Below are 67,406 nucleotides of genomic sequence, written 5' to 3'. Positions count from 1 at the left end.
TAAGTCCAATGTGTGGCCTCGGTCGTGGGTGGGGCCCTGTACATGCTGCGTGAAGTTGAAACAGTCCAACAGTGACAGAAACTCTGCCGCAAATGGGTTGGCGCTGTTGTCCACGTGTATGTTCATGTCGCCAAGCAGGTGTGTAGATGGACACAAGGCACAGACAGGTGTGAGCAACTCTGATAATTCAGACAAAAAGACAGACTGTTTTGTCTTAGGTGTCTTATATGAGGACAAACTGAATCTGGGAAAACCCAGTGAGTGTGAATCCAACACACTCAAATGAGGTGACAGCAGGCATGCTGACCTCTTTAATTCGGATGTCAGCTCGGTGTATAATAGCCAGTCCACCACCACGCACTAAACGAGGCTTGTGCAAGTACACATAGCCTGGGGGCGTGGCTTTATTGAGTGCAACAAAATCCTGATCTGCCTGCCATGTTTCCGTAAGAATGTGAATATTTCTGTCTGTAATGGTCTCACAGATTAGTCCAGGTTTGTTGTTGATGGATTGCGCATTCAGCAGCATGAACGTTGCATTGTTTATTGCAGAGGCAGGTTGAGTGGGGGGAATGACGCTGTCAACACAGACAAGTGGGCGGAGATTGCTTCTGCACACGTGGAGTTTGTTGTGGTGACGTCGCTCAAAACCAGAAATCCCGACAGACTGTACAGATGGAATGGTTGAGTGAGAATAAATACATTTACGTCGTGAGCCCCTGTGTATGTACCGGGGGCGACGCAGGAGTCCAAGGGATTTAATCACTGCATTCGAGTCAGGAGTGGAATAGCAGGCAAGTTTGTGAAGTTCCACGGAGGAGTATTTTAATATCCTCAACTTCCACAATGAGAGGCAGGTACCGCCGGCTTTCACTATCGATGGAAGGGGAAACATCCTGATAGTCTTCGGATCGTATACGGTATCACGGAGTCACGGATCCGACACTTGAAGATCCACAGTTGTTTGAAACGCGGAGAATCACTTGTTGCCAACTCCTAGCAGGATTAGCCTGGCAGCTATCCACTGAACAGCTGATCGATGGTTGCCGTGAAAACAACTGCACAATGGAACGGTGAGTACAGAAATTGTCCGATCACTAAACTGTGCAAATAATCCAGGTGTAGAGTGACATTTGCAGTAAAAATTATCGTTGAAAGGCACGTTGAAAAGACACAAACACAGGTTTTAGCTGAGGCTGAGGAGCGGCGACATTCACGCCAGCGTCCCCTCACTTCCTGGTCCCCTTATACCTTGAATGGCTTGGTATAGTAGACGGTATGTGTCTCTGATGTCTTGGTACAGTGGACAGTATGTGTCTCTGATTTATTGGTACAGTGGACAGTATGTCTCTGATGTCTTGGACAGTATGTGTCTCTGATGTCTTGGTACAGTGGACATTATGTGTCTTTGATGTCTTGGTACAGTGGACAGTATGTGTCTCTGTCTTGGTACAGTGGACAGTATGTGTCTCTGATGTCTTGGTATAGTGGACAGACAGTATGGGCCCTATTAAGCAAGTGGAATCTAATTACATATAATTTTACAGTTTTTAAGACGTGGGGGCGGGTGCAATGTCATATTACAATTATGGGCCAGGTAAGAAGCGCTTTCGACACCCCGTGGTGTGAGCAAAACGGCCTTGAATTAGTCATGGGAGTGTTTAAGGGAGTTTTGAGGCTTACCCAATGAACATGTCCGTACTATTCTCTTTACGACACCAGCTGATGATGCGCCCTTTTCGGCAAGTGGTATTACATTTCTGCAGACTGGCACCATAGACATGACATGACTTTGTCACATTTGGGTTAATTATTCATATTGCACTGCATGCTGTCACCTTTATGCCTCCAAAGAACAGATCCACAAGCTGTCACAGCCATGATGTGCATAGCTTGTAGGCCTATGTCTCTATTTTGTTAAGTAACTTGCAGTTTTCATTGGAAAGTCATTACAGCGGCGCATCCATATGCTAAGGGAGGGAGATATACGCACATCGTCACTTAATTTGTTTCTGTTCTAAGCATGAAAAACAGCTGTAAAAATCTTTATTCTAGTTGATTTGATTCATAAATGAATCACTAAGACTTTGAAATGGCACCTACCTATACCTTTCAGATCGGAATGGAACTGCGAGTAGATACGCAGCATTGGCTGGCAAATTGGCAATCCATGCGTAATGTTCCCAGAATCGTCTAACCCCCGAACATACAAGTTCGTTTGATATTGTTTAATTCGATAAAAATAGAACCATGTACCATACAGCGAATGAAAGCAAGATTCCTAAGGAATATGGGGATTTTTACATTTTAAAAAACGGTTGAGAAATGAGAGAACCATGAGTGTTTATAATATCAAATATTATAAGAATAATATGAAAGACAAACGGGCTGTGAAGAGCTCAGCTCACCATCCCGACAAGGAGGAAATATAGCCTATAGTGCATGCACGTATATGCACTGACTGTTGCACACACGCTCTTTATTTGTTTCTATTGAAAAACACCAGTAAAATAACGTTTATTTTATTTTATTTCATTCGAGTCACGACGAAGGAATGAGTTGAAATGCCATACGTGCGCCATGCGTATTGCTGCGGCCCCAATGTTATGGTCTTCGCTCGTAGCATATTATAATATTTATAATCTCAACGAGAAAGCCAGAAAACTCGCTGTTGCCATGTGTCATAGAAACAAGTAAATAGGTCTATAAACATACTCCCAAAAGAATCGCATATAACAGGGGTCTACAACCTATTTTAAATGAAGTGCCATGTTTTTATTTTCTAGATAGTGAGTCTGCCATATCAAGATTCCTTTTAATGACACCACATTAAAATTTCCAGCATATTTTGATTGTCCACAAATATAAAGTTCTTCCTTCTTTTTACATATTTTCTTGCACATTGTTAGAATGATCATTATAAATATATATCCCCCTGCAGTCAGAGTTCATTGTTTTAATGAATGAATGTGATGCATTGTGAGCTGGTAGATCTGCTATTTTCAAAAGTAATCTTTGAAAAAAGTGACAATTGTGGAATATTTTTGAAAAATGTTATTGAAACATTTAAAAACACAAATCTGTCATGGGGGTCACTGGCTTAGTTGGGCAAATGCATTAATCTGGGGGTCCTTGACATGGGAATGTCGCTGTGTGAGGATCACTGGTTTAAACAACATTAGGAGAAAAGCCCAAATAAGCACTTTAGAAACAAGAAAAGCAACCACAACTACCAATATTTACAAGCATCTTTGCAGAAAAAGAAGCCGCTTATAATAAACAGACATGGCAACACTCCAGCAGCACTCCAGAGCCGCTCAAGTGTCAAATCAAACAGTGCTTTTTGCTTTTAAGACGTGGTCAGACCCAGGCGGAATCGGTATGCGCTGAGTGTTTTTAGGTCAAGGGGCTTAATAGCAAATTAGCGCAAAGCGAAAATAATTAACATATGGACACTCCCCCAATGCTAAATTATGCAGGAACGTGGTATTCCATATGAGTGAGCGCTCACCACGGCTTCCATAATACGAAAAGGCGCAGAGCGAGGGCGAAATCTGTATTACCGCATGGGTTTTTCGTCTTGCTTAATAGGGCTCAATGTGTCTCTGATGTCTTGGTACAGTGGACATTATGTGTCTTTGATGTCTTGGTACAGTGGACAGTATGTGTCTCTGTCTTGGTACAGTGGACAGTATGTGTCTGATGTCTTGGTACAGTGGTCAGTATGTGTCTCTGTCTTGGTGCAGTGGACAGTATGTGTCTCTGATGTCTTGGTACAGTGGACAGTATGTGTCTCTGATGTCTTGGTACAGTGGACAGTATGTGTCTCTGTCTTGGTACAGTGGACAGTATGTGTCTCTGTCTTGGTACCATGGACAGTATGTCTCTCTGATGTCTTGGTACAGTGGACAGTATGTGTCTCTGTCTTAGTACCATGGACAGTATGTCTCTCTGATGTCTTGGTACCATGGACAGTATGTCTCTCTGATGTCTTGGTACAGTGGACAGGTGGTTAGAAAGTGTAGCTCTGTTTCCACCACATGTTGTGTGCAGTGGGTGCATAGTCTGTCTTCCCTTGGTCTGTCTGTGGCGGCCTTTCCACTGAGTCTGTACCTACTCCTAAGTTTTGGGTCGTTTACCGTGCTCAGGTATTCAGCCAATGTGTATTCTCTTTTTAGTGAAAGATAGCATTCCATTTTCTTTGGTTTTTGGGTAGACTCTTTCCAGTCCAAGTCAAGTCCAATGGGTTTTCCATCTGGTGGTTGTGCTTGCATTAGTCAGCTGGTCCAGGGACTATAATGCACAAAGGGGGCATCCCTGTAGATTATCTATATGATTGAGGGCTATGTAATGGAGCATGTCTGGGTTGCGTTCTTTTATGTGGCTATGACATTTAAGTGCTCTCTTCTTTGGACTGGGTATCGCCCTAATTCTGCCCTGTAGGCATTGTTTGTTGTTGTTCGTTTGGTGGATTTGCAGAGTTCTGTGTGCAGAGTCTCAGTTTGGTGTTTATCCCATTTCTCAGGTTCTTGGTTGGCTAGGGGACCCCAGATCTGGCAACCATAGAGGGAGATGGTTCTTGGTTGCCTAGGGGACCCCAGATCTGGCAACCATAGAGGGAGATGGTTCTTGGTTGGCTAGGGGACCCCAGATCTGGCAACCATAGAGGGAGATGGTTCTTGGTTGGCTAGGGGACCCCAGATCTGGCAACCATAGAGGGAGATGGTTCTTGGTTGGCTAGGGGACCCCAGATCTAGCAACCATAGAGGGAGATGGTTCTTGGTTGGCTAGGGGACCCCAGATCTGGCAACCATAGAGGGAGATGGTTCTTGGTTGGCTAGGGGACCCCAGATCTGGCAACCATAGAGGGAGATGGTTCTTGGTTGGCTAGGGGACCCCAGATCTGGCAACCATAGAGGGAGATGGTTCTTGGTTGGCTAGGGGACCCCAGATCTGGCAACCATAGAGGGAGATGGTTCTTTGTTGGCTAGGGGACCCCAGATCTGGCAACCATAGAGGGAGATGGTTCTTGGTTGGCTAGGGGACCCCAGATCTGGCAACCATAGATGGAGATGGTTCTTGGTTGGCTAGGGGACCCCAGATCTGGCAACCATAGAGGGAGATGGTTCTTGGTTGGCTAGGGGACCCCAGATCTGGCAAACAGAGGGAGATGGTTCTTGGTTGGCTAGGGCAGTGTTTCCCAACCTGTGTGCCGCGGCACTTTACTGTGCCGTTTGATGTGTCCAGGTGTGCCGCCTGATTTGACCGAAAATAACACTAACCCTCCCCCGAAAGCAATAGCTACCGAGCTGCAGGATTCCTATTGTTGCGTCGGAACAATAGACTCTAACGACCATCGGCCATAGGAATGTTAATCACTAGTGGTGTCAAAAAATTACATTAACGATGCGACTACATCGATGCACGTGTGTCTGGATCGGTCAAAAATAGCGTCTGCATCGGACGTTGGTTCGATCCTAAAGTTGTGAATCGATATAATTCAACTAACTGCGGGAAAAACACAGATGTACAAGCCCAAAGCGCTGTGCATTGCGACGGGTAGATAACGTGTAGATCTGCTACTTCCAGCGCAGTAAGGGCGCATGCTTATGACGCTCTATATATATATATATATAGGCAGACCTGTCAAAACTATGCACTTCCCAAAACTCAGAGACATGCCACCACCTATAAATTCAAACCCACTTTCATTTATTTTATTCCATAGTCTTAGTTTTTCTCTAATAAAGTTGTTTTTATTTGTTTTCTCATGTTCTCCTTGAAAAGTGTCTTTAAGTACTCAGAGAAGCATTATATAAATAATATTATTATCACTATTATTATTACTACTTGTTTTATTGCCTATGCTTATGTAGTCACTGTTCATTGATTCACTCATATCCAAATCCATTTGGGAAAAAAAAGCTCACTGCTCAGGTCAAATAGGCCTATTGATATGTAAATATATAATATAATATATATATATATATATATATATATATATACACACACATGCACACCCCCCGTATGTCTAGGTGTGCCCCAAGATTTTTAGGCTATGAAAAGTGTGCCCTGGGACAAAAAAGTTTGGGAAACACTGGGCTAGGGGACCCCAGATCTGGCAACCATAGAGGGAGATGGTTCTTGGTTGGCTAGGGGACCCCAGATGGTTCTTGGTTGGCTAGGGGACCCCAGATGGTTCTATGATGGAATCTAACCAGATTTTTATTGGGATGTCTAGCTTAACCTTTTTACCTCCTTTATGATGAATTCCTCGTCTTTTTTTTGGGCTATATAGTAGTGTCTATTTGTACGTCTCTAAATGTTTTGATGAATTGAACAAGGTGGACCCTCTTGTAAACAAGTGTAATGCTTTATTGGGTCGTCCACTCACAGTTAACAGTCTTTGTATTGAGTTGTGCTTGAAAAGTACTGTAATTCTGCAAACTGTTAATAAATATTTCAATCAAAAGCGAGGCAAGAAGTCACTGTTTGTGACGTATATAGGTTCCAGTAGGCTGGCTGGCTAACTTCATCAAAGTTAAATTAACACTAGATTTTACAGTGTAGATTGTGGTCCCAGAAATAGCTTCTTAAGCTAGGAGAAACCCAACAAGTGTGCTGTGTCTAGAGCTGCCTATGCCATAGAAAGCATAGGTGGACCCCAGGCTATTGTGAAACAAGCTTCAAATATGTGAAACCTTTTACTTGTACTTTTATGGTAGTAAAGGTCTCCACACACCGGGCGCGAATCGGATGCGAATTCGGAATTTTAGCAGCGTTTCTCCATCGGTTTTCCGAAAAACGCGGCCGGTGTGCAACCACCTTTAGAATGTTTCTTAGTTTGTTTCGTTGGGTTTGGAGATCACTGTCGAAGTGCTTGGCTAGCTTGAACTTGCATTTTAGAAGTTCAGAATAACCTCTCTTAAGCTAGGAGAAACCCAACAACTGTGCTTTTGTGAAACAAGCTTCAAATATGTGAAACCTTTTACTTGTACTGTTATGGTAGTTAGAATGTTTCTTAGCTTGTTTAGTTGGGTTTGGAGATCACTGTCGAAGTGCTTGGCTAGCTTGGACTTGCATTTTAGAAGTTCAGAATAACCTCTCTTAAGCTAGGAGAAACCCAACAACTGTGCCCAACAACTGTGCTTTTGTGAAACAAGCTTCAAATATGTGAAACCCTTTTTGTGCTATGTGGAGAAAGCGCTGAAATGTTCTTCTTTCCTCCCCCTCACAATGTGTCGCGATGAGATGCATTGTGAGCTTGTAGATCGGCTATTTTCAAAAGATTGTTATAGGCTACATTTTGAAAACTTGAAATGGGACATTCTAAATAATTAGTACTTTTACTTTTGCTACTTTAAGTACATTTTTATGCCAATATTTCTGTACTTTTACTGAAGTAAAATTGTAATAGTGGACTTTTCCTTGTAACAGAGTACCTCTACTGTGACAGTGATGCCTGGGTTGCCGCCACTCCCACTCAGATGGTTACGACCGCTGCTCTTCGCTGTGGTCGGATGGTGTTCGTTTTTTTTTTTTCATAAATCAGTGCAATTGAACACCCTTTACGTCTTGTGTGTTGTTTCCAAAATATTGAACCAATGGAAAGTAGTTAAAAATGCTTTGGACAAAAACTCTTAACTCCATTGGACCCTGAAACCGTCTGCTAAAACGGCTAACTCCACCACTTCACCCCTCTCACGCAAGTAATTGACAATGTATAAAGTTACAACACCAACTTTGGTGAGGTATTAATTGCTTTGTTTTAAAAAATATACGTTTTTAACTTTCTTAATTTCCTGAAAAATGTAGGAGTTAGGTGGTGTCCTCCCGACAGCAGAGATATAGTACATCATATAGTCAGCCTTTCATTTGGCAAAATGGTGTTTATAAAATATATATCTTATTTAGGTGGAATGCCAACACATGGCGATGGGGAGCGGATGCAGGCCTTGGACCCCTTTACAAAAGAACGCCATAATATGGTGAGTAAACCAACCTAATTGAATAAGAAAAAGAACAGTTCTAAGATATGCAGGGAGGAGGGGGTCCTTTCTCCAGCTTCCCGGATGATTCCTTGAACCGTCTCAAACTCATTTGATCAAGGCATCATCATGCACCGTGTAGTAGCCTATAAGGTGAGACAGTCAATATCACGATTCACCAGCAACATTTATGTAAGGGGCAACTGATTGCAATCTGAATGCATACGTACACTGCGGTCGCAACTGTGATTGCATGTCTCCCCCTTCCCTCCTCCATTTTCTCATCCCCTCTCCTCCCCTTGGTTGTGTGGGTTCGTTTCCCATCAGTGCGGTTGTTGTTAACACTGTACAAACTCACGGTCCAGTAAGGCCTGCCACTAACTCATCAATGCGATGTCTGGATTGTAAGGCCAGACATCGCTGAGAATATCTGGGTTGTAAGGCCAAATATCCTCTCTCGTACGGAAGGCGATGGAGTCTCTCGCGAGGAGCGTATCAAAGGCTGCTAGCCTCTAGTCCCACTCTTATATAGGAATACATTGCGGTCGCAACTGTGATTGCATTCTAAATGCATGCGTACATTGCGTGTAACGGCGTATGTGTGTGAATGTAATGGTGTGCAGCGGCATACATATGTAGAATGGTACCGTGTCTAGCAAGGCATATGTATGTGGCGTCGCGTACGTGGGTGAATGTCATTGCGCTTACGGCTTAGGTATGTGTGTGAGAATAATAGCGTGCAGTCGCATAAATGTGTCTATTCTGTGGTAGAATGGTACCGCGTCTAGCAAGGCATATGTATGTGGCGTCGCGTACGTGGGTGAATGTCATTGCGCTTACGGCTTAGGTATGTGTGTGAGAATAATAGCGTGCAGTGGCATAAATATGTGTCTATTCTGTGGTAGAATGGTACCGCGTCTAGCAAGGCATATGTATGTGGCGTCGCGTACGTGGGTGAATGTCATTGCGCTTACGGCTTAGGTATGTGTGTGAGAATAATAGCGTGCAGTCGCATAAATGTGTCTATTCTGTGGTAGAATGGTACCGCGTCTAGCAAGGCATATGTATGTGGCGTCGCGTACGTGGGTGAATGTCATTGCGCGTAACGGCTTAGGTATGTGTGAGAATGTAATAGCGTGCAGCGGCATAAATATGTGGCTACTCTGTGGTAGAATGGTACCCGTCTAGCAAGGCATATGTATGTGGCGTCACATGGGTGAATGTCATTGCACGTAACGGCTTAGGTATGTGTCTGGCTACTCTGTGGTAGAATGGCACCCGTCTAGCAAGGCATATGTATGTGGCGTCACATGGGTGAATGTCATTGCACGTAACGGCTTAGGTATGTGTCTGGCTACTCTGTGGTAGAATGGTACCCGTCTAGCAAGGCATATGTATGTGGCGTCACATGAACCTGGGTGGTTCAGGGGTAGAGTGCCTGGATGGTAACCGCAAGGTTGCCAGTTCAAACCCGGGCTCCCCCAGAGTTACTGTCGAAGTGTCCTTGAGCAAGACGCTGAACCCCTAATTGCTCCCGATGTGCTAGTTGGTGCCTTGCATGGTTTCCGTTGCCATCGGTGTATGAATGTGTGTGTGAATGGGTGAATGTAATGCACAATCTCTGTAAAGCGCCTTGGATAAAGGCGCTATATAAATGCACCATTTACCACCTCCTCCTAATACCACCTCCTTCTAACACCACCTTCTAACACCACCTCCACACACCACCTCCTAACACTACCTCCTTCTAACACCACCTTCTTCTAACACCACCTTCTAACACCACCTCCACACACCACCTCCTAACACCACCTCCTTCTAACACCACCTCCTTCTAACACCACCTTCTAACACCACCTCCACACACCACCTCCTAACACTACCTCCTTCCATGAGGTGGTGGAATCTGATCTGCAGAAGACATGTGTGAAATTGAGAAAATAAATGAAAAGAAAGACATGTAGTAAAGCAGACTTGTATCTTTAACCTTTTGTTAGTGAATACAATAATTATATATTATCTGACAACATTGATATACCATATTATATCGTAATGTATTTGCCTGTATCTTTTCTGTGCCTCCTGTAGTGGGATTTTCAAGATGAGAATACTACACTTCCTTAAAAAGCATAGGAAGCAAGGTTTCCACCTGTTGGTTGCCTGTCAAGATGACCTATTCTTACCCAAGACCCATGTTTGACCATGTTGACTGACCACTGACCACACCTCCAATGTATTCTTGTTCCTTCATTGTGTATAAGAGAGACGCATGTGAACAGCTCTGGAGGCTTGCATACGTGCAAGTTTCCCTGGGCTGGTACAGACCACTCCTTGTAATAAACGTGACATTGTTTCAGTCCACTCTTCCCTCGATTATTTCTTAAAGTCTCTGTTATGAGTATTAATAATCTACCACAATTATGGCGCATGTGAGCAGAATGTTTCTACTGTCCGTCAGCATTTTCTTTTTCAGATTATAGCACTGTGCATATGGATCTGAGATGCTGGTCGACAGAGACAACACCCGAACGAACTTTGGGGTAAGAGTGGTTTGACTCAATGTACAACATAGGATTTTGTATTTTGAGGCTGTGTCGTTAAAGATACAGCTGTACAAAGTACTAGGATTCTTAATTTAGGTTTTGTGGTTGCATTCCCATATCAGTACTATACTGATATAAATATTCTTTGGTTGAACGTCCATAGAAATAGTCCAAGTGGTTACATTCCCATATCAGTACTATACTGATATAAAACATTTTTGGTTGAACGTCCCTTATCAATAATTTACTGGTATAAATATTCTTTGGTTGAACGTCCATAGGCATTTATATAGAGAAACTATATCCTATATCAGTAGGATAGGGAATAGTATAGGAAATCATACAGACAGCGTCCACCGTTATTCTCTTTCTTTTCTCTCCTGGTGGGACCAAACAGCCCACAGGGAAGTGGATGGTGAAACAGCGAATTGTATATGAGATTAATTCATAGGTTCTGGTAACGCGTAAGACTCGAGCAGCAGGTATGAATGTGGAATATGGAATATGGAATATAGAAGTGTGTGTACACGTACGTGTGGATGAACGGTAAATACTATTTTGTTAAAAAGTTAATGGTGATTCTCTAGTATAAATGTGGCATTGTGAACAAGTAAGTATGAAGAATGTATTCCTGGTATTTCAGTTAAGTGTCACCACCCATGGTTAGTGGAGGGACAACAGTGAGGTCGTTAGCAGTTGTCAGAGGCAGACTCAGGCAGACAGACAGTCTCAGAGAATAGCAGGTCTACCGGTACGCACACCCCCAGTAAGTGCTGTCTTGTTGGCAGTATAGCAGGCTAGATAGGAATAATGGTTAATAGGAGGTTTTTTGTTTTAGGATTCAAGTATTCAAAGTAATTAACAAACAGCAACGTGGTTAGCTGATCATCATGGTCATATATATTATCTTATTACGTCTTATTATAAATGTAATGACAATATAACAATTTCCCAGAGTCACGGCTAGTTAGGATAGGTGGAGCAAGGCATCTAAAAAAAATGGAGTGTAATTGTGCTTTGTCACTTTCTATATTTTGACTAAATAGATAAAATTATACTCAAAGCATAAAATGTATAGGTAATTATAGTACTCCTTACAATAGGTAATGCTTGTAACTGTCATCGTATTTTTACCCAGTCAAGACAGGAACCCCTGTTTGTGTTTTTCCTGGGAACCTTTCGTTTTTGTCGCTATACAGAATATATCACTATGGCATTTTTTGTAGAAAGATTAGAAGTTCCTCAAGATCAGATTCAACTAAGGAACATTTGTCAGGATAGGTAGAGTTCAGAAAGTAGTTCCGTTCTTCTCCCCCACCTCTCACAGCAGCTGTTCTGAGTGGACACACTTGTGATGGGTCTAGCTGGGAGCTGGGAAGTCTTCGGTGAGTGTCAATAAGTCTATTATTACAGTATTATGAGTGGTGGAGAAATGTGTTACTTTATCGCGATATAGGAATACTCTGTAACAAGTAAATGTCCAGAATTCAAATGTAGGCTTACTTGAGTAAATTAGTGTTAGCTGTGGCTGTATTTAAGAAACTCTGTCGATTTAGCAGAATGTCTCTGTAAACTGTAAAATAAGCAGATCTACGAGCTCACAATGTGTTGTTCTTGTAAATTAGTTATTTTCAACATGGAAAAAATGTATATAGGGCTGGAGTGGTATGATTTGTAATAATCATAATATACACAGTAACCAGTAATTACAGTATTCAACTACATGCAGAGTATTACGGTCCCATCTAAATATACTGACAGGTCATCCATTAGGGAAGACATGGATTGGAGTTGTGTTGAGTTGATCATATGGACAAGCGCAATTCCCTCATGAGAAAACTCCTATTACCGCATAGGAGCATTTGAGTAATAGTATTGTGTGAACCTAAAAAGTGAGACACAGAACTCATTCGTTAGTGTGAGTGAGGTGAAATTAGATATGTAAAGGGTATTATTGGCAAAGTTGATTCACCAGACATAGAAATCAGTAGTACTGTGTTCTCTCTCTTTCTCGGTCTCTACTCTTCTCTCTTTTCTCTCACCCGACACGGTCGAGGCAGATGGCCGCCCACCCTAGAGTCGGGTTCGGCTTGACGTTTCTTCCTAAGTTTTCGTTGCCACTGTCGCCACTTGTTCTGGGTGGGATCACTCTACATGTAAAGTGTCTTGAGTTGCCTTGTTGTGACTATTACGTTTTGTTTGCACTTCCGGTTACTTATGCTTTAGTTAATAACATAATGTTAAATGTTCCTTGTTTGTGTGGGCTTCCTCTTTGTTACAAACGGAGCCATTTGTAACATCATGATCTGTGAATATGCAAATCATTCCCCATAAGATGGTTTGTAAAACATTTGTAAAGTACTCAAATGTTTACTTAAGTAAAAGTATCAATACTGCAATGTAGAAAAACTCTGTTACAAGTAAAACTCAAGTTTACTTGAGTTAAAATACAAGTACTGGCATTAAAATGTACTTATAGTACCAAAAGTACACGTGCAGAATGTCCTATTTCAAGTTTTCAAATGTATACAAAAAACATTTGAAAATAGCCAATCTACAAGCTCACAATGTGTGAGCTTGCTATTTTCAAATGGCCGAAATGTATATAGGGCTGAAGTGGTTAATGTATGTTTTGTAATAAATTAAAATATACAAGGTAACTAAAGTTCTAAAAATAAATGTAGTGGAGTATTCAATTCAATCTACATTTCAGACTCGGGGTTCATAATATCACATAAAATAACTACACAATAAATAAGATAACCAAACGAATAACAACGATAAATTAAAACCATAAAGAAGTCTGTAGGCTGTTACGCCAATGTCTCCAAATCATGGAAGAGAACCGATTAGAAATCTTCACGGGGTTGGTTAAAATCATAATGACACAGTCTTGTAACCGACACATGAATTAATTAATGTATACATTAAGTATCTTAGAAGGGCTTGACAAGAACCATAGACGAATTCACAGAGGGGTGCCCTGGGCGCGGCCATTACTGAGGTGTAATCCATGGAGCAAGTGCTCTGTAGGCCAGGTGTAGCTAATCAGTGCTGCTGCGCTTAATGGTACACCTCAGTAATGGCCGCACCCAGGCAAGCCTCTGTGAATTTGTCTATAGACCCCAAGTTCACAACCAGCTGGAAGAAGGAAATAAATGGACTCCCGGGGTAGGGCCATAGACAAGCCTGCGGCTTCTCCCTAGCCCTTTTTTGGACATTTGGACAAGTCTGTAGAAAACTGACATTCAAACTGGTATATCTGTATATGTACTGTATGTCCAAATTCTATTCCGAAAATAAAACTGAACTGAACTGAAATGTACCATTCCAGCCTGTTCAACAGGATAACGTCTCCAGCACTTTGGAGAGTATTACAATTTACAATTTACAATTTAGGCATTTAGCAGACGCTCTTAATCCAGAGCGACTTACAATAAGCAAGAACAAAAAGCATGGGAATACATCACATATGTAAAAAGCATTTATCGCGAAACATGCGTAAGCTAAGAACGTGACTAGAACATATCTATATATTGACACTATACATATAAACTATAACTAGAACATATCTATATAATGACACTATACATATAAACTACACATATGCTATACTATGCTGTACATATATACTATGAAGTGCTATGACTACTATACACTATATACTATGAAGTGCTATGACTACATACAATGCACTTATTGTGCTGTCTACATGACATGCTATAAGTCTGTTTCAAATGCTATATAAGTCTAAGAAGTGCTGTCTAAGGGGGGTAGGGTAAGTATGCTAGCTAGAACCCATTTCTGAACCCCACCCTGCCTCCAATGAGACACTGAACCCCACACTGCCTCCAGTGAGACACTGAACCCCACACTGCCTCCAATGAGACACTGAACACTGAAAAAATTATGGAAAAAAAATTGTGAAAAAATATTTCTTAAATGCCATTCTGGCTTTTCAATCAGGTTGGCCCCTAATATTCTACCTGCCCACCCTAGTGGTGCTGGCTAGGTCCGGCCCTGCTGTGGAGTTATTAACTGTACCATTGTACTCTGATAATACACTGTTAATAAAGTATTCAATCAATCCATCAAAAACTCTTATCTTGTCCAAAATTCACTCAAATTGGTACATTCTGAATATTTTTTCACTTCACTTACTTCTGCTTAATATGGCCTCCCGTTTCTCCAAATTCAGTGTTTGGCAAGAAAGTTACAGGTTCAAATTCCAATGCAATTGTTGTAGAATAATGCTCAAATAAAAAACATTAATTTTAAACTTTTGCAGCATATCTATCTCCATACTCCTTGATTGGCCCATACATTTTTATGTACAAAGTATTTATTTTCATTCACGTTTGGTTGCATGCTTGTCTCCTTGAGCAGTACTCCAGTGTCCACTTTGTCGTTACAGGATCTGTTGCCACTGACGCTGAGATCTTCCAACAGTGGCAACAGAATCAGATTTTTGATGCTGCTGCTGAAACCTGGAGCTTGCCACATCACAATGTGGGGCATTTGTGTCCATTTTCGATCTGTGTGAAAGGTCACGGAAATGTCATAATATGAAGTCATAGTACTGACATCATAGACTGGCCTGGACTCGGTGACACAGAATTATGGGCATAAAAGGGACGTCATCATAGTTGTGCTCACAAAAGAAGAGGAGAAGAGAAAAGTCAAGAAGTGGAGAAGACGAGAGGAGACAGATTCCATGTCAGTACCAATACAAGAGACGCCACGCCTGTGGACATCCAAGGGAAATGAGGAAGTGACACTGAGAATGGCAGAGTCTGGCACGGCCGCCGAACGCCCACTAACGGTCCACCAGATGTTCACCTCAGCTGTGGAGAGCTTCGGCAACTACACAGCTCTGAGCTGGAAGGACGAGCAGCAGCAGCAGAAGGTTCTCAACTACACCGAATACTACCAGAATTGTCGCACAGCAGCCAAAAGCTTCCTCAAGCTTGGTCTGGAGCGGTACCATGGTGTAGGCATCCTGGGCTTCAACTCCCCTGAATGGTTAATTTCTGACATTGCTGCCATCCTGGCGGGGGGTTTTGCTGTGGGCATCTACTCCACCAATTCTCCTGAGGCGTGCCAGTACATAGTAGATAACTGCAAGGCCAATGTGATTGTTGTGGAGAACGACAAACAACTTCAGAAAATCCTCCAGTTTCAAGACCAGCTTCCGTCCTTGAAGGCCATTATACAGTATAAAGATTCTCTAGAAGAGAAGAAAAATAATCTCTACACATGGGAGGAATTTATGGAGCTGGGACGTAATGAGCCAGATGCTCCACTTGATGATATCATCGCCAGTCAGAAGCCCAATCAATGCTGCACGCTCATCTACACCTCAGGGACCACTGGGCCGCCCAAAGGAGTCATGCTAAGCCATGACAATCTGACATGGACAGCCTTAGCCACCAGCCGTCACATAGAAGTGAAAGATGCCACCGTGGCTCAAGAGCGTTTGATAAGTTACCTACCCCTCAGCCACATTGCTGCTCAGCTGAATGACATCTGGGTCCCCATGAAAGTTGGAGGGGCCACATACTTTGCACAACCAGATGCCCTCCAGGGCTCCCTGGTCAACACCATGAAAGAGGTGCATCCCACATTCTTCATAGGCGTCCCCCGTGTCTGGGAAAAGATTCAGGAGAGGATGAAAGCCACTGGTGCGCAGTTGTCCACTGTTCGCAGGAAGGTGTCTGCCTGGGCCAAGAATGTGGGGCTACACACCAACCTCTCCAAGATAAACCAAAATGGAGTCAGTCATGAGCCACTCACCTACCACATTGCTAAGATGCTGGTGTTCAACAAGGTGCGCACACAGCTGGGCCTGGACTGCTGCTACAAGTGCTACACGGCAGCTGCCCCCATTGCCAAAGACACCCAGGAGTTCTTCCTCAGCCTGGACATCCCTGTGTATGACGTATATGGTATGAGTGAGGTCACAGGGCCTCACTCTATGTCCAAGATCAACGCCTTCAGACTCACCAGCTGTGGGAAAGAGATGGAAGGGTGCAAGACGAAGATTCTCAACCCAGATGAAAATGGAATCGGTGAGCTATGTTTCTGGGGTCGACATGTCTTCATGGGCTACCTCAACATGGCCGACAAGATGGAAGAGGCTATGGACACAGATGGGTGGCTGCACTCCGGTGACCTTGGTAAACATGATAAGGATGGATACCTATTCATAACCGGACGCATCAAGGAGCTGATCATTACAGCAGGTGGAGAGAACATACCTCCTGTTCCCATCGAGGACGCTGTGAAGAAGGCCCTACCGCTCATCAGTAACGCCATGCTGATCGGAGACAACAGGAAATTCCTGTCCATGTTGCTCACCATCAAGTGCCAAGTAGACGGTGAGACGGGCACCCCAGAGGATGAGTTGACACCCGAGGCAGTGGAGCTGTGCAGGAAGCTGGGCAGCAAATCCACACGTGTGCCTGAGGTTTCTGGTGGTCGAGACCATGTTGTCCATGCTGCCATCCAGGAGGGGATCAACCAGGTTAACGGAAATGCCACCTCCAACGCCCAGCGCATCCAGAAGTGGATCGTCCTGGACCATGACTTCTCCATCAACGGGGGAGAGCTTGGTCCTACCATGAAGCTGAAGAGATCTGTGGTCATGAAGATGTACAAGGATCAGATTGACAACTTCTACAAATAGGTAGACATCCCCCGTAATCCTGACCACCCCTGCCTTGCAAATAGAGCTGCCTGGACAAATACATACCAGACACGAGACACTCAACTGAAAAGACTAACACAAACCAATGCATATTATGCCAATTCAGTATAGACTCCAATCTCATAATATGAACTGTCTTTTGTTTACATTTGTCGGTGTTATTAAAAAAATCACACCCGTGTGAACTGAGTGGTGTAGTGACGTCACACACTAACCATAGCAACCATGCTCACCTGTCCGTGGGGCCACGTACAGGTACACGGGTACATACACGGGTACAGACAAAGCTGGTTGTTGGAGTGGTTTGCACCACTCAAAAATCAAAAAGCCATTGCAAAATATCCATGCCATTAGGGTTAGGGTATTTGTCACTAGGTATTTGGCATATAATAGAAGAAGGCTCCTTTTTGAGGGCCTCCTATGCCCAGCTTTGTGGGTCTCTGTGTACCACAGAATGTGATGATTTGATTGGCTGAGCACGGAATGTGATGTATGATGATAAGAATGCCCCTCACTTCACATAAGTGTGATTTTATTACATTGTACATAGTTATTAGCCCGAAAGAGACCTATGGTTTTCCGTGCATACAGTAGAGGGGCGGACCATCTTCCGGCTGAGACAGCCGGGGACTTCCTATTGGTTCACCAATCTATGCCCTCCCCCCCCCTCACCCCCTCTGCTCCCGACTCCACACAGCACTGACATCACCACATTGGAGTGACACCCGTCTGCACTCTTTGGTTGGTTAACGGAAATACAAGGTTCACTCCGCTCGTATGCCAGTTAAATGGTAAATGGTGCATTTATATAGCGCCTTTATCCAAGGCGCTTTACAGAGATTGTGCATTACATTCACACATTCATACACCTGATGGCAGCGGAAACCATGCAAGGTACCAACTAGCACATCGGGAGCAATTACTGTCGAAGGACACTTCGACAGTAACTCTGGGGGAGCCCGGTTTTGAACTGGCAACTTTGCGGTTACCATCCAGGCACTCTACCCCTGAACCACCGTCGCCCAGTTCTCATGCATGTTTCGCCCAGGAGTTTTTTCTCCTTTGAAATTAAACGCCTGTGGTCTCCGGGGCTACATACTTAGTTATGTGCAAATGTTGTGACACGTTGACCAAAATGACAGGAGCCCCATTTCCATACGACTCTGAACTTTGTCTTTATACTATTAGTGCAAACTTATAAGAAAAAAACAATTTTTAATTCATAGAAGTGGTTCTTAGTCCAGGAGCCGACAGGCTTCTTTTGTTTAAAGTGGGAAATTTGGTATATAGTCTTTTTTATTGGCCTAAAATATTGTCTGTATACATACATTCATGAATCCACTTGCTGACCGGCTGTCAATATTGGCAGGCAAAATTGTCAAACTTTCCTTATTCTTTAAGTAGCATGTGTCAAACTAGGGGGTTTTAATGATTCTGAATCCATTCCAAGCATTAGTTTTGCACAGAAAACACTCCTTGGGCTAAAAAAGGCCATTGACGTCATGACAAATGTGATGAGGTCAGCACAAAATGTGATGAGGTCAGCACATTTTGGTCTGATTTTGGGCAAGTGGCTATGGCTGTTTTTAGCCCAAGGAGTGTATTTTGTGAAAAACTAATGCTTGGAATGGATTCAGAATCATGACATGTCACATGCTACTTAAAGCAAAAGGAAAGTTTGAAATGTTTTACATTTTTGCCTAGGATGTTAATGGTAGGGTCACAAGAAACCCCTATAAAAAATTGCCCAATACCGACAGCAAGTGGATTCATGAATATATGTATATAGACAATATTTTAGGCCAATAAAAAAGACTATATACCAAATTTCCCACCCGTCCACTCCACCTCGACTGCCGGACTATCTTGGGAGTTGTTAGGAAATGCATTGCAATAACATGGAAGTCTGACTCCCCCTCCTCATAGCAACAAGATGGTTCTCAGAGGTGAACAGTTGTTGAGAATACTCAAGAGGATTTGGCCATCTTACCTAGATTACATGGAAACGGTGTCCAAGTGTCCTTATACTGTTATAGGCCAGTTTTCCCTCCTATGCCCAGCATTGAGTGTTTGTGTAAACACAAACATTGAAGACAAAAGTGAGGATGCAAATTGTGATTGGCTAGAATGAGATGATGACGTATGATGATAACAGTGCCCCTCACTTCACACGGGGTGTGATTTTTATATATTCCAGTTTGGCTCTGACATTGTGTCTTTAAGTTTATATCCTCCCCTCTTTCTTTTGTTTGTTTTTTGAGTGGTGCAAACCACTCCAACAACCAGCTTTGTCTGTATCTATGTTTGTGTCTATGTATGTGTGTACCTGTACGTGTGTGTACCTGTACGTGGGACCCAAAAAAATGAGCATGGTTACTATGGTCACTGACATTACGTCAGACCACAGCTGATCAGGCTATATAAGACCTTGCACCACTCGGTTCACACGGGTGTGATTTTTTATTTTATATCTAGTTTTATTATGGTTTAGCATCCGTCCTCTAGTTTTTATATAGCTCTATGCCAATGGCCGGGAATCGAAAAAGTAACTCACTGTCGGGCAACAATAATTGTCTTTCATCTTATGGTACCAATTGACTATAATACCCATCGAGTTGAGTTATGTTGAGTTACTTTCTCCTGACAAATGACTTATTATGTTAGGAGCAAGCCAGCCCTAATTTAGATAAACTTTGGAAAAATCTAATGAGAGAGGTCTTATAGTCTTAGCAGTCTATTTTTTGTCTTGCCCATGAAGAACAGCTGATACTGATACAAATATAAACTTACACTAACTGGGTCTTCTCTCAGAAGATTTTTTGTATTTTGATTGTATTGAATTGTATTGGCAGCGGAAAGGAATAGATAGACTTATTGCAACAAATTCTCATGAGAACCAAGCTGATACCAACTGCATAACTACTTAAACCCCACATGGTTAAGCAGTGTCCGTCAGGAGTCTAGATACTAATACCTTTCAGCTGTTATTGTGGGGAAAGCTTTCACTGAAAATAGCAGATCGACAAGCTCACAATGCGACGCAATACAAGTGGTAACAGCTATATAAGCCTGCACTGAGATCCAGAGGATGTATTTAAAAGATTTTTTCAAGCTGGGAGGTGGACATCATGTTTTCATCTCCCTGTTTTTGAGCGGTGCTCCAACATTTGACCGTGTATGTTGGGATGTCTATTTCAGTCCCATGGTGTTCTTGTCTGGTTTTGGTGAATATTAAGGGGACATTTCACCGCTGGAAGAGACTGCAGTCACTCAATTATTGTGTCCTAAACATCATTCAAATTAGCTCTGGTTGCAAAAGGGGTGAAGTGGCCCTTTAAGTATTTCCTGTCATTTGGTGGGGGTCTGGGGACCACTCATTCAAAATAAATTAATCAACTAAACCAACGTCATTAGGGGTCAGACCCCTTATTATTTTCATATGGGTTCTGCCATTTTTCACAGTTTTGGCAGTTCTGTGATGTCGTTATCCACGAAATTCGGCATTCGTCGAAGAAAGGACCTCTAACATTTAGATCTCCCAATGAATTAATTATATATGATCTGCTCTATCCACTTTTTTACGTCAAAAAAAGCAACGTCAAAGATATTGCATTTCCATTCATTTGTGTGGAGTCTGGACCCTGCTAATGCATGGTTGGCTGCGGCAGTACAGCGTTGACAATCAGCGTAACAAAATGAGCACAACGAATCCCCCCTCATAGACTTGGCCTGCAAATGTTTTTTGCTAAAAGTGCTCTAAACAAACATTAAAAGTCCATAGACTTGGCTGCCATGTGACGTAATTTCAAAAGCCATTGGAGCCCTAAAAATCTCACCCGTGTGAAGTGTATGGGGAGAAATATGTCTCAAAAGTATTCACAAATATTCTATGATTTACAAATGTGTTTCCAAGATTTACAAATGTGTTTCCAAGATTTGCAAATGTTTTTCTATGATTTGCAAATGTTTTTCCATGATTTACAAATGTGTTTTGTATTTTTACAAAAAAAGAATAGATTTGTGTGTGCGTTTATCCTAAAATACCATTTGTAAATCCTCAATTGTGCGTGTGAATTGTAAATCTGCATTTGGCATTCCTTTTTCCTGTTGAATCATTTTGAGACAAACGTCACGCTTTTTTATGATAATTTTCACAAATGTATTGTAAATATTCCACAATTTACTAATGTGTTTCCATGATTCACAAATGTGTTTCCAAGATTCACAAATGTGTTTCCATGATTCACAAATGTGTTTCCATGTTTTACAAATGTATTTTGTATTTTTACAAAGAAAATATTAGATTTGTGTGTGCATTTATCCTAAAAAAACATTTGTAAATCCTCTATGCGTGTGAATTGTAAATCTGCATTTGGCATTCCTTTTTCCTGTTGAATCATTTTGAGACAAACGTCACGCTTTTTTATGATAATTTTTACAAATGTATTGTCCTATCCACAAAAAAACGTGTAAGTTGGCATTTAAATACATGTGCTATGATTTTTACAAATATATGACAATTTGTAAAAAATAATTTATACTTAAGCGCATTTATCAAAAAATATCATTTGTAAATCATCAACTCTGTGTGTCAATTGTTGCCACTGCATTTGTGGATTTTCTCAATGCATTTGTGACACCAGCCACTTGTGGATTTTCTCAATGCATTTGTGACACCAGCCACTTGTGGATTTTCTCAATGCATTTGTGACACCAGCCACTTGTGGATTTTCTCAATGCATTTGTGACACCAGCCACTTGTGGATTTTCTCAAAGCATTTGTGAAACCAGCATGCGGTAAAAATGTCTCAAAAAGGTGATTGCTGCCTTGTTGCTAGGCTGCCTCTAAGCCAATGGGAGACTTACCATAACTCCTATAGTCTGAAGATCATGAGCTACAAGGCGAGGGAGGGCGAGGTGAATTTGCCGGTCGGCCCATGGGTCGGCCGGTCGGCCCATGGGTCGGCCGGTCGGCCCATGGGTCGGCCGGTCGGCCCATGGGTCGGCCGGTCGGCCCATGGGTCGGCTGGTCGGCCGGTCAGCCCATGGGTCGGCCGGTCGACCGCATGGGTTGGCCGGTGGCTCATGGGTCGGCCGGTCAGCCCATGGGTCGGCCGGTCGGCCCATGGGTCGGCCGGTCAGCCCATGGGTCGGCCGGTCGGCCGGTGGCTCATGGGTCAGCCGGTCAGCCCATGGGTCGGCCGGTCAGCCCATGGGTCGGCCGCATGGGTCGGCCGCATGGGTCGGCCGCATGAGTCGGCCTGTGGCTCGTGTAATAGTGTAATAGGATAACATGTGTAATAGGATAACATGTGTAATAGTGTAATAGGATAATATGTGTAATAGTGTAAAAGTGTAATAGGCTAATAAGTGTAATAGTGTAATAGGCTAATACGTGTAATAGTGTAATAGGCTAATAAGTGTAATAGTGTAATTATGTGTAATAGTGTAATAGGCTAATACGTGCAATAGTGTAATATGTGTAATAGTGTAATAGGCTAATACGTGTAATAGTGCAATAAGTATGATAGTGTAATAGTGTAATAGGCTAATAAGTGTAATAGTGTAATAGGCTAATACGTGTAATAGTGTAATAAGTGTAGTGTAATAGCGTAATAAGTCTAATAGTGTAATAGGCTAATACGTGTCATAGGGTAATAATGTAATAGTGTAATAGCGTAATAAGTCTAATAGTGTAATAGGCTAATACGTGTCATAGGGTAATAATGTAATAGTGTAATAGCGTAATAAGTCTAATAGTGTAATCACTTTTTAGCCTATTACACTTATTACACTTGGTGTGCGTGCTGTTGGCCTGTCGCGTGTCACCCCATCTTGTTACCGGGGCGGACTGGGGGGTTTTCCAAATCACTGAATGCTCATTCAATGTCATTCAGTGCTCAGACCGAGTGGTAATATCTCCGGTAATATCCACAATATTTAGGAATCTCCTCGCTGCGTCCAACACCATTTTGATCCTCTCAGACTTGCCCTGCATCTCTACCGCACAATTAATGACCATGGCTATGAACGCCAGGAACTGTCTCTTATCCATACAAATATATCGATCCTCCCTTTCCTTCTTATCCTCCATTTCGTGTTGTTTTTTCCCTCTCTCCCCTTTCTCGTCCATCCTCTTCACGGCTTCAGCATATGTCACTCCCTTTTCCGCTCTGATCTTGTTCACCTTTATTTCCTCCACTCGTTTAGGACATTCTGCTGACCCTACAAAGTGGCTTCCCTTGCAGTGAAGACACTTTGGATTATCCGTCAGGACCGTCACACAATCCTCCTCCTTACACTTGTCCTTGCCACACCTTCCACATCTTTTCACTCCTCTGCAAACAGATGCCACATGGCCGTATTCCTGGCAACAGAAACATCTCATAGGACCTCTCTCATAAGGCCTGACTCTGTAGGATACGTAATCCACATACTGTATACTGTATATACGATCTGGTAGCTCTCCTTGAAATGTGATAAAATGGACTTGGTGTCTTCCCTCTGCCCCTCTCTGTATCTAGACATTCGTCTGGCTGAACAAACACCATCCACCTCTTCCAGAAAAATATCCGGTTCGACTGTCAGAGGAACCCCATTTATTACTCCCTTCCTCCTCCTTAATCCTCCAAGATGGAAAGTGTCTACTCGGACACGGGACTCACCAAACTCCCTGATGTTAATAGCCCTGTATGCTTGCTCATGGTCTCTGCAGTCAATATATCGAACTTCTTGCTCACTTAGGTCACTTTCCCTCCTACTCTTTTTCCTATCTACAGATACTGTCATGTCGTCCTCCGAGTCTTCATCATTTTCCCCAAACTCTTTTTCTGCATTTTCAAACACACCATCCACAAATGATGTTTACAAGCCCACACAGCTGATTACTATCCAATGCAATCATCTAAACTCACACACCTGCCTTAACTAGGCCAAATGTCACAGTGACCTTTCAATATAAGGGTCCTTAAGTCTTTAAAAAATAAAGCCTTTCTAAACATTATAACGGCATATATTATAAAACAACACACTCCCCGCCTGACCTTTATGAGGTCAACAACTCTGAATATGAGTCCTCTGTGTAGAACTGTAGATAGAAGCAGAACTAAGCCTAGTCTACATAACTGCATACAACATAAGTGACATAATAAAACACAACATGTTTTAGTCTTTCATTTAGTGGGATTGCTGTCATTTCAGTTCCTTTGATGGCTGCCATTTCCCACCTGATGTTATGTGGGAATTCTGACTGCTCCAAACCAAACTGGATGACCTCTACTTTGCATAACGTCTTCAGAGTAGGACTGAAGTGTAAGAAGTGCAGGTCATTGGAGTATTCGTATCCTCCAACGACGATGATGCGATCTCCCACCATGCAGCAGCGAATCAATGAAGGTGGGTATAACCCCTTGGGCTCCATCTTCTTCCAGGCAAAGGTCTCTGGATTGAATTTCCACACATCATAGAAGCAAATGAATAGCTTGCCAAGGCCACCAACTATGTACAGCTCTCCATTGTAGGCAAATGCTGAATGATTGTGGCGTTTTTCTGGGCGCTGTACATGGGGCATGCTCAGACAGAAATTGGTCACCGTATCAAACACTGTGATGGTGTTGTAGTTGCCCTCTAACCAGCCTCCATTGCCCCCAAATACAAACATCTTTGTCCCAATGATGGTGGCAGAGTGACATTCTGAAGCAGGCGGTGGAATGCCTCTGGTGTTAATGAAAGACCAGACCACTGTGGTGGTGTCCAACTTGTAGATGTCATTACAACATTCAGGTACCATCAAGTTCCTCCACTTTAATCCTCCAAAGATGTACATGACCTTCCCCAGGACACAGGCTGAGTGGTTGTACCTCCCCTCTGGGACAGTGCCTGAAACCCTGGGCTTGAACCATCGGTGGATGATGACATCAAATGCATAAAGGACGTTGCAGTAAGACCCCAATTTAAAACTGCCACCACCCCAGAGGTAGGTTATATATTCTATCAGCACAGTGGTGTGGCCGCAGCGCATGGCGGGAATTTCAAGTGGTACTTCTCCTCTTCCAGGTGTCATTGGGGATATTTCCATCCAGCGCAGAGATGCTGTGTTGAAGGCGGACACACCAATCTGATCACTGTCATTCATGTCACACCCTCCAAACGAGTACACTTTGAACCCCACCGCCACAGATGAATAATCTCTGTCTAGCGTACTTGACGGATATAGGACCCAGTGAAGCCCAGCATAATGTAATACAGAATACACAAAATACTGGTATAATAATAATGTGGTAAAATTAATATCCAGTATTGTGAAAATATATATCCCACACATACAAGACATAACAATAATATCCTGAATGAGTTTGAATGATATCTTTGGGTTGTTGCTGTTAGCAGAGCGTTGTTGACCTTGCCACACAAGCATCTCACTGCTTCTTTCTTTGCGAGTATGACAAATAAATCCTCTTAGTTATGGATCCTCTCTTTCTTCCGTTTCTCTCCCTTTGCTCTCGTCTCAGCATCTCACATCTCGTGTTATATCTTCGCGTCTGTCCTCGTTGACCGGCATGTGCATGACTCAACATCTAAAGTCTTCAACAGCTGCACCATATAAAATACTTCTCAATTAGGACTGGTTGTCTGACCGCAGTGGTGTCCAGTGAGTGAACTTTACCAGGATGTCTAAATCTCTGACACAACAATATCTGGGTTGTCTCTCACAAGGAGCGTAGTAGATACTGCTGGCCACTGCTCTCAATGTAAATAACGACTGTTTATATAGAGCACCGAAGTCTGCCCTCTACTTTCAGTAGAGGGCATCAATACACAGGTTCATGTATTTTTTTATTTGCATTGTAATCTCCAAAGGGGGATTTTAGGTCACCTCATATAAGAACTGTGTTTGAAAAATAAACCGACCACCCCGGCCTTTCTGTCAGGGGAGTGGCTGTGCGTCGTTAATGATGTCCATTCATATTTGATACAGCCAGTTTCTGGAGAAAATGGAATTAATGTGGCCGCAAAAGCCTTGAAACTACATATGAAGGCAATGTCGCTGCTAATATACGTCACGTCCAGCTGTCAACACATTGCGTTCCTGAGATTCCTCGTTGACGTAAGCTCAGCTGGTGGTGACTCGACTCGTACTAACGGGTATATATATATATATATATATATTTGGGTATATTTGTACATTTCCACCTTCAGTCGATGCTTCATATCCATATGAGTGAAAAGGCCGGGGTGATCGGTTTATTTTTCAAACACAGTTCTTATAATGAGGCGATCTAAAATCCCCCTATGGAGATTATAATGCAAATAAAAAGTACACCAACCTGGGGACTGACGCCCTCTACTGACAGTGATGTCACGACTTCGGTGCTCTATAGGGGCTTGCAGGATGCTTGTCATGATGACGATGCCAGTCATCTGTATCCATACATGGAGTTCTATATTGACCTGATGTGACGTCAACAAACACTAGACGTCTCTGTTGTCACCTTAGCTCTAGGTCAGCCCGGTCCGAATATGGAGATTGTAATGCTATAGTTAGTAAGATATATTTTATACCTTGTAACCTTGGGATATTTGGAGATATAGGACCAGGGCCAGGTGTAAATGAAATGTGTAATGATAGCGTATTTATCCGTCCGATCAAACTACGACAAGCTCCCGTGTCATGCAGCAAATGTGGTGTAATTAATGCATTTGTGCGGTTCGCCCATGTAGCTCATTTCCCAAGCGTTTCGCCTGGTGTTGCCTGGTTTAATGGAACATCCACACCCATTCCACACCATATAAGGCAACAGGAAATATCTTTCCTCGGGTGATGCGATGCACCGCACTGCGTGCGTGAACTGGTAGATCAGCTTATTTTGACAGGCGAGTGCCGCAAGTCTCTCGCAATGTCAACTGAGTGAAGGTTTAACTAGAAAAAGTGCCCTTCTGGGCACAGGTCTCCACCAGGAGGATAGGACTGTGTGAGATGTTTGGCAAAATGTTTAGGAGTAATATAAACATGTTTGCCTTTGATGGCAATTGGATGATTTGAGGCATTTTGTTCCAAAAATGTGTTTTGCAAAAATCTACCTGTTGGTGGCGCTATAACCAATGTGAAAAGGTTGGGATATATTCCTCAGCCTAGTAAGAAAATGTGTGAAAGATTTCACGTAAATTGCATGCTGCGTTCATGATTTGAGGCTTTTGTTCAAAACGGGGCAATCTTGCTAAACTGTGAAAGCCAATTATAGCCAATTAGGATGGAATATGAAATATCGGACAGATCCGACTTGAGCACATGACCATAGAGATACTGTGTAACGATTTGTGAGATTTTTGGACAGAATCTGGAGGAGTAATATCAAAAAATGTGTTTTACAAAAGTCGGCCTCCTGGTGGCGCTATAAAAGGCAGATGCGGAAAATGCAGGTCAAAGGTTTGTCCTTGGCCTCTAGGGAGTGTGCATGCAACGTTTCACGCAGATCGGTGCAGTTTTAGGTAAAAATGTGAAAAGCTGCCTCATGGTGGCGCTATAACAGGCCGTTCTGGAAAATGTGGGGCAGAGGTTCATCGTTGGCATCCAGGGAGTGTGTGTGCAAAGTTTGGCATCGACCGGGTTAACGGTGCAGGAGATTAGCTGGTAACGGACGGACGGAAGGACACACGGACGGACACACACACACACACACACGGACGGACACACACACGGACGGAGTGCAAAACATACTCTCTCCCCATGCCTTCGGCCTGGTGGAGACAAAAAGTATAACTGTGTTCTTCTGGATCGGACTAGTGAAGAAACACAGGGAAGGTTGCCGTATATTAGATTAGTCCATGGGTGGCTCTTCCAAGACAGATTTTGCGCTCTTATTAGAATGCGGGTGTAAGTGCCATCCAACCGTTTCTCTAGTTTCTTTGAAAGTGTCCATGTCTTGGAGCCATAGAGTAGAATTGGCTCAACGGTCGTCCTAAATATTTTTAATTTTAACATCTTACTAAGCTGGGATGACCAGATATTATGCATGTCATTGCAGGCTGACCAGGCCATACCCTTCCTAGTTTGAAAGTCCTTTTGGGAAGAAGATATATATGAACCCAAATACTTGTAGTCATCAACCTGTTTCAGAGGAATGTTGTTAAGTGTTTTCATAATGTGCTTATTGTTGGATTTGCATATATTTACGTATTCAGTTTTCGTCTCGTCTCGTTGAGATAAAGACCAACACAGTTGGAGGCCTGCTCAAGAGACTGAAGGAGAGGCTGAGCGTATTCCAATGATTGACTGATAAGCACGATGTCATCAGCGAAGTCAGTGTCGGTTAGGTATTTAGCAGGATGACGAGAGCTTCTCCTAGGGTTTAGTTGGTAGCCCTTATCATTGATAGTATCAACTGACATACGAAGAACATAATCAACAACAATAATAAATAGAAACGGGGAAAGTGTGTCGCCTTGGAGAATGCCAGCAAGGATGGGGAATGATGATGATGATGGGAATGATGGTGGCTACGAGAGCCAAGGGAACCACCAGCGGACCAGTTGGTATGAAGTGACCGGTGGATTTGCTTGCCGGTTTTGCGCTAACATTTATAAGCACAAATTGTATGTTGGAACATATGAATAAAGAATACATTTTTGTTTGCATGGTAATAAAATGCACAGGGCAGATATGACAAATAACTGAAATGTACAAATAAATTATTGACATAATGGGGGGGGGGGGGGGGGTTTCGACTATTCGACTATTCCCTCTTCCTCTTCTTCTTCTCCGTTCACCGCCTGCACGCACGCACGCACGCACACACGCGAGCGCACACACACACACAGTCACACACACACACTTAATATTGATTAATTGATTTATTGATTGATTGATTGATTGAAGTATTTACTAACAGTATGCAGAATAGGTACATTTCAAGCACAACTCAATACAAACACTGTTAACTGTGGACAACACCATAAAGCATTACTAGGGGTGGGACGATATGGGTACCTCACGATACGATATATATCGCGATATTAGGCCCTCGATAACGATAATATCACGATATTCAATATATTGCGATATTTGCGATATATCAATATATTGTATGAAATTTCATCAACGATATATCACGATATCTGCAACACAAAATACTTGGAACTGAAAAAATGCTATTTTCGTGCTCGGACACAAGGAGGGACACACACATAGCTGTCTATAGTGGTTGCACCACTCAAACACTAAATTAAGTGGGGTTTTTTTATATCGATATTTTAATAATCAATATCGATTATTTATCGCGGAAGGACATATCGATATATATCGCCATATCGATATTTCAGCACACCCCTAAGCATTACACAATTACACCATTTTCAATTCATCAGAACATTTAGAGACGTACAAATATACACTTCTATCTATCTAACTATAAATGTGCCACGTCTCTGTGTGTGTGTGTACGGTTGTAATGCACGTAACTTGAGAACCGTTTGCCCCACTGACTTCAAATTTGACACACGCGTTCCACACCCCCACAGGGAGTGCAGTGCCCGGCCTTGAGTCGGTGGCATATACCGTTGTCCATAAACACCACAAACCTAATGAGCCCAAGTCCCCTCACCTGTGCAATTTCCAGCCTCTGCCTCAGCCAATTGATTGCCATGGCAACCCCACACCTGCCAATTGATTACTTATAACCAGTCCACTTTTCACAGTCAGTTTGCACTCTTCAGGTACAGGCAGACAGACAGATACAGAGATCTCCATACAGTATGGGCACAAAAGGGACACAGACAGATAGTTAAAACGGGTGCTAGACAAGTTGACAACCGGTATTATTAGGTTCCCAAGTTGCATCGTTCTCAAGTAGGCCGGTGGCCGACGGGCACGTACATGTCTAGTAGGCTATAACAAAAAAACAGGAAATCATCATAAAAGGAGGTAAAAAGAGAAAAGATAATATACAGTTATGGGAAAAGGGGCCAGTTTCGACTTGCACTGCAGCCCTCCATAGGTGCCCTTTGAGAGCGGTTTTGAAATCAAGGGATTCACATGTCTTAATGACTATTGGTAGGGCATTCCATTTTGGTGGCATAGGAGCGAAATTAGTTTAGTCCCTTACTGTAATTGTTTGTGCCAATCTGGGTTGCACATGGTTTGTTGAACTACTGGTACAAATGAAACCAAATGGACCCTAACAGGTCCATTTGGTTCCATTTGTACACTCTCAAACAAAGTTAAATTAACATTGATTTTACAATATACATTGGGGTCCCACAGATAGAAATGCCATTAAATGGGGGTCCAAAGACTACTGCATGTCAAACTGGGTGGTCCTTCAAATTTAACGGGTTGAGAATCACTGCTAGAGCCATAAGAATCTTCTCTTATGGGGGTCCCTGGCATATGTCTTTGCAAAAAAAAAGTTGAATTAAAATAAAACAAAATTCCTCAATTCTGCTTGAGTTTTACCTTGATATAGGCACTGAATCTTCCTCTCAGCAGAAAAGATGGAATTTAGTTTTATTTTATTTTAATGCTTTCTCCTGTTCCACCCTGTTGTTATGATGAATTGAACATGGTGGGCCCTATTGTAAACAAGTGTAATACTTTACACGTCCAACAGTTTTGTATTTAGTTGTGCTTGAACTGTAGTACTGTAATTCTCCAATCTGTTAATACATTCATAATCAATCAATCAAACCCACCGGTCCAGTTGGTGGCGGTAATGCACCCTATAGCTACTTATGTAAAGTCAAGTCAAGAAGAAGAAAAAGGAGGCAAGTTACGAACTTACGACTCTACGAGGAGGAGTGTGGGAAATGTAAAGCTGACGTTGCTTTATTTTGGCATTTTAGCTTTAAATCTGGTTTATATAATTCGTTGTCGTGCCTTTTGCTGTGAAATTAGCTGTCTGTAGACCCCGGCAACTATACCGCCCTATTTCTATTCTTAGCTCCATCTCGAAAGTGATGGAAAAAATAGTCTATGAACAGGTTGAAACGTATCTTTTTTTTTTTTAACCTTTTTTTTTGTGGCTTTCGCCTTTATTTTATATTTTTTATGGAGGGACAGACAGTAGGCTGACAGGAAATGGGGAGAGAGATGGGGGGGAAGACATGCAGTAAAGGCCGTCGGGATCGGGAGTCGAACCCGCGGCACACAGACTGGATTACCAGCCAAGGTGCCTGGACCACTGAGCCATGGCCCAGGCCGGTTGAAACGTATCTTGCCACGAAAAAATTTATGTATGAATTCCAATCTGGCTTCAGAAGATCCCACTCCACTGACACATGCCTCCTCTATTTGAGCGACCACATCAGACACGAGGTGGATGCTGGCAAATACTGTGGCATGGTCATGCTGTGACTGCAATTTGTTCCTGTTCGCAGATGACTCAGCACTGCTGGTCTCGGACAGGAACAAACTGCAGGTTGAAAAGGCCCTCAGCTCTGAACTTGGTAGAATCTGCACCTGGCTCGCTGATAACAAACTATCTTTACACCTGGGAAAAACTGAATCCATTCTATTTGGATCAAATAGTAATCTCAGCAAGGCAGATGGCTTCTTGGTTAGAGTGGGTGACAATATTATCACACGAAAAGATGAAATTACCTAGGTTCCATCCTAGAGGCAAATCTTTCCGGTGATAAAATGGCCACCAAACATAATCAAAAAGGTCAACCAAAGAACAAGATTCCTATACAGGATCTCCTCACTGGTCAACAAAAACACCTTGAAGACCCTAACAGGAGCCCTCGTACAAGGTTTCTTCGACTATACGCTTGCACCTCCTGGTACCGCAGCACCTCTAAGGCCCTTAAAACAAGACTCCAGACTTCCCAAAACAAACTGGTCAGGCTACTACTTGGCCTCACTCCCCGAACCCACCTCACCCCCCTGGAATGGCTTAGGGTTGACAACAGAGTACAGCACCTTGCAATGGGTCTGGTCCACAAGATTCGCTACACCACCAAGATACCCATGTACCTGTCTAAATACTTCCTTAATGTCAACGAATTCCACACCCACAACACCAGAGGGAGTTCAACAAACCATGTGCAACCCAGATTCGGCACAAACAAGGGATTCAATTCCTTTCGCTCCTATGCCACCAAAATGTGGAACGCCCTACCAACAGTCATTAAGACATGCAAATCCCTTGACTCCTTCAAAACTACGGAACTACGGACGGCTGCAATTCGAAACTGGCCCCCGTAACATCTGAATCCCCCACCCACCCCTGTTTCCCCTCACTGTATATGTTTCTTTTCCCTTTTTACCTCCTATGATGATTTCTTTTTGACTATATTATATATTCGTACGTCTCTAAATGTTTGAAAATGGTGTGCCCTATTCAAGGTTCTTTGTCTTAGACAAAGGGCCCGCATGCAAGCGTAGCCCTTATGCCCATGTCGCCCCATGTCGCCGCAGAGCAGCGCCAAAAATACATCTTTCTTGCAACATCAAAGAAGAAGGAAAAAAAAGGGTGGGATGGGAGGCGGGTGTGTGTGGGAGTGTATGTGACTTATTAGTCCATGAGTTCATGTGTGTGTGTGAGAGAGTTAGCCTGGAGTTCTTCTGGGATGCATGCAAGGTCAGTTCTCATGGTGGAAGATAGCAACAAGTTGCTATAGAGACGTCCTCGCTCGTGCCAGTCCAGAGTCACAACAACAGGTGCTGTCTTGAGCGGCGAGTCCCCCCAGGATGGTGTCCACCTTTCGATTCGATCGCTCCAGTCCGAGCTCCTACTGCTCTGCTCAGGTCAATTATCATGACGGGTAACTTAGGGGTCCCATTAAAAGTTCCCATCTTTCCGATTTTGCGATGCACAAGGGCAGTGCTCACTCCAAAGCAACAGACCTGTTATCATAAAGCCAAACAGATAAACATCTTTGCTGGGCTCCTCTGATCCCAATTTCCTTGTTGAGAAGATTTTGTCAATAGCGTTTAAAGACCAGTTCGCCAATTCCATGTTTGAGTTACGAAGTTCCGAAGAGGCAGTGTAGAGGGGTGCTCCAGGGAAAGACAAACGAGCATAGTGCTCCAGAGCGTAGTGCTTTTACAAGTGTAATGCTTTATGGTATCGTCCACTCACTGTTATTATTATAATTATTCAAGTATTTTTATTGAAGTTTGCACATGAGACAGGACAAACAACACTTACAACAGATACATGACAACAATTACAGAACAGATACAGGACAAAACAACCACACCAGTACTCAACATTCATGTATAGAATATAAAAGTCTGAAATACAATGTAAAAAACCACAAATTGTACATTAATTGTAATATCCTGGGGTTGATTCCCTCCAGTCCGAAAGGGGGCATTCTATAATAACGAACTGATATGTGTTTAGCAACTGGGTCAAGTCATGCGCAGTAGAGTTACAACGAGAGTCAGAGTGTGGAAGCCTGATATACATGTTCTTATGTGATCCTTCTGAACTAATAAATCTACAGTGATCTGGAAAAGCAGGACTGTTTATTATCCACAGTGGAGATATCACATGGCTCCGTCTTTTTGGCAAATCTAGAACTTCCTGTTTGAGAGCTAGCAAATTTAAGACATCCGGTTGCTTTCAGAATAAAAGCGTCTATTACATTATTAGTATTATTATTACATTACAGTTATTGTGAAGACACACATTATGTTTCTGTGTAAAATAAGTAATTAAATAACGTAAAAAGTTATCTAAATGGATAAATGCCCAAGTCCATGCACTGGAGTGCCCAAGTCCATTCACTGGAGTGCATGGACTTAATAAAGTGGATGCTGGACAGAATCCCTGCTATGTTTCGACTAGTGTGACATATGCACGCGTCCGGGGAGACCTCCTCTACAACACCACACTGTCCGCTAAGCAGCAGAGGTGTAAAACAAAAATTGGCACCAGGTCACAGGTCAAAAAATGTCAAAAAACTTCCCATTTCCAGACTACAGTGGACTAAAGTGGACACTGGACAAAAATCCCTGCTATGTTTCGACTAGTGTGACATACGCACGCGTCCGGGGAGACCTCCTCTACAACACCACACTGTCCGCTAAGCAGCAGAGGTGTAAAACAAAAATTGGCACCAGGTCAGATGTAAAAAAACTTCCCATTTCCAGACTACAGTGGACTAAAGTGGACACTGGACAAAGATCCCTGCTATGTTTCGACTAGTGTGACATACGCACGCGTCCGGGGAGACCTCCTCTACAACACCACACTGTCCGCTAAGCAGCAGAGGTGTAAAACAAAAATTGGCACCAGGTCAGAGGTAAACAATATCAAAAAACTTCCCATTTCCAGACTACAGTGGACTAAAGTGGACACTGGACAAAAATCCCTGCTATGTTTCGACTAGTGTGACATACGCACGCGTCCGGGGAGACCTCCTCTACAACACCACACTGTCCGCTAAGCAGCAGAGGTGTAAAACAAAAATTGGCACCAGGTCAGAGGTAAACAATGTCAAAAAACTTCCCATTTCCAGACTACAGTGGACTAAAGTGGACACTGGACAAAAATCCCTGCTATGTTTCGACTAGTGTGACATACGCACGCGTCCGGGGAGACCTCCTCTACAACACCACACTGTCCGCTAAGCAGCAGAGGTGTAAAACAAAAATTGGCACCAGGTCAGAGGTAAAAAAAAAGTCAAAAAACTTCCCATTTCCAGACTACAGTGGACTAAAGTGGACACTGGACAAAAATCTCTGCTATGTTTTGCCTAGTGTGACATATGCATGTGTCCGGGGAGACCTCCTCTACAACACCACACTGTCCGCTAAGCAGTAGAGGTGTAAAACAAAAATTGGCACCATGGTCACAGGTCAAAAATGTCAAAAAACTTCCCATTTCCAGACTACAGTTGACTAAAGTGGACACTGGACAAAAATCCCTGCTATGTTTCGACTAGTGTGACATATGCACGCGTCCGGGGAGACCTCCTCTACAACACCACACTGTCCGCTAAGCAGCAGAGGTGTAAAACAAAAATTGGCACCAGGTCACAGGTCAAAAAATGTCAAACTTTTGTCCAGTGTCCACTTTAGTCCACTGTAGTCTGGAAATGGGAAGTTCTTTTACATCTGACCTGGTGGGGGTTAGGGTGGGTCAAGTCACATGGTTTGACCAAACATTTTAGTTTGATGGGCAGAACACAGCCATCAAACACAAATGTTTGGTCAAACCATGTGACTCCCATTGCAAATGCATTGTGGCGGCCATTAAACACAGACAAGACACACTTGTGACTGTGCCCCCAGACACAGAGAGGGCCAGGGTTAATTAGTAGAGTTGATCCATTAAGGTCTGCTGAGGGCCAGGTGAGAGGACCGGGGTTAAAACTCATTGACTGTCAGATTTTCTTTTTCGCGCCATGTCTGATGGCTCACAAACGTGTGTTTTCCTCTCTCCGTCTCCCACAGACCCCCCCACTCCATAGAGACCTTGAGTGTGGCTGCAGAGAAGGCGGGCTCCATCCCCGCTCAGCTGCCCAGCATCCTGCTGCTGAAGGACTCTGTCAAGAGAGCCATGGAGTGGCTGCAGGAGGCCGAGGACATTCAGGTCAGGATAGTGGTTCTCAAACAGTTTTGGCTGAGCTCACGCCTGTAATTCCATCCACGGCACCCGTGAATTACATTGTTACTTTAGAGTACCTTTTTTCTTTTCCAGAAAACCTTCAAAATATGACATAGGCAACTATGCTATGAGGATAACGATATTGTAACTGTTTTCATAAATTAATCGCAATTATTAGTTTGACAATTAATCGTCATCTTAAATATCAGATCTGAGTTGACACAGTGAACCACCAGCTGCTCCTAGACACCCTAGCGGATCTAGGCATCGGCGGGACGGCACTAAAGTGGTTCTCCTCTTACCTCACCGACCGGACCTACCAGGTCTCCTGGAAAGGTCTGTTATCATCCCCCCGAACCCTCCAAACTGGGGTCCCACAGGGATCTGTACTTGGTCCCCTCCTTTTCTCACTGTACACAAAATCCCTTGGCACTATCATCTCTGCTCACAATATATCCTATCACTGTTATGCCGATGACACACAACTGTTTCTATCCTTCCCCCCCTCTGCCACCCAGGTGGAAGAGCGCATCACTGCTTGCCTGGCTGACATCTCACAGTGGATGTCCTCCAACCACCTCAAGCTGAACCCAGACAAGACTGAGCTTCTCTTCTTCCCAGCTAAGTCCTGCCCGATGCGGGAGCTAACTATTTCCGTAGACAACGCCCTGGTAACGTCTGTCCCAACAGCCAGGAACCTTGGTGTTGTCCTGGACAGTCAGCTCTCGTTCAAAACTCACATCACAGCTGTCACTCGATCCTGTAGGTTCACACTCTATAACATACGACGAATTAGACCGTTCCTCACCCAGGAATCATCCCAGCTCCTAATCCAGACAACAGTCCTGTCAAAACTTGACTATTGTAACTCTCTCCTTACTGGCCTACCGGCATGTGCACTGAAGCCTCTCCAACTGATCCAAAATGCCGCAGCTCGCTTGGTCTTCAACCAGCCAAAATTCTCACATGTCTCCCCCCTGCTCCGCTCCCTGCACTGGCTCCCGGTCGCTGCCCGCACAGAATACAAAACTCTGATGTTGGCATTTAAAGCAACCAAAGGTATGGCTCCCCCATATCTTGCCAGCATGATTGAACCCTACAAACCCTCCCGCGCACTCAGATCAGCCAACGCAGGGAAGCTGGAAGTACCCTCACTAAAAACGCCGGGACAACGCTCCACACGTCCCAAACTCTTCTCCCTTCTGGCCCCAAAACTGTGGAATGCACTTCCCGTTGCAATCAGAACTGCAGCATCACTCCCGATCTTCCGCCGTAGTCTGAAAACCCACCTTTTCAGACTCCATCATGGCCCATAGCACTTACCCTACCCCCCTTAGACAGCACTTCTTAGACTTATATAGCATTTGAAACAGACTTATAGCATGTCATGTAGACAGCACAATAAGTGCATTGTATGTAGTCATAGCACTTCATAGTATATAGTGTATAGTAGTCATAGCACTTCATAGTATATATGTACAGCATAGTATAGCATATATGTGTAGTTTATATGTATAGTGTCATTATATAGATATGTTCTAGTTATAGTTTATATGTATAGTGTCATTATATAGATATGTTCTAGTCACGTTCTTAGCTTACGCATGTTTCGCGATAAATGCTTTTTACATATGTGATGTATTCCCATGCTTTTTGTTCTTGCTTATTGTAAGTCGCTCTGGATTAAGAGCGTCTGCTAAATGCCTAAATTGTAAATTGTAAATTGTTAATTGTCAGCCGCCAGTGCCACATTAGGCCTATTTTATACTCGTACTCGTGTGTTACATTGCTTACCGTCAACACTGTCGTGGAGTAGAAATAAACCATGATGTCTTTATGAGTCGAGTCGAGTCTTCAACATGTAATGCTGTGTTCCTCCAGGTGGGGGCGTGCGTTCCCGTGCTGGATGTGCTGTCCGACATGGTGCTACGAGGCCAGGCCATCCAGGTCCATCTGGAGCCCCTGAACTGGCTGAAGGCTCTGGTCACTGAGCTGCAGGAGTGGAGGGAGGCCACCGCGGCCATGTTCCTCGGGAAGGACTCTGCCTTCACCTTACTGGAGGTAAACACACTCTCCCTTCACCTTACTGGAGCTAAACACACTTTCCCTTCATCTTATACTGGAGGTAAACACACCCAGTGCTTTACTCGCTGGCACAGGAGATGACGTAGTGTTTTTTGGGTCCTCTCTAGGTGCTGTGTCCCAGGTGTGAGGTCACGGGAGGCGTGGCCTCTCCCAAGAGGAAGAACAAGAAGGCTAAAGACTGGCCTCCGAGCGGGAAGAAGAAAGGGTGCAGTCTGAGCGCGCTCAGAGATGTGGAGAAGACCCTCACGCACTGCAAAGACACTACCTCTGCTGTACGCACATGCACGCACGCACGCAAGCATGCACGCACGCAAGCGCACACACACCCGCGCGCACACACACACACACATGTAACATCATTATTTGCATTCACATTTAACAAGAAATTCATGTGTAACGTGATGTTTCCTACACCAGATGGCGACACTGGAGGAGGTGTGGCTCTGCGAGATGGAGGCGCTCCTCGCTCTCCGAGCGTCCAACGAGTCCAAGCTCCTCCCCGCCGCCGACCTCAGCGCCCTGAAGGTGTGCGTGTGTCACAAGGCGCCCATGGGTGCCATGCTGCAGTGCGAGCTGTGCAGGTAGGCCCTAGTAACCACTGGTTCCCAAACACTGGGTCGAGACCCGTGTGTGGGTCCCTTTATTTTAGTTTTTCAGCAATACACTCAAGGGTGTGCTTTACCTAGATCAGTGGTTTTCAACCCTTTTCATATCAAGGCCCATTATATATTTGGCATTTGAGCCATGGACCACCATTTGATAGATTCAGCCTCTCAGACCCAAAACGTAGAATATTTTGTTGTCGTAATTTTCTGTTGGTACCATAGGAGAGATAATAACAGGCAAACGATCAATATAACAATTCTTCTACATTCTCCAATTCTTGTAAATTAAGTAATGCAGATGTTTAACAATAATTTAACTCTTCAGAGAGGGGGTGATGTCGACAGAAAGTTATGCCAGAGAGAGCTCCTTAATAATACATACATAAGTTGAAAATGGATGAGGTGGGCCTGGACGGTTAGCTCAACCATCTGGGCACCAGATGGTTGAGCCTGACGGCGTGCCGCGGGTTCGACTCCCAATCGCGATGGCCTTTCCCGCATGTCTTCCCCACCATCTCTCTCCCCATTTCCTGTCAGATTACTTTCAACCTATCAATAAAGGCAGAAAAAGCAAAAAGAAAATGGATGAGGTGCTTCTCTAAGTAAATGCACTCCCCTCTGCTTTTCTTTTTCTTCTTGTAACCAATCAAACACTGTGTGTGGGCACGCAGGGACGCCTTCCACAGTGTGTGCGTCAGGGACCCGTCCGCCGCCATCACGGCACCGGAGGCGGAGCCATGGATCTGCCCGCTGTGCCGGTGGTGTGAGAAGAAGCCCCCACTGAGCGAGGCCCGCACCCAGCTGGCAGCGCTGCAGCAGCACCTGCAGGCGTGGCTCCCCGAGGGCGACGCCTTGCACCACGCCGTGGAGAGGGCCCTGCGCTATCAGCGCCGGGCGCAGCTCTCCTCCTCCGGGTCGGAGGAGGCGGACAGGCCGGGTACTCCGCCCACTCTGATGCGCTGGGTGTCGTCACACCACGCCGGGCACATCACGGCGGAGAACGACAGCGCACAGGTGCGGCTCTGCACCGATATAATGGCATACGCAACGTGAGCCATGACATCACACGTTTTGTAAATCTACAGTTTAAGGTCACATTCCCACCTAATACTTCGGTAGACTCGATGCGAATGGGAGGAGAATTGGGACTTCTTGCATATTTCATTTGCTGTGGTTTGCCTTCACACTGTCATCCGCAGCTATTGGAAACGCAGCAGGGGGGACCTTTATCAATGTGTTCCATTCATAAACTATAGCCTACACAGTGAAATCTATGGTGATCAAAATTTCAAATTATACTCATAACGTGCATGTGTCGTGCCGTCTGGGACTGGACCCCCCCCCCCCCTCTCTCTCTCTCCCTCTCTCTCTATACGCACGCAGCCACGCACTGTTCTTTTGGGCATGGAAGGAACAGCGCTGAGCGCACTGATATAACACACCAGCGCAAAATGTTTACAAGTTTATCGAGATGAAAGTCCCTACTCCCCAGTCCCCACACAGTGACAGCACTCCATGTTTACGGCACGCACAGACAGACAGACAGAATATTCTGTAGTGTAGGCTATAATACACTGCAGTATTTGTATATGTGTTTCCTTAAGCAATTGATTAATGTACTCGTCCTAATTTAATTTCGATCAGGGCTTCAGTCTCCTCATTCGACCACGTCTATCCACGGTAACGGGACATCTTTGCGCTGCGTAAAATATGCCTTCTCCGTCTCCAACTGTGTTCAGCTCCTCACCCGCCACATTGTTTGCTTCATTTCCTTTATTTACTGCGGATTGCATTCACACCTGCACCGAATCGTAATCAAGTGCGATTGGAAGCGAAGCGAAACCCCCGTTTTTGCTCGGAGTAGAATGCGGTTCTTTGATACGCATTAGGATTCAAATTAGCCTTCACACCTGCCAAGCGAAGTGCACTTTCTGACAATGCGCAGCAGGATTCGTTTTAATCGCAGCAAAGCTTTCTGGTGTGAATGTCACCTAAGCGGTTAATGTATGTTTAGTAATAAAAATTAAAAAGTAACTATAGTAACTAAAGTTTTCGAATAATTGTAGTGGAGTACACTGCACTTTAATGGAATCCTGTCCTGTATGACCTGGGTATGTATTATCAATGAATGTATTAATTGATAATTGATAACCTTATCAATCCATTAACCGGTTATTTGATAAGCGGCGTTTAAAAACAAAATCTGAGAATCTTAATTTCCCTCAATGTCTAACATAACAATCTACATTTTGCTATACAGAAAGAATACAAAAGGCATATTATATGTCAAAGGCTTATATGCATAAAATATTATCTGTGTGTCCTCCTGACGTGCTCTACTGACGTACGGCTTTTGTTGGAAGCATCCTGTGAGCAGCAACCATGGCAGACCTCGATGCTGAATTCTCCAGTGCAGATTCTGGAGCCTCCTCCACCTTTCCCATGCAATACATGATGTCCACCTCCAAGACTGGGAAGCATGGACATGCCAAGGTTCACATGGTTGGGATTGACATCTTTACTGGGAAGAAGTATGAAGATATCTGTCCCTCCACTCACAACATGGAGGTTCCTAATATCAGGAGGAAAGAATACCAGGTGTTCTTTCAGCTCCAATTTCTGCCAAGATTATGCCCATGTAATCAGGAGATGTCTGGACACGACCACGCCTCTGCCCCATTTGGTTCTGAAGCCTCACCAAAGCTAATAGCCTTCACCCCACATTTTCACCAGTATCCCTGCTGACCACCTGAAGTCAGGAAACTGGACCAAACCAGACTCTTCCATGTGGACCTTGGGCTCATGACTGAATGGCATGAGCCCAAGGCCCAAGTGAAATTGATCACTGATGTTATCACCACTTAATCCACTGCAGATTAGATTTCCTTAAATTAAGTACTTAAGTACCATGTTATTATTTTTGCTCTTAATTGTTGACTTTTTAAAAATTCCTGTATTTTGTATGCAAGGAGTGTAGTTCTCAAGTTTGCGGTGGCTATGTAGTTACATTTTCTTTTTATTTGCTGGATCTGGGCTCAACCCAGCAACGCATTGCATTACATTTTTGCTGTCATTCCAGTTGTTGAAATCTTGCACTACACATAGCCTAATCTTTACCTGGATCCTTATATCGGATCGATCGGCCATATAACATCAGTGATTGTCTTGCAGTGTGACTGCCTGACAGTTTACTTTATATACATACACAAATAACATTTAATCTATTATATAAACTTCTTGGCAGCCATATGTCTGATCCAACAGCCACATTTAAGTATTACCTCTGTACCTGGGCTCCAGGTCATATTGGTCCCAGTGTTGCAGCCAAGTAAGAAGCTCCTGGTCTGAAAAATGAAGCCATTGTGGAGGTGAATTAAACATGCAGCCTCTCCACATGGCCAGCAGTAGGCGACTCCACTGGTAGCAAAAAGAGGTGTGATTGTACAGAAGTCAGAGAAGATGACTCTACACTTGATTTTTTTACCATTCTCCTAACGAGTTTATGTTCGGAATAGCTACAGTAGTTTTAAGTCTTCTTCAATACAGCCGATGAGCCAATGTTCATTTGTTAATTTACGGTCCCATTTAGAGTAAACTAGGCGCAGGGTATACTTTAAGGCGTGGCTACTGGCTATTGTGAATGACAAATAGATGGCACAGTGATCACCATAGAAGAGTATCAGTGCATATCCCCATCTCTACACTCTTGAAATAGTCACATCTGGCTGCAGAAATCCAAGATGGCGATGGTCAAAATTATAAACCTGAGTCTTCAAAATGTGACTTCACAAACCTATGGGTGATGTCACAGTCATTACGTCCATTATGTTATTACAATCTATGGCTGCAGCAAAGGTCTGCTTCCTCTAGCTTCTGCCCTCAACCATTCTACAGGATGAATGGGACCCTTTTCTCTGCTGAGCTATGAACCCTTTTACTTTTCACATGAGGCCTTTCTGACAGAAGATGTAAAGAAAATTAATATTGAAAAGCACATTATTTATTTTTTAAAGTTGTGTGTTGGGAAATAGGATTTTATTGCTGTTTTTGTTGTTGTTATAGGTCAATAATTGGAACATGATCAATACCACTTACTGCTATATGACTATAGACGCTGCAAATTTACTGTGCAACAGCAGCTACAGCATGTGAACCCCTGACTCCTGTATTATGGTACCTAGCTTAGCTTGGTTTTACCTTGGGGTTCATGCATGGCTCATTAGACCTGACTGATGGGAGGCCAACTAAAGCTACAACTATATGGTTTATAGGTGCCTCTTGGTCACAAAGGCAGTGCCATACTTATTTTATATATACAAATCTTAATTCTGTAGCACTGCTTTAAGCACCCATCCCTCCCTGTAAGCACTATATGTTCTTTATAATTGTATGGAGACAGACGTGGTCTATAGGGTGTTCCAAGTGTATTATTTACTTGCAAGTTAGTTGAATTTTACCATTCCAATACTTTTATACAATATTTTACATGATTGCGTCAAAATTTGTTTAAAGCGGCCTTGTGCCTCAAAATATGCATGGACAGTATGAAGGCTTCATTGATACAAATCGTCTGACAAGTACAGTATGTGCATGTGTGGCAGTTGTTTTTCTCTACTTTCTAAAGCATGTTGACAAAGTCTGCCGTACTCTCAAGCTCTTATAAAGGCCCCGACACACCAGGCTGACTTGCAGGAATTAACAGCGATTTATCAGATCAATTTGTGTTGCCTCATGTCTTATGTAAGAACTGCTCTGAAACACACCGCAAAGTCTACAGCTGAAGCTGATGGCCAACTTCCACTCTTTTTTATCTGCTGTTAGATTGCTGCTCACTTTCTCTTGTGCTTTGGTTTGCTCAAGCTGAACTGCTAAACGGAGAACACTCCTTACTGACTCCCTCCACTGCTAATTCAACATGCTCAGTCAGTTGAATGGCTACCGTTGTTTATTGTGTGCCTCATGCAACGGCACAGGAGACGCAAACAAACAACCCACAAAAAACCTGGCGATTGTCGGCCATAGATCAAGTATGGCGTTATGGCTGATGTCGGCTTAGTGTGTCATGGCCTTAAGACTTTGAGGCTGTGGTGCCTTCCATGAGTTCCTGCCTGATTTATTGGAACACCCTGGTACCTCTCACTTTGTAAAATCTGTGCATCCCAGTGCTGTGTTATGGTGTATTGCCAACACAAGATGACTTATAACTGCACTTAGGCTGAGTTGTCATTACAGCAATTCTGTATTTGTAATAACCAGTTTAGTTGTTAGATACATTTATACTAACTACCTCTTCACTTGACATAACCAAACAGCTTGCCGGTAGTAGCTACGCTGTTGGATTTGGGTTGGAGAGGGTTGTGTTTTTGTTTTGTCTTGTTTTTAGTTTTGACCTGTTTCAAAAATGGATTCCCCCCAGGTGATGACTGGGGAAGCATCTATGTTGCCTAAACCTAAAAATCGGCTTTGAGACAATGTTTACTTTCTAATGAAAAAGCAGTGAACTCCACCCTTGTTGACCCAGGATCTGTACAAGTTTGGGATACAAATCTACACAAATCTACTGTAGAGACAAATCTAAACCAAGGTTAGTCATTATGGCAACCTTTTCTCAGGGCTCCATATTGAGAGTTATAAGAGATCTGTTTTTTGAAACGGCAGCAGGAGTTAGTGTTAAAACTCATCAGTGCTGAGGCTTTGTTACCGCCACATTGGTTATGACCTACGAGGTCAGTTGTATATGCTCCAATTTGGCCATCATAAAAGCACTCCTGCCAGTCTGAATGCTGGGTCTTTTTGCTTTATCCCCCCCATCTCTTTTGAGAATCAATTGCATATTTGTCACATTTGTTTTGTACACGCCTATACGGGTTATATGTTGAAACACCGGAGTGGGTGTATTATTACTGTTTCAGTTTTGTTTTTTTTTGCCCCCCCTCCCAGAATATGGGGTCAGGGGTTGGGGATTCCAACATTTATTCTGTGTTCCTTGTCTCATGTTAAATATATGAATGATATGTTTGTCTAACCTGGAGCAACATCCTGAGAGGAGGGACAACAAGTTGCATGGAACTTAATTCTGATGTTTAAACAAATAAAATAAATGGACATTGGACACGCACACCTATTTTATTTCCAAGTGACAAAGACACTTGAAACCTGCCTATTTACAATGATATTAATATAGGCTAACTAGGCCTACAGTAGGCTGCTTATGCAAGAGCATTTTCGGGAGTAGGGAGCGACAGGCGGTGGCGCCGCTGTTTAAATCTTGTCATGGACAGTGAGGTCTCCAAACTTATATAAGCTACAGTAGCCTACGTCTGGTGTTATGTACAACGGTCTGCGTTAAGGATAGAAACCGCACGCTCCAAACCTGTGCAACACTGGAACACGTACCAGCCTTCATCCTCATCCATATATGCATGCCATTCATTCATCAATCAGTGATCATCTGTCACTCACAGCAGTCCGACTCACGGGGGGGTCGCTTTAACATGCAGCGCACTGCACTGCACTTAACTTCTAAGAATGGGTTAAATAAATATCCTACAAACCTATTCCATTCATGACGATCGTCGATGTAACTGTGATATGTGATTAATGTAGCCTATACTTGACAAACGTTGTAGCCTCACGGAATAATCCTACTGGCATTTCTTTTCAGTTTGCCAAAATGCATACTTGCATAGGTGCGTGCATGCGTTCGTGCACGGACATGACAGGCAAGTGAGGGAAACCTTTATTGGCTTTCCAAAGTTTCCATCATGTAATTATGGTTTCCATACGTTGTTTGGTCCTATTGCAGTTCATATCGCAAAAACTAGGGCGAGGCTTGATTTTATAGGGCGTGCCAGATTGATTTCAGCCGTCACATTTATCAATAACGACCAAAATTACGCAAGGATCAGCTGTTTGCGATCACTTCATAAATGTCGTGCCGAGTCTGCCGACGTGAGCGTACTCAAAAACCCACGCTCAAATTTGAGGCAGAATTTGCACTCCATTGATAAATGAGATTGTATGACCTAGTGTCTGAGCAAATCAGCTTAGTGTCTATTTTTGAGGGGCGTTAGCCCCTCCTATATACAGCTTTAATGTTTGTTTTTCAACGATGCTTGTTTTAGTTGAGGACTAAAACAAACATTAGCACCCGTTGCTTAAACAAACATTATGTTGTAATTGATTTGATTGATTAAGATAAGAGTAAATTCTCACTGACAATGAATGGACAATTTTACGTCATAGTGTCTGAGCAAATAGACACGTTATGTCATGATGATGTACGATGATAAGAGGGCCCCTGACAGGTGTGATTTTTCTGATTAACTGTATATATGATGATTTCGAGTGTGACAGTACAGTACAGTAGAGGGACCCCCTGAGGGCCCCACACGGTAACTCTGTCATTTCTCAACCGTTTCGGACATGGGGCGGCTTGCCAGATCCAGCCCGGCCCCCTGGGCGCGTTCCTGGGAGTCTGGATGTTCCGGGGACCCCCACACGGTAACTCTGTCATTTCTCTACCTTTTCGGACATGGGGCGACTCGCCAGAACCGGGCCGCCACCCTGGGCACGTTCCTGTGGGTGTAGAAGTTCCAGGGACCCCCACACGGAGTTGCACCACTCAGTTCACACAGGTGTGATTTCTTTTGATATTTCTCATGGGCGGCTGTGGCTCAGGAGGTAGAGCAGGTCGTCCAATGATCCCTGGGTCAGCGGTTCGAATCCCGGCTCCTGTCCACATGTCGAAGTGTCCTTGGGCAAGACATTGTACCCTACATTGCCTCCAATGAGTCGGTCGGTGTAAGCTTGCCACCATTGGTGTGTGAATGTGGGAAGTGAGGACGCTGGCGTCGACTGTTCGCCGCTTCACCTCCAAATGTATGAATGAATGAACCATTGTAAAGCGCTTTGAGCACTTAGAAAAGCGCTATAAAAATGCAATTCATTATTATATTACTCCTACAGATTTTGTCCAAATATCACACAACCCTGCTGAAAACAAGAAATTATCACATAGTGATATTTGTCAGGTGAAAGAAGCGCTGTCTCCGTTGAGCTCTTCCTTCCCCGTCACCCAGTGAGTGTGAGCATGCTTCTCTGCTGCGTTGCTCTGTGTCTGCAGCCTGTGTGGCTGCCTTCTCTGCTGCGTTGCTCTGTGTCTGCAGCCTGTGTGGCTGCCTTCTCTGCTGCGTTGCTCTGTGTCTGCAGCCTGCGTGGCTGCCTTCTCTACTGCGTTGTTCTGTGTCTGCAGCCTGCGTGGCTGCCTTCTCTGCTGCGTTGTTCTGTGTCTGCAGCCTGCGTGGCTGCCTTCTCTGCTGCGTTGCTCTGTGTCTGCAACCTGCGTGGCTGCCTTCTCTACTGCGTTGTTCTGTGTCTGCAGCCTGCGTGGCTGCCTTCTCTGCTGCGTTGCTCTGTGTCTGCAGCCTGCGTGGCTGCCTTCTCTGCTGCGTTGCTCTGTGTCTGCAGCCTGTGTGGCTGCCTTCTCTGCTGCGTTGCTCTGTGTCTGCAGCCTGCGTGGCTGCCTTCTCTGCTGCGTTGCTCTGTGTCTGCAGCCTGCGTGGCTGCCTTCTCTACTGCGTTGTTCTGTGTCTGCAGCCTGCGTGGCTGCCTTCTCTGCTGCGTTGCTCTGTGTCTGCAGCCTGCGTGGCTGCCTTCTCTGCTGCGTTGCTCTGTGTCTGCAGCCTGCGTGGCTGCTGTGTGAGCATGCTTCTCTGCTGCGTTGCTCTGTGTCTGCAGCCTGCGTGGCTGCAGTGTGAGCATGCTTCTCTGCTGCGTTGCTCTGTGTCTGCAACCTGCGTGGCTGCCTTCTCTACTGCGTTGTTCTGTGTCTGCAGCCTGCGTGGCTGCCTTCTCTGCTGCGTTGCTCTGTGTCTGCAGCCTGCGTGGCTGCAGTGTGAGCATGCTTCTCTGCTGCGTTGCTCTGTGTCTGCAGCCTGCGTGGCTGCAGTGTGAGCATGCTTCTCTGCTGCGTTGCTCTGTGTCTGCAACCTGCGTGGCTGCCTTCTCTACTGCGTTGTTCTGTGTCTGCAGCCTGCGTGGCTGCCTTCTCTGCTGCGTTGCTCTGTGTCTGCAGCCTGCGTGGCTGCCTTCTCTGCTGCGTTGCTCTGTGTCTGCAGCCTGTGTGGCTGCCTTCTCTGCTGCGTTGCTCTGTGTCTGCAGCCTGCGTGGCTGCCTTCTCTGCTGCGTTGCTCTGTGTCTGCAGCCTGTGTGGCTGCCTTCTCTGCTGCGTTGCTCTGTGTCTGCAGCCTGTGTGGCTGCCTTCTCTGCTGCGTTGCTCTGTGTCTGCAGCCTGTGTGGCTGCCTTCTCTGCTGCGTGTCTGCAGCCTGCGTGGCTGCTGTGTGAGCATGCTTCTCTGCTGCGTTGCTCTGTGTCTGCAGCCTGCGTGGCTGCAGTGTGATCATGCTTCTCTGCTGCGTTGCTCTGTGTCTGCAACCTGCGTGGCTGCCTTCTCTGCTGTGTTGCTCTGTGTCTGCAGCCTGTGTGGCTGCCAGGGATATTTGCCTCTCCCCTTCCCATTGGCCAGAGGGCAGCTTGGCCGTTGCTTGGTGTCCCATTGGCCAGAGGAGCCAATCAGATCAGTATAACTAGGTCGCGAATTGGTCGCTTACATTTTCTGAGCGTTTGTCGGTCAGCTGGTCACCCAGTGAGGCTAAGCTAGATACTGCTGGTCAAGCTGGTCAGCCAGATGGCTCTCTGGAATGACCAGCTAAACCAAGCTACACCAGCAGGTGGCCTAGAACTATACAGTACGGAAATTGATGATGTAAAAAATGTTTAACCTCGTGCAGCTGGTAATTAATGTTCATCAATTCTTCTTTTTTTGCATTTGTTTTCTTCTTTTTTTGTCTTTCTGCCTTTATTGATAGATTTTACAGTATTATGACAGAAATGTAAAGAGAACCAGCGCTCATCTGCTGAAAAAACTTAAGTGAGGTGCTGGATTCACAAAGGGGTAATGAAAAAAAGTAAAGGGAAGCTCCGCACACTCATCTCCTGTAAACAATCGATGTATTTATTTTGCAAATTATGTAATTCCCCTGAAAATACCACCTATATAATGGCTCGTAACAATGCCTTAACCACGAAACGGGGGTTCTTAAACACGAAACGGGCCAAAAGGATACCAGGAATTAGACAAATGAAGACTATATGATTCCTCAGTTCCACATGGGACACAGAACCTTATTAGACGTTGTAGTCTTATTTTGTGGGATTGCTGTCATTTCAGTTCCTTTGATGGCTGCCATTTCCCACCTGATGTTATGTGGGAATTCTGACTGCTTCAAACCAAACTGGATGACCTCTACTTTGCATAACGTCTTCAGAGTAGGACTTAAGTGTAAGAAGTTCAGGTCATTGGAGTATTCGTATCCTCCAACGACGATGATGCGATCTCCCACCATGCAGCAGCGAATCAATGAAGGTGGGTATAACCCCTTGGGCTCCATCTTCTTCCAGGCAAAGGTCTCTGGATTGAATTTCCACACATCATAGATAGAAATGAAAGGCAAGCGGCCACCAACTATATTTTTCGCTGTGAGTGGCCTGAGACATTGAGGTACAACATGTGCGATGGTGGTGTTGGTACGATCGAAAATGTGGTTATAAGAGCGAGTTAAGAATTGTCTATGCGATAATTTCCTCGTAAGAATTATACAATGGAGGTCAATGGGCAGCTTGACTGTATTTGTGTCACTTAAAAGGCCGTAGTTCACATTCTGTATGTATCTGTGCTTTGGTGGTCACATTGTGTGAAAGAGGACATGTGTGGCTACAAAATGACCAAAGAACATCCGTGTAAAGTGAATATTTTGGCCGGGACGACAATTTGTTTGGTAAATTTCCAAGGAAAGAATTTCAGTTTCCACACTCTACTCAAGGAGGCCCCGCACTCTAAGGGGACACTGATTAGGCGAAACGGCCTGCGATTGAACTGTGATTTTGGAAAAAACGTGTAACATATTCGAATACAGTTTGAACCACGAAAAGGTCCAAAGTCGTGTGAGCTTGCTAAAGTTTAAATCACGTTTCTACGACAAAGTATGCCAGAGTAATGAGGCTGCAAAAGTGAGGTTGATTTAGAGATAAAAGCCCATACATGTCTATGGGAGGAAAACATTATAAATAAAGTTAAATATTTTAAAAAGTATAAACTTTTTCAAAACAACTTTTTCACCAATGAAAATTCTTTCTTTTCAAAATCTTTTTATTCAGGTTTTTCGACAATAGCCCAGGGGCAAGTATTAGACAGACACATAAAATATAAAAATAAAACTCAATCCCCTATCCCACCCTCCCCCCACCCACAATCCCAAGGATAGTCGGAACAGTCTGGAGGAAATAAAATAAATATATATATATATATATACATACACACATACACAAAATACATGCATACATAATTACAAAAAATAAAAATATAATAAAATAAAAAAAAGCAGATTTTTCATAGAGCAGATTTTGTTTCTGTTGTGGTTTGGCGTTGGCCGAGGCATAGGCACGGCACACTATGCAGTTTGTGTGTTGTGGTAGAATGTCATAAACGGGCCCCAGGTCTTGTAAAACTTTTTCTCAGAGCCGGCAATTGAAAACCTTAACATCTCCAACTCGAGACAGGACATTATATCACGAAGCCACTGGCGGAGCACGGGCGGGGCAGCATCCTTCCATTTGAACAGAATGGCACGCCTAGCGAGCAACAAGGCAAAGTCGACCATACGACACTCTATGCGTGTTAGAGGAAGGTCATCCCTTCCAGCAGTGCCAAGGAGAGCCACTAAGGGATCTGGGTCTAGATTTTGATGTAGAATGTTGGATAGAGTATTGAACACATTCCCCCAAAATGGTTGTAATTTAGGACACATCCAATACTGATGGATCAAAGTTGCATCACCGCTCCTGCACTTGTCACAGGTAGGAGTTACGTCAGGATAAATACTAGCCAGTCTAGCCTTAGACATATGAGCACCAATGAAAATTCAAAGATTGATGAACATTTTAAAGTTTGAATGGAGTTTCAAAGTGAAAGTATGACAGAGTAATAAGAGCACAAAAAAGTCAACTGTGAAAAATGGGACCTTTCTTCCATCGACTCTCATTATAAAAAGTGGGCAACCACACTCTAAGGGCAACCACACAAATTAGACAAATTAAGACTGTATATGATTCCTCAGTTCCACATGGGACACAGAACCTTATTAGACGTTTTAGTCTTTTATTTTGTGTGATTGCTGTCATTTCAGTTCCTTTGATGGCTGCCATTTCCCACCTGATGTTATGTGGGAATTCTGACTGCTTCAAACCAAACTGGATGACCTCTACTTTGCATAACGTCTTCAGAGTAGGACTTAAGTGTAAGAAGTTCAGGTCATTGGAGTATTCGTATCCTCCAACGACGATGATGCGATCTCCCACCATGCAGCAGCGAATCAATGAAGGTGGGTATAACCCCTTGGGCTCCATCTTCTTCCAGGCAAAGGTCTCTGGATTGAATTTCCACATATCATAGATATGTAAATATCTATGATTATTCACGTAAATGAATGGCAAGCGGCCACCCACTATGTACAGCTCTCCATTGTAGGCAAATGCTGAATGATTGTAGCGTCCTACTGGAAGCTGTACAGGGGGCATGCTCAGCCAGAAATTGGTCACTGTATCAAACACTGTGATGGTGTTGTAGCACACCCACCAGGCTCCAATGCCCCCAAATACAAACATCTTTGTCCCAATGATGGTGGCAGAGTGACATTCTGAAGCAGGTGGTAGAATGCCTCTGGTGTTAATGAAAGACCAGACCATTGTGGTGGTGTCCAACTTGTAGATGTCATTACAGCATTCAGTTACCTTCCAGTTCCTCCACTTTAATCCTCCAAAGATGTACATGACCTTCCCCAGGACACAGGCTGAGTGGTTGTACCTCCCCTCTGGGACAGTGCCTGAAACCCTGGGCTTGAACCATCGGTGGATGGTGACATCAAATGCATAAAGGACGTTGCAGTAAGACCCCGATTTAAAACTGCCACCACCCCAGAGGTAGGTTATATCTTCTATCAGCACAGCGGTGTGGCCCCAGCGCATGGCGGGAATTTCAAGTGGTACTTCTCCTCTTCCAGGTGTCATTGGGGATATTTCCATCCAGCGCAGAGATGCTGTGTTGAAGGCGGACACACCAATCTGATCACTGTCATTCATGTCACACCCTCCAAACGAGTACACTTTGAACCCCACCGCCACAGATGAATACTCATGGTCTCTGTTTGGTGTATCTGTCTGATACACGGCCCATACAAGCCCAGCATAAGTTAATACTAGATAACACTGGGTTAATGTGGTAACATTAAGAATAAGATAACATATTATATCCAGTATTGCACAAATACCTATCCCACATGCACAACACACAACAATAATATCCTGAATGAGTTTGAATGATATCTTTGGGTTGTTAGCAGAGCGTTGTGGACCTTGCCACACAAGCATCTCACTGCTTCTTTCTGTGCGAGTATGACAAATAAATCCTCTCAATTATGGATGCTCTCTTTCTTCCGTTACTCTCCCTTTGCTCTCGTCTCAGCATCTCACACTTGTGTTGTGTCTTCTCGTCTGTCCTCGTTGACCGTCATGTGCATGACTCAACATCTAAAGTCTTCAACAGCTGCACCATATAAAATACTTCTCAATTAGGACTGGTTGTCTGACCACAGTGGTGTCCAGTGACAACTTTACCAGGATGTCTAAATCTCTGACACAACAATATCTGAGTTTTCTCTCACAAGGAGCGTAGTAGATACTGCTGGCAACTGCTCTCAATGTAAATAACGACTGTTTATATAGGGGCTTGCAGGATGCTTGTCACGATGACGATGCCAGTCATCTGTATCCATACATGGAGTTCTATATTGACCTGACCATGGAGATTGTAATGCTATAGTTAGTAAGATATATTTTATACCTTGGGATATTTGGAGATTTAGTGAGAGCCTTCGTTACAACCATCCCCAGCTGCAGCATCTTCTATTTATATAGGCTGCTGTGACATCATACAAACAAGACAAACGCCTTCTAATGTTAACAGTCAAATGCAGTCTACACAGTTTGACATGCATTTGACCAATGGACCCAATGGACACCATTTATAATCTCTGGGACCCCGCCCAAACTACACTGTAATTCATTGTAGTTTGTGTTGTGTTTATTTAACTCTGAGAGAGTTACAGACCCGTAAGGGTCCATTTGGACTCCAGGTGAACCAGTGATGTATATGCCCATGATCCAGTCCAGAAATACCAAGCCGCCCATATATGTACATACTGATGCCATCAGGGGTCTCCATGTAGTACGTGACAGGTGCTACTGGGGGTTATGTGCATTATTGTTTAATATTTGATATATTTATTTTTAGGGGCATGTCATGTGGTCTACCATCTACCTTTTGGGAATCCATGCCACCATTGACTGCGGCGCTGTGGCAGCAATCACTGGAACCGGAAGTAGTAATGGGCCATTGGATCATCCAGTCTAGCGTTAGAAACGCTAATATGCTAACCGGGAGGTCGCGATCGGTTTTTATTAACACCTGAGGCCGATTCTACAAATAGTTTCTAAACCAGTATAGTTCTCAAACGTTTTTGTGGCAAGCACCCCCAAATTGATATTTATTTGGCCCGCGGACCCCCATCTGAGAATGTTTTGTGCCAAAGAAGATTTGCGTAAAAACAAAAAAGAAAATGCAAATTGTTGTTTTATATTTTTAGGGCAACTAAAAAAACATTTTTCTACATGTTCAGCTCTAGCTTTAGGGGGCGCTCAGTTTGTCATATTAACAGGGCCAGGGCGGTCCGAATCTGTCGAATCACCGTGCTGGTGCACATCATTAAAACTTTCTCTCAAACAAGATTTTTCGAAGATTTACATAATAGCAGATGTACAAGCAGCGCGGCACAAAGTAGTGACGCACCAAGACGTGTGCGTTCGCTATCGCTACAACCCATTTGGTCAAAGCAGCAGAACTTTATCTCTCTCTGTTCATACTGTTCATTCATAATTATTACATAATTAATCGCCTACTCACAATTATTTGAGATGATCAATTTGAAAAGGGCCGGGATCCCCCACCCTGACAAGCTCTACAAGCACTACAACACAATGTGAGCTTGTAGATCAAAAAAGTGTTCAACTCTCATAGTGGCGCTATAACTGGCTGATATGAAAAATAAATTTGGTGGAGATTCTTCATTGGCCTACTGGGAGCGTCCGTGCAAAGTTTCTCGCTGTGCTTGTAGCATGTCGTGCAAAACTGGCCCCTCCAGCAACTTTTGGAAGCCAATCATAGCCAAAGCATTATGGGAATTGTAGTCCAGTAAGTAAGATAGGACAGTGTTGATGACATCAGACACTGGGCTCACTGCTAAAATCTAAAATATCTAAAACCACATATTACACAAATAAAGACCCCCAGGAAAGTCTTATAAATCAAAAAAAGGGTGAAGTGTCCCTTTAAGCAGAAGTCCTTTAAAGGGGAAAACCACCCATTTTCAACATTTTACTATGTCATTAATATACCTTAGAGCTTTTGTGTGGAAATAATAAAAAAGTCCCCCCATTTTGTGTTTCCTAGAACTGTAATTATGAAAAAAATCATTAACATGGTGAAACACATCTTGATGACATCATCAAGATGTGTTTCACCATGTTAATGATTTTTTTCAGACCTCTAGTTCTTGGAAACACAGCATGGTGGAACTTTTTTTAATTATTTCCACACAAAAGCTCTAAGGTATATTAATGACATAGTAAAATGTTGAAAATGAGTGGAATGCCCCTTTAAGATGGAGTGCCGTGATAATTCTCCACCCTAAAACATGATGAGAATGAATGAGATGCAATGCAAAAACAAGCAAACAAAAAAAATGTTCCAGCGTAAAACTGACAAAAGAGCAGACAGATACAGTAATGCTTACTTTTACACGAGAAGTAAATTATGATAGATCACCGGATATTGTGCTTAACAAAATGTATCAAGAGGGAAGAAGGGTCCACTAGAGTGTATAACTCATTATTATAATACAGATGTTTTAGTCATAGCACATTTTAGGCTATACATAATAAACACAACTTACCTAACTTATGCTTTGGCGACACAGCTTGTTAAAAGACAGCAGACACAAATTCAACAGTTTATGTCAAGTAGATAATGTTATGGCCATAGAAACCCTGCATCACCAGACTTTCCACCTCGGAAGAAAGCCTAGCTGGAATTCATTCCAAACTGTCCCATGGAAAAAAACTTTTGATGCATGGTTTAGTCTCGCCAGTCGCTGCGAGTTGGAATAGAAGATCAGAAACCCTAACATTATGATGTATGTTTATCGCTGGGAATTATGTAGGGTAATTCTGCTACCGGTTTGGTGGTTCCGGCCTGATGACTACAAACCAGTGACTACAACATGACAAGTTATTTCCGCTCCCGACCGCACCAGAAACCCAAAAATGGTATGCGTCCCAGGCCGTCCCAGGCTAGCTGTAGACTGGTACTGGTGTCTCATAAAAAATAAAACGGGGGAAAATATTTGGGGGAAGCAATATTTACTATAGGATATATGCAACTCTACTAGACACGCAAACTAGTTTGGGTATGGTAATGGGTGTATTACCATAGGTGTGTGTTATATTTTGATAATCGTATAATCTGTGATTATTTAAATGATTCATCGGATTATGACTCTTAGTCTGACACTGTTTTAGACATAAAGAAAATGTAAATAAAATCCACCCATGGTACCTTATAGTCGTATTCTGTCTCCATGCATTTGATTATAAATACATTTGTTATAGGCTAAAGGTTAACATTACTCTTTTAAACTCAAATAGGTCATTTTAAAAAAGAAACGTTCATACACAAACTCTCTGAATAAACATATTAACATTAATGAGTGGCCAAGCAACACTAAATGATTTTAACTGGATTCATATCCATACATTCAGTTTATATTCCATAGAAGTAACCTCGTATCATCAGGCTTTTCAGGAAGCCTGGTTTCTATTTACTGCTCATGAGTGCTCTGATCCGGCCAAGAGCCGACCTGCTGTTTCTGGTCATTTGCACACAGACATACACAGCAGATAACACTACGCACAACTTGTTTCCACCCCAGACGGGATCCACGGACAATTTCGCTATCAAACAAGCTACCAATCCTATGTGCTCTGTGGACGTGCTCCCATGCCAAGACCAATCCTATGTGCTCTGTGGACGTGCTCCCATGCCAAGACCAATCCTATGTGCTCTGTGGACGTGCTCCCATGCCAAGCAAAGTTCTTATCTTACCAATCCTATGTGCTCTGTGGACGTGCTCCCATGCCAAGCAAAGTCCTTATCTTATTCAGAAAATCTTTGATGTTGAGGGTGAAATGCTCCCAGACCTTTCAACGCTGTATTATGGGCTCAGACAGTTCTGTGCAATTTTGCTTCACGGTCACGCTACTGCGTATATATGTACAGAGGAAATGCAAATGGCTCATTCGTTTAGCTACACAAAGTGAGAAAAACTCAACTATTGAATTATAGTTGCCAACTAATTGATTTTAATCTATTTAATCGGTTCTTCCATGGCTTACTGGCAGTGTGTGTCAAGATGCTGCTCAGACAGGGGCGAAAACATAATCCTCCGGCCGTTGCGGCATGGCGGAGGTTGGGCTAATGAGAACAAAAAGAGGCCCTAAGACAAGTATCACGAATAGTTCTCTTTGATTCCTTCTTTTGTACTGCTGGGCGTCCGGATCCGACTTTTTCTAAATCAATGTCTTGGCCTCCTTGTCATAGACAGGGACGTGCAGACAATGTTAGAGGCAGGAGCTGAAATTCCCTAAAAGGGCACAATTGCGAAAATAGCAGATCTACAAGCTCACAACACGTCGCAATGTGACGTGTTGTGAGATTGTAGATCAGCTTTTCTTGGGGTGCAACACCGCACTCTTTAGCTACTGGGGTTGCGGTGTACAACATGGATTTCTACACAGGACAAATTCTCCTGAATGCTGCCGTCGGGTGTGGCGTGGAAAGGAGGCATGTACATTTCTTTCACCGTAGTAAGTTCTGTATTCATGGTCTGGAGAGGGCTTTTCTACAGACGGGTAAAGGGCAGGGGCTTCAGCCCCCTTTGATGTCTGTGTGTGCACGTGCCTGGTCATAGTGCCCTGGCTTGCCGCCAGCCTCTGGGTTTCTGTGACCGTAGTTCTGGTGATAGCTGTGCTGGTAGGGTCTCTTGGTCCTGGCCACCCTTGCTAGTCTGGTTCTCTTTGTCCTCCTCTCCGTCCTGCTGGGGTCTGGTATGAGTTGGACCCCTTGGTCTGAACCTTGGCCGACCTCCACTGCCGGATTCACCCACATCGTCACTCTGGTGGTTGTCTGGATAGTTCCCGTCACGGGATGGGCCAATCCTGCGGGGGTAGCGTTTGAAGCGATTGGGCATCCAATCAGGGGCATACTTGCTCCCTTTGACTGGAACACCGCCTGGGCCGGTGACATTGGCTGCCTCCGCTCCCTTCTCCCCTTCAACCACATCAAATTCCACAATCTCTCCATCTCCCACACTGCGAAGGTATTTCCTTGGGTTGTTCTTTTTTATGTCCGTCTGGTGTACAAAAACATCCTTTTTGGAATCATTCCTGTTGATGAAACCGTATCCATTCCTGACATTAAACCATTTCACTGTACCCAAGACTCTTGTTGCGATGACCTTCTTTTCCCCTGTGGAAGCTAAGCCTGCCAGGCTCTCTACATCGGCAGCAGGCTGTGGTGGTTGTTCCCCGCTCATGCTTGCCGGTTGGTAATGGTTTATGCCGGTGGTGTCTGGGTTCTCTAGTATGTTTACCAGAGGCAGGTGGCAATCTAGATGGTGGTGGTAGTGGTGGTAATATGTATCTCTATCCTGACAAGCCATCTGCCGCACTCTATATAGGCTGGTCTGACATCACTCACCAACATAAACCAATGCCATTCATGCCTAACAATGGCGATTTGCGTAAACGTTTCTATCTGCATACTACTGTTACTCAGAATTGCTAAGACACACATTTTGAAACCTCCTATTTTCTCAAACCTTTAAACACAGAACCAGTATCACTGCAAAACCACATAAAACCACTCGTCTATATCTGTCAGTCGTCGATCTATGAAAAAGGTGGAGGTAACATAACATCTGAGGCCTATTGGCAGTGTGCATATGAAGTTTAGTCTGGCGGTTTGCAAGATTATCTTTAGACAGACAGACAGACAGACAGACAGACGTGAACACACAGCATTTCTGTGTAATCAATCTAATCTTTTTCATATACTTAACAGCAGCTGACAATGTTTTAGGATGTTTCTGGAAAAGGTTAGCTTGTGTGTGTACATTGGACCAGGAAGTGGGGGCACATTAAAGGTTTAGTTCAGATTTTTGACCATTAACTAAATGATGATTTCATTATCTTTTCATAGAAGTGCATCTATATTTGTACGTCTTTAAATGTTATGAAAATGGAGGACCCTGATATAAACGTCTTAGTGCTTTTTCTGGTTTCATCCTCGTAGCATTATTGTATTGACCTGTACCTTCATTTGAACCATATGTACACATTCTAACTGAATACAAATTTCAATCAATCAATCAATCAATCAGTAGGGCTGGGCGGTCAGTTGTTAGTTAGGGCGTGTTGAATTGAGTTTGCCTCTTTGTCCCTTAACAATTTAGGTGTAGACTTTAGTGTTTACTTGTAGTGTTTTGTGTTTACTTGTAATGTTATATATAGTAAGTAAATAGCCTTCTGCTATTATACATCTGTCAGTGTGTGTTGACCTTAAATTATTATGTGCTCGTAGTTCTCCTTTGATTGGATTCAGGGCACATCCAGGATTGAACCCATCAGTTTCCTCAGTGGCTGGTAGGATCACAGACATCACAGTTGCTGTGATACTCAGAGTTGAACGCAGCATGGTAATCTCAGTGAACATGGACTCAGCCTTGACATCACCCGCAAAATAAGCTCCAAGCCTCCAAAGAGATACTGATCATCTTTTCACACAGAGATAAATAATGGAAGAAGAATTTTACCAAAGTAAAAAATACAAAGACTGGTGGTTTGTTAATGTCACAATGTCAAATGTGCACAGCAAATACACATTGGGTGAAACTAGCAATTATTATTGTGATTGGTTGGATACAGATTGATAGTTCATTAGACTTTGTTTTGAACATTTTAAAACAAAGTAGAAAATGTTCCCCTGTGGGCACAGGTCTCCACCAGGGCAGGTCAGGTTGTGGCCTCCTGGTGGCGCTATAATAGGCCAATGTGAAAAGGGTGCCATTTGTTCTTACGCCTTTGATGGCAATTTGATGGCAATGATTTGAGGCATTTTGTTCCAAAAATGTGTTTTGCAAAAGTTGCTGGCGCTATAACAGGCCAATGTGAAAAGGGTGGGATAGGCCTATATTCCTCAGCCTTCCTCAGCCTAGTAGGAAAGTGTGTGAAACAGTTCACGTAAATTGCACGCTACGTTCATGATTTGAGGCTTTTTGTTTGGCCAATCCTGCAAAATTTGAAAGCCAATGTTAGCCAATTAGGATGGAATATGAAATATCGGACAGATCCGTCTTGAGCACATGACTATAGAGATACTGTGTAACGATTTGCAGGATTTTTGGACAAAATCTGGAGGAGTAATAAAAGTCGACCTCCTGGTGGCGAGATAACAGGCCGTCCAGGAAAATTTGGGACAGAGGTTCATCGTTTATCTAGGGAGTGTGTGTGCACACATGTAATCTGACATTTTCACCTGTATCGACTAAATTAGCTTCCATGCCTACGTAAGCACTGCTCTGAGAGGCCATCTGGGACAAAAGCACCAGTATGGAGATGACCAGCAAACACAGCTTCATCTGTAATAATGAAGAACATTGAATTTAATGTAACACCAATTATAAATACACTTGTGTTTGAAAATCTACAGAGATTAGTCAATCAGTTTTGCTTTGACATCAAATTATGTCAGACTGACACATCTTTCAAACTTGTGCTTGTCCAGTTGCCTTGAAGCTTCTGAGATTAATACAACTCAGAACCTGTCAAAAGAATGAGGAGCTGGCATTATAAACATTCAACAGCAACCAACAAAAATGTGACCTTATAGGTCACCGCATTACACCGCATGTTCAAGGATACAGGAGGGTGCAACTGTTTTGGAGAACAAGATGACACCAGGCAGTATCACTCAAAGTTTATTAAACTAATAGGATATGAGCGTCATAAGATAACACATAAAGAAAGAAGAAGGGTTTAAGTACACAATAAAACATGATGTTCTACAATGCAGATGAGATGTACTTCAACTGTTGCATTGAATTTAATTGAATCAGACCTCTGTGCTTACACAGATAAGAGTGAATCATTTCAAAGTTTTCAGATTTTCCGCAGTTTTTGTTTTGCAAATCTGGAGCCAATCTGATCCAATAAATACAACAGTGTACAGATGGATTTATTTTTACTGCTTCCATGTTGCAACTAGCATCACATAACTCTTTAGCCTGTGATTTCACGGTCTGTGCAGCGCTACACAGTGCTACTGCTTTCTCGTCGTACATTTTTATTTTTTTCCTCTCAAAAGTTGAGGGGATGCCCCCCCCCCCATGAAACTGAGGGTGACCCCCCCCCCCCCCCCTTCTCATTAGTTTAATGAGAGAGACCTCATTTGCTATAAGTGAAGTGAGCTTTACAATGTAAGCCTACATACCATTGTGCAGTGTGCACACAGTCACAAGTATATGCTCAAATTTCTTAGAAAGTTTCACCTAAACAGCAACGATTATCTTCACTAACCCTTCCACATGCATGCACATGTTGCACGTTGTATCTATTTCCCCTGCAGCTTCTTCGGGTATCTAGGCCCGGGTCGGCAACCTGGCCTGGCCTGGCCTGGGGGAGATCTGCACTCCAAGGAGAACACGTTTCTAGATTTATATTCTTCTATTGTATTTAATGTTTAATTGATCAAAACTCTCTAATAAAGTTATCTTGAAAGACTGTGTGTGTGTGTGTGTGTGCGTGTGTGCGTGTGCGTGCGTAGAGAGAGAGAAAGAGTGAGTGTGTGTGTGTGTGTGTGTGTATTAATAATCTATCAGGAATATTTAGAATATCTCACCTGTTTCCTTTCCTGTTTCTTTGTTTTCTATCTCAATTCTCCCTCCCTTCCTGAAAATTGCAAATGATGGTCACTGTTTTATCAGGACACTTCATATCCAAGGATACAGCATGCAACTGTTGGAGCATATCTCATCTACATTGGAGAACATCATGTTTTCTAAAAGACGTAATTAAACAGAATGCCCACCTTCAACAGAGGATAACTGTATGCACTACAGTAGGACAGTTGCATCCTGTATCCTTGGGCATGCAGTGTCCTGATAAAGTAGTAATAACCATAGCATCATGGTAAGGTCACATTTTAGTTTTGTTGAGTGTTTATAAGTCCAACTCCTCATTCTATTGACACTTGACAGGTTCTGATAGATTGATCTCATAAGCAACGAGCCAAGGTTTGAAAGGTGAGTCCATTTTCTGTTTAGTTTTTCATGTTATTTAATATAATGTTCACTTTTAGCAAGCCATAGTTGATTGTAGTTTGGCATCATTTGATGGTAAAGCAGAATACAGGAGAACACTTACACTTTATCAAACAACTGCAGTCCAAAAAATAAATCAAAAGAGTTTTCTGTAGATTTTCAGACATAAATGTATTTACGAAATTCAATGTTTTCATTATTACTGTTACTAGATGAAGCTGTGTTATCTGATCTCCATCTCCATACTGGTCTGTCTGGCACAGAGTCATAGTGTTGCAGGTAGGCAAGGAGGCATTCATTTTTTATTAGAACAAAATGAATCATTTATGTTTTTATTCATACTGAATGAATGAATGAATGAATGAAAAACTTTATTCCGAACATTATAAAAAAATTGACAAAAGTCAAAGAATTAAAATAAGTTCAATATAGAACAAATAAAATAATATTCCAAAAAAAACAACAACAACAAAAAAAAACAAGCCTCACTGGCTGCAAGTATAATTATTATTATTATTTTTTTTACTTTATATATGTTCGGAAAGGAGTAGGGAGAAGTTAGAAAACTTATAAAACCCTACCCCTTGATAACTTAAATTCAGCGTCATTGACGTCATTACATAAATACCAACATGGTATAAACTAAATCAAATAAGTATTCAATTCTATATAAAATTATCAATACAAAATACTCTATATATTCCATATAATACATACCTTCGGCACATCATATATATATTCTTATATATATATACAAGTACAATTATCTAAATTATATCTATATATTATATATTATCTATATATTATAATTATCTGTGTCATTGTAACTCTTCATCTCTATACCTCATAATAATGCATTCTTTATATCTTTTTTTTAACTGGTTCACACTTGGGCATTGCTTGAGTTCCACATGCATACTGTTCCATAGTTTTACTCCACATATTGAAATACAAAATGATTTTAGTGTTGTCCGAGCCACTCTGGTTTTTAGATTTAGTTCCCCCCTTAAATTATAGCCCCCCTCTCTATCAGAGAACATCACCTGAATATTTCCAGGGAGTTGATTATTCCTTGCTTTGTACATTATAAGGGCAGTTTTATATTCTATTATATCCATGAATTTTAAAAGATATGAGTTTAAAAATTATATATTAGTGTGATCTCTATATCCAGCATTATGTATAATTCTTATAGCTCGTTTTTGAAGTATAGTTATTGCATTAAGTGAAGTTTTATAAGTATTCCCCCAAACCTCTGTACAGTAGTTTAGGTACGGCAAAACCAGGGAACAGTATAGCATACGTAGTGACTTATAGTTCAAAAGGTGCTTTGCTTTATTTAAAACTGAAAGACTTCTAGATAATTTATTATATATATATTTAATATGAGACTTCCAGTTAATTCTATCATCAATTATTACACCAAGAAATTTGTTCTCAGAAACTCTCTCAATTTCAACACCATCTATCTGTATATTTACTTGATTATCTATTTTGTAATTACTGAATATCATTAGTTTTGTTTTAGCCAGATTTAGTGACAATTTATTCTTATCAAACCACTCTTTCATAGCTGACCTCAAGTCCCTCGACGAAAGACTTTCAGCCACGGAAGAGAATCTTGCAGATCTCCTCTTGTCCCACAACGAAAGACTTGCAGACCTGGACGAGAATACAGATGTCCTCTGGTCCCACAACGAAAGACTTGCAGACCTGGACGAGAATACAGATGTCCTCTGGTCCCACAACGAAAGACTTGCAGCTCTGGAAAAGAATGCAGAGGATCTTGTTTACGACGTCATCTACAAGATTGTAGATGTCCTCATGTCCCACGACAGAAGACTTACAGACCTGGAAAATAATGTAGATTACGACCTCCGGTCCAGTCTTGAAGCCCTGGAAGAGATTTTAGTGCCCTAGAAGATTACATAACAAAGGTCTGAACCCAAAGTGTGTTTTGTAATAATAATCAAAATATTATTTTAGCATATATCAAAATTACCAATTATGCAGAATGTCCCATTTTACAAGTTTAAATAGGGCTTTAAGGTTGTATGTTTTGCAATGATAATCCAAATATACAAAGTAACTATAGTAACTTTCCACCACTAGTGTGTCAATAATACACCCCCATAAGAAACATATTCATTCAATTTGTACAAATGTTTGTCCTTAAGTTTGAACATGATACAAGTACAGCACCACTCTCTGGGTTAAATGAGCACTTGTTCTCTTTTTCATATGGCAATATTTGCCTACATGCAAATGATAACTAGCAGCAATATAGCTTGAATTAAAAGTTTCCTGTCACCTGCAAATCTAGAAAAGGTAATTCATGTTTTTATTTCTTCTAGTCTAGATCAGGGGTCTGCAACCTTTTGGAAACAAAGTGTCATGTTTTTATTTTCTAGATAGTCAGTGTGCAATGTCAACATTCATTTTAATGACACCACATCAAAAAGTCCAACATATTTTGATTGTCCACGAATATAACCTTTTCCCTTCTTTTTAAACATTTTCTTTCTCATTGTTATAATGATCATTAGCAATAACCCACCTATCTCCCAGGCTCCCTCCTCAGTCAGAGTTTTAATGAATCTAGAATTATGTGCAGGATGTAATTTACATAGAAATGTGAGGGACTTAATTGATTTGACGTACGTACACATACACACATAGCTCCGCATAGGAGTGGCTATGCACCACTCAAAAATCCTCTCCTTTGGCACCACCAGTGCCAAAAGTTGCCTACCCCTGGTCTAGATCAGGGGTTCTCAACGTTTTTGGCCGGGGACCCCCGGAAATGCTTTGGCAATGTTTCGGGACCCCCGCCCCGCCCCCTCCCGACCCCCAATATAAATTGACTGCTACAATAACCTTAAACCATTTTCGGCGGGAACCCCTTTTGGTGTTTTAAGCATTGTTATAATTTAGCTATTGAAAAATAGCAGATCTACAAGCTCATAGCGTGCCACCGAGTGGCGCGCTACGAGCTTGTAGGTCTGCTATTTTTGAAAAAAAGTGAAAATAAAATTTTAAAATAAATCTTTTTTTTTTTTGAAAATAATTTGGGGACCCCCTAAAATAATTTGGCGACCCACGGGTTGAGAACCCCTGGTCTAGATTACAGTAACTATTCTGGTCTCTGCTTTATCCCGTCTCCAATTAGTACAGAAGAACCAACTAAAAAAACTTGACCACATCACCCCCATCTTACTTACTTACTTTTAAAGCTGTGAATGGCCAGGCTCCCAGAACTATGTCTCCGACATAGTCTGTGCACACACTCGGATCCTCAGACGAGGCCAACCGGGAGACCCCCACAGCCCAGCTCGTCACAAAGGGTGGCAGGGCTTTTGCAAACCCAGTCCCCAATTTTGGAACACCCTACCTGTCCTAAGACGTGCAAAATCTGTCATCTTTTAAATATTTTCTGAAAACCCACCTCTGTCTCTAAGGCCTTTTCTTACTTAATTGCCTTAATTTTTGTATCATTGATTATATGTTTTTATTTGATTATATGTTTTTATTTGACATTTTGTGCCTGCTATTTTAGTCATTGATCTTTTGTTGTATATTCTTTCATTTACCTTGCTCTGTAAAGCACTTTGTGACAATGTCTAGAAATGTGCTATATAAATAAATTCATTATATCATTAATATTCCAACATTAAGTGAGTGAGTAAGCTACCAATGTACTAGGAGCATGTGGCCATCTAGTGGCCGTATTGAACAGTGAGTGAGTAAGCTACCAATGTACTAGGAGCATGTGGCCATCTAGTGGCCGTATTGAACAACATCAGGCCGAGCTGTTCCAGTGTTATCACAAACATCAAATGTTTCTAAACTACTGCATGCCCTTCCCCTCTCCCTCAGTACAGGCATGGACCATGCCTCATGGCTCCCAGCCCAGGTTATTCCTACTGTATAATTATGAATATAGTACAGCAAAGTAACTAGAAATATGAATGAAAATAATACATGACAGTTAGGTTGTATTTTTAATACAGTATGCAAACTAAATATACTGACAAGTGTGATGCCTGGTAATGAGAATGTATTCAGACATTTAAAAAATATACACTACAGCAATAGAAGTTATAACATTAATGCTTAAGTTTTATAATTTACACAAATGATTTAAAATATTACAGAATTGTGATATTAGTGAGAGTCTACATAACCCTAGAGACAATATGCACATGAAGCCAGTTCTGGACAACCAACCGCTCATTCAAAGGACTTCAGACTCGACACAGTGGTGTGCAGACCCCCTGGCTCCTCTTCAAGGACACCCGGGGGTCCCCTGATGCAGACCCCCTGGCTCCTCTTCAAGGACACCCGGGGGTCCCCTGATGCAGACCCCCTGGCTCCTCTTCAAGGACACCCGGGGGTCCCCTGATGCAGACCCCCTGGCTCCTCTTCAAGGACACCCGGGGGTCCCCTGATGCAGACCCCCTGGCTCCTCTTCAAGGACACCCGGGGGTCCCCTGACATCGAGAACCACTGGTTTAAACTACCGAAAAGCAGCTGGTGATGCACGTGTCCTGCTTTCTGTTGAGGTGACTGTTGGAGGGCCTTCTTAAATTCCAAGTATAATCCTTTTCAATATGAGTCAAAGGTATATCATACCGCAGTGCTGTCACTGCTCACGTGCCAAGTCAAGGCATTCACGTCCCCATGAAACAATTGCAAAATGGCCTCTTTTTCAAACTCACATAGGGTATAATAATACCCTTTAATAAAAGCTTTGAGTCTGCGCATAGTTTGATTATAGAGAAACTTAAATCAGAGAAATCCAGGTTGTTTCAATGTGTCTGTCTCTCTCTCTCTCTCTCTCACACACACACACACACACACACACACACACACACACACACACACACACACACACACACACACACACACACACACACACACACACACACACACACACACACACACACACACACACACACACACACACACACACACACACACACACTTTAAAGAACAAAACAAGCTAAAATGTGATACTTTCTTGACCTGCCAGGGCAACGGAGTACCCACATTTACCTGCAGAAGTAAAGGGAAGATTAGGGAACCTTAGTTAACATAGGTCAAGCTTTATTACATTACATAACCAGATAATATGATTGAGATTAATTCACAAATAGCCAACATCTTAATGCGGTGGAATAAAGGCAGGGACGCACACATAATCATCTCTCAAATGTTGTACGTGTAATTCAGTAAATCTAGTCATGCCGTTTGTCACAGAAACAATGCTGAACATGCTGGTGGTATCATGAAAAATATAAAGTGAAGAATTAGGTAATATTAGCTATGCCAGCATCTAATGTTCCATGCAAGGTTACTTTGACATAACATTTGCACATCATCCCCCCCCCCCCCCCCCCCCCAGTATGACAAATGGCTTTAATTAAGATTAACAGCCAGTGAGTGTTGCTGGACTAGGAGCAGACGACTTCCCAGAGCCTTGCGTTTACAAGAGGGACAGGGGCATCACTACTGTGCCCAGAGGCATTTGGGGCCCACGGCCGCCCATCCGTGCCGTCGGTAAAATAAAATTATAAACACATACAGAAATGCATTAACAGTTGAGTTTTGTTTTCTTTATTACACATTTTATCCCACAATTTGGGGGGTGTCTACTGTCATCTCGTTATGCCACTGAAGAGGGGCAGTGCTCAAGAAGGTCCAGAGGGGTGGAGCTGCACTAGGTCAACTAGGTCCACCCATTTGGCTTTGCAGTAAACTACAGTTGATTAGAACGAGTGTCCCAGGCCTGTTAACCTCTCAACGCCGGCTTTTGGGAATTCTTGGGATATGTGTGTGGTGTAGTGGGTAGACAGACATAGGCCTACTGTAATAATCCACATAATGTCAATGTTAACACATATTCTCCTATAAGAGGTATGTCATGTCACGTCACTCACTACATTATTCATTCCATGTCTAGGTGAAAGCAGTGCAACTTGCACATTAGCCTTGGTACCCAGGCTTTCATTTTCGCCGGCGCAAAAAATGAAAGCCTGGGGAAACGCATTGGCCGCTCTGGTCTAGAAGTGGGAGTCAACCCTTATGGGTGGGCGTCGCTCTAAATGATGTGACGTAGTGCTGCACTAGGGGGGAAGAGGAGGGACCAGGGCTGACGGACAGATCGGTGAGCCAATCAGGGCGTGCGCAAATGTCATGCGCGACCCGCCCCTCTAGACCAGAAACCTAACACATTATCTCAGGCTACTTGCACATTAAAGGTGAGCTGAAATGGTATTTTGAGAGTATTTAATTTCCATATTGTGACATTTAATAATTAA

At 43.2% G+C, this 67,406-nt stretch overlaps 2 protein-coding genes and 2 long non-coding RNA genes across 4 annotated transcripts; 3 read left to right on the top strand and 1 right to left on the bottom strand.

Moving 5' to 3' along the window:
- Positions 1 to 11,885: 11,885 nt before the first annotated feature.
- LOC306925088 (long-chain-fatty-acid--CoA ligase ACSBG2-like) lies at positions 11,886 to 17,331 on the top strand (the record flags this gene model as incomplete). Its single annotated transcript, XM_079503769.1, has 2 exons — positions 11,886 to 11,916; positions 15,178 to 17,331. The coding sequence occupies 2 exons, from the start codon at positions 11,886 to 11,888 to the stop codon at positions 17,214 to 17,216; spliced, it is 2,070 nt and encodes a 689-aa protein (XP_079359895.1). The 3' UTR covers positions 17,217 to 17,331.
- Positions 17,332 to 28,698: 11,367 nt separating this feature from the next.
- Positions 28,699 to 39,534, top strand: LOC306925087 (lysine-specific demethylase 5B-B-like; the record flags this gene model as incomplete). The annotated part of the gene is made up of 6 exons (XM_079503768.1): positions 28,699 to 28,799; positions 35,638 to 35,776; positions 37,673 to 37,852; positions 37,984 to 38,148; positions 38,294 to 38,457; positions 39,153 to 39,534. 6 exons carry the CDS (start codon positions 28,699 to 28,701, stop codon positions 39,532 to 39,534), a joined length of 1,131 nt encoding a protein of 376 aa, XP_079359894.1.
- Positions 39,535 to 60,949: 21,415 nt separating this feature from the next.
- On the top strand, positions 60,950 to 64,099 carry LOC306924306. Its single transcript, XR_013790152.1, has 3 exons — positions 60,950 to 61,068; positions 61,299 to 61,365; positions 62,660 to 64,099. It is a non-coding gene; the product is annotated as an uncharacterized lncRNA (long non-coding RNA).
- Positions 64,100 to 65,128: 1,029 nt separating this feature from the next.
- On the bottom strand, positions 65,129 to 65,996 carry LOC306924817. Its single transcript, XR_013790213.1, has 2 exons — positions 65,566 to 65,996; positions 65,129 to 65,328 (listed from the first exon to the last, which is right to left on the bottom strand). It is a non-coding gene; the product is annotated as an uncharacterized lncRNA (long non-coding RNA).
- Positions 65,997 to 67,406: the final 1,410 nt, after the last annotated feature.

The sequence above is a fragment of the Electrona antarctica genome, assembly GCF_951216825.1.
Source record: "Electrona antarctica genome assembly, chromosome: 6".
NCBI lineage: Eukaryota > Metazoa > Chordata > Actinopteri > Myctophiformes > Myctophidae > Electrona > Electrona antarctica.
This window is presented reverse-complemented; position numbering and strand designations above follow the sequence as displayed.